Source organism: Lottia gigantea (assembly GCF_000327385.1).
Source record: "Lottia gigantea unplaced genomic scaffold LOTGIsca_11, whole genome shotgun sequence".
NCBI classification, from domain to species: domain Eukaryota; kingdom Metazoa; phylum Mollusca; class Gastropoda; family Lottiidae; genus Lottia; species Lottia gigantea.
In genome coordinates, this window is record NW_008707001.1 from 1,144,199 (window position 1) to 1,214,253 (window position 70,055).

Below are 70,055 nucleotides of genomic sequence, written 5' to 3' on the forward strand. Positions count from 1 at the left end.
ACTTGCCCTACAATTCTGGCTACGGACCACACTCGATCAAGCTACTTATGTGCTTTGCCAAGGTGAACCAAGAAAAAAAGCAAAGGAAAAAGTCATTTGACTAGTATGTCTACAAATATAATCCAAAGTAGGACCTTAAAGTAAAAGATGTCGTAAATAGTTATGATAACGACCTATCAACACTTTCGACCGTAAGATGATTGTCGTAAATAATTCTGAATGACATTAAAGGACCGTATGACACGAAAGATATATAACTGAACATAAGGCCGATTACAACCTCATAAATAACTTATTAGACATCTCGTCCAGTCGCAAATTATGACACATTTGTAACTCTCGAAAAGAAAGTGAAATTTCTTAGCAGCAGAGAGACCACATAGCTAATGGCGATGCATGTATAGTGATATTTTACAACTATACATTCCGTCTAGTACATTAAATTAACTTGTCATCTCCAAACCCAGCAGAAAGTACGACGTACAACCCTAGTTGATTTCGCGAAAGGGAGATACTCTTCGTGAAGGAATGTAGATATGTTTGACTGGAGATTGAAATTAAAAATATATTGATTTATATGTAGAGGATGTCAGTCGGGCACTTCATATCAATATATACCCCTCTTTATTCTCTCATATCGTCTTTTATGTCTTCAACAAATCTCGAGTTGTGATATTAAGTCATAAATATATCAAAGAATAAAGGACTCTTGTTTATCTGTTAATGAAACATATAAATAACTATTAGCTACGTGGTCGCTCTTCAAAAATGTTATTGCAAATTTTATATAAGTTTTGAAAAAGAAACTTTGCGTAACTGAAGCACCCAATGTTGACATGCTTTATTTAATATGCTAGGAATTATATCGAAACGTTGCATAGAACTATAACAAGTGACTGCAATGTTGTGTTTTCAGTATAGGAACCCCCACCACTGTGTAAGGTAGAATTTTTCTGTCATGTCAGTCAAAAAGTACTTTATGATTAAATACTTCACTGACACTCGAGTCAGACAAGTTATTGAAGGGTGGGGTCGCTTTCTCTTCTGTCATATTTCAATGTTCAGATCAGAGAAACTTGATTGATTATGATTTAATATTCCGTTGTCCAGCAACCATGTTATTTTTATGATCATATTTTATTCTTGTCTTAAAATACGTGCTTTAAGGGATGTAACCATCTAATAATATACTGTAATAAAAGAATCAAAAATTCCAAGTGAATCGTGGTTTAAAGGCAATTTTCAGGAGTTGATTTGAGTCTTGGATACATGTATATGTAAATAGTCTTTAGAAGTACGAAAATCGCACAATTCCTTCAAATATACCTTGAACTCAAATGTGTGATTATTTCTGTTCCGAAGTGTATAATTTGACTATCAGGAAGTTGGTATCCCTTAGTTCGGGGTATCATCACCTAGACTGTGGTAGGGTGTTTCACTCACTTTGTTACTATATCAAGACCTGATAGAAACCTTTTAAACCTATCTGTTTACATCTTTCATACATAAAAAAAAAACCTGATTTTATATCACATATCTATAATATTCAATACACTTACTGATATCGGATCGTTTCTAGATAAAATATTTATTAAAGAGAAACACTTATTACTGCTTTTAATATTGGTCTATTTATAGCACCGATTACTCTAATCATCTCATTTATCTCTGGTTATCTCCCTTTGTAGATTATCTCCCTTTGACTTTAATAATTACTACAGTATCGTACCCCACTCGGTTCTTTCAGCATCTGTCTGAAACTCATCCACATTGTCGATACAAATCATCACCATCTTCGCAAGGGTTTGTGTTGCACTCGAAGCGTTAGTCTCTATACAAGCTTCGCATCTTTTGGGAATATTTTACCCTACAACGTAATGAATGTTTTATTCCATATTTGAATCCGCCTCCGTCGATCCGAGAATATCGTTGCGATGTTACGGCTACTGAGACGATAGGCTAGGCCAGCTTCTTCTTGTGAGTCGCAAACCAAAACACAACGAATTATTTTTACAGACTCAAACTTTGTTTTGGGCCGTAGATATCCTAAAGTCAAGTGAAGCATATGAAGCAAACTGAAAGTATTCTTTGTCATGTCAACTGGTCACCTTAAAAAAGTCGTACGTTTTTATCAATCCAATAAGTGTAAAGGCGCGAATAGACGATGTACGGCGTCTGGTGCAGTATATGGTGCGGGATTATCGATACAGTAGAAAATATAAAAAACGATTCGTGTCTGCACCGTGTGTGTGTTCACTTCTTCTTTTGCCGCATCGTATAGCGCACCGGACACCGTACCTCGTCTATTCTCGCCGTATACCGCACCGGACACCGTACCTCGTCTATTCGCGTCGTATACCGCACCGGACACCGTAACTCGTCTATTCGCGCCGTATACCACACCGGACACCGTACCTCGTCTATTCGCGTCGTACACCGCACCGGACACCGTACCTCGTCTATTCACGCCGTATACCGCACCGGACACCATACCTCGTCTATTCGCGCCGTATACCACACCGGACACCGTACCTCGTCTATTCGCGTCGTACACCAAACCGGACACCGTACCTCGTCTATTCGCGTCGTACACCACATCGGACACCGTACCTCGTCTATTCGCGGCTTTATCTTAATGTAGAGTAGAAAATAACCATTCCATAAGCCAGTCTGTTACTTAGGTACCATAATTACGAGTTCCCTTAACGGCAAAGAACATTTTTACATGGTACAGTCTTTGTTAGTCGGATCAGTATAAGAATTCTTCCCTCCCCTATATCTTAGGCTGTAATGATATATTGCGAAGACCAAGCGACATGTATCGACACGGAATCTATCAGTGATCATATCAATACGATTGTAACTACTGGTTTATCGGCTGTTTTCACCAGATATTATCTCGACTACAAACACAAGTTTTTATTGTCGGCGTCTCTTTCATCTTTTGTTTTATGCCGACGTTTATATCAAATTGTATCTACTGTTATTGACGTGTTCTAATGGCTTCTAAACACCACGTGCTATGATTGGCATATACACCAATAAATGTCGTGTACTTTCATCTTCCATACTATCTTGATCATTTATAGGGGGACTATTTGCAGAGACGAACTGAGGGGTCGTACCACTGGATGTGGTCCGATGTCTCAGATGAGTCAGGCGTATATGACCCCTACAACAATTCTCAAAAGTCTCAAAAAAGTGACCCTAGTCTCAAAGTTTACAAAATCTGAGTGTCTTTAAATATAAAATATAATAGAGGTAATCAAATGTTTCGTTTTTATTTGGAAAGTCAATTTTGTTAGTAGGCCTATAATATTGAGTTCTGCACATCGGCGACTTGCGATAATCTTATGGCGGGAAAATTCAAATGAATAAAAAATAAAGGTTATCTTTCAATATTGGTAAATTAAAAGAAATGTGTTATCTAATGGAATCTATCAGTGAATAAAAAGATAAATTCTGATAGTTTTATGGACAGAATTGACAAGAGGTCGACAGAAGACATGAACTGAACATCATAAACGTGAAATAAATACAGTCATGGCGCCATTTTAATATACAGACTTATTGATCGCGGCTATAACTCATATTGTGAGACATATTGATCACGTCTATATCATAATGTATTTTGACAAATTGACAGAATAACAAATTGTTCATTATATTACTAATATCTTTAAGCGCCACTAGTTTGCTATTAATACATAAATATTAATATGGACACCCAGGAAGGCATGATGCGATTGAGTTTGAGGATTTTAGACTATAGCAGCACGAAATTACTATTTCAACATCCTTTCCACTGCCTTAAAAGAGAGAAAATCAAAAGTAAAGAAATTGAGCAGATAAAAAGAATCCCGAAAATATGACACTGCACTTGGATCACGCAGTTGGAGGATGTATCCATTGCGATTTCCAATTCCATGTTCTGCTTTGAAGATTTCAGAAAAGCCGAAAGAATCTACTTGAACCTACTAGAACTGAATCTCGCTCAATAAAGCTGAATATAGAAAACGAAAGTAGAGAAAGAGCCAATCAGAATAGTTTATTTTGATTGACATTTCGCCTCCAGCCAACAGTCTGATAATCACTTCAATAGTCTCATTGAATAAACTAATAAAGGGGCATAACTCTCTTTTTGATGTTTGGGGTCATTTTCGTTCCAAGTTGTCCATGGCCTGGAGCCATGAAGACCAAATAGAAGTCTGTGTTTATACAGTTTCATACTTTCTTAAGATCCGACAATTAAAAGCCACTTGATGTAAATATTTACCGCCAGAGGGAGCTGTATGTTCTTCTGTGTGCGGGCTAAATGTTAATAACGATCTTGATTGGCTATTGGTGAAAGAACTCTTCAGGCTAAAAGAACGGAAACGGTATGTTATTGAAAGAGGGAGCGATCATTAAGATTGGAGTATTTGTAGCAGAAATGGTTTATTTGTGGGGAGAATTTCTTTTATTTGTGTTTACATTCCACCACCTGCTTTGATCTTTAACTTTCGCCTTCAGATGGCCACGAGGCAGTCAGTTGAACTGAATATGTTTAATATTTGGAGTTCATGGCTCGCTTTTGCAATATTTAAGAACATGGCGAACTGAAGTGGCTATTATTTAGTCTTTTGGAGGCAGTGAGTTGAAGTGAAGTGAGACAGACACTCCGACAGTGGTGAGACAAATAGGGGACAGACTGACTGAGGGGGAGGGTGTGGACAACCGCCGAGGATAAAATTTAAAATGCCGCAGCTCTGTGGGAGCCTATAGGCAAGAGCAACCAACTGAGCATCTATAAGGGTTCACACCAAGAAAAAACGTATAAAAATCACATTTCTAAATTTGTTAGTAATGGAGTAGGGGAACAATTTGGGGTACAAACCTGTATCTTCCCCTGCACCGACCCTCTTTATGTACACCATGGTACCATTATTTCAAATTATACCAAAAAATATAGGCGCACAGCCCCCACTCAAAGATCTTAAACCATCCCATAAGTATCAGGTCCTATAAATGGAAGGTTTTCTAGCATGATTTCCTCCATGCACAAAGCTGCGTGATAAAACAGTTCGAAATTAGCCAAAGTCTCAATCACCAGACTTTTCAAACTTCCTTTCAAGTTTGTTTGCACTAACATATTCTTTGAACATTTTCAGACACAAGACAAACATAAATCTCCACTGAATTCTCTGGAGTATTTTACAGTGAATTGTTAATGTAATTTTCACCAACATACCTTGAGGGCACTTATTTCAGTAATTACATTTTCAAACAGTTGTAAGTATTTTGTTTATTAGGATGACACTGTAAGATCTTGTATGTAAAATATACATGTTGCATGTTGGCAATATATAACATTCTCCAATGTAGACGAAAAGTATCAGAAACAAAAATAGATACTGAATTGTAGTTCCAATATGTAACCGATCAATTGCCAAAATCAATGGATTATCAGCAAACCAAGAAAAAAGGCATTGCTTTATCAAACCAACCTGTCAGTGGAATTTACCTCGGAATAGACTTACATTGGTTAGGAAGGAAACCGCTACCACGTTCATTACCGAAATAACTGGCTGTGGAAAGTTTGCATGTCTTATACCAGCTCAACTCGCAATAGACTTAGTCATCTCTCGATTTCTCTAACATTTCAAATTTGTCAATAATAGCTGATGTAACAAAAAATTTTCTGGCAATATAGCTGCCTTAATCATACCGCACAATTTCACTGAAAAATCTTACAGTGTGAAGTTTTAATTCTAAGTGGAAATGCAACTGTTTTCAATAAGGTGGCGAGTGTTTGGGAATGTTTGAAGTAAACTCATAACATTAAATTGAATTGCCGATTTCATCACACAGTTCTGAGGACATCAAAGGCCTAGAATCAATGATACTGTTTAACAGCACCATTCAATTTGTCACTTGTTTCTCTCAAATCACTGATTCTAGATAGGACCGAATTGTTTCTTCACAATCAAAGCGTGTTGATAGTATATCCATTTATGGAAAAGCGAAACCCAAAGTAGAGCAATTTGATAGCCTCTCTGAGTTTCGCTATCCCACTTGATAACATAACCACTTATGGGATAGCGAAACCCAAAGTAGAGACGACAGTCTGGTTTTAACTATCACTTAATTCTTTATGGAAACGTGTCCTAAACGACAAACTTTGATTGGTTAATACTAACGTCAGAAACGGTGGAAAATTTTACATGCTTTACCAAAGAATTATCAGAAAACAAACAGGAAACGAAATTGTAATATAATTTTAATCAGATTGCCCATTTCCAACACTAGTCTAAAGCTTTGAGCTTTGAGCTCTTTCACGATTTCCAACTGACGAAGTATCTTTAAAGTGCACAGCCTATTACTGTAGACTGCGAATGTGTCTTTAAATCAAACTAATACTGGAGGCTAATATAATCTGAAAGCAGAAGTCAGAATCGAGTCTGGTTGTTAGAAAATCTGACATTATCAATCACGCGCATCGACAGGCTGTCATAACATATTACAGTTATCGCCCTTTATTACCACTCTCCTTTATTTCGTCTTGAAGTTAGTCTCGCATTACCAGACATACATGTACGTTGATATACTCATTCCGAGTCTTATTGATCGCGACTACTTTGATAAAAGTCTAGGTCAATAGGACATTCATTAAGCTTGACGTTAATTGGCACGGCTTTTTAAATTCGCGTTATAAATGTCTAGCTTGTAATTTCTACTGACGTTTGTTATTCGTACTTTTAGTTTTAGTCTTCAGTGAGTGTCTGAGCCACAAAATATTTGTCTTTGCCCCAGGGCTAGCTAAATGGGAAAAGAATATGGCGTGAGGTCAGAGTGCGAACCAGACCTTGAACAAATGGCGATATTGAAATTTGCATACATATATATATACAACATGGCCGAACGTGATTCAATTTTCGTGCCAATATGAATCGATTGAACCTATATGTTAAAATACAATTGCTCTGCACCTGCGAAGTAGGCTATGTTCACTTTAAAGAACACCTGATGCCAATTTTGAAAATGAGCTTGTCAACTAAGTACTTCCACGATAGGTTCAACGTTCACAAAGTGGAGAATGATGACGGCGTTGGTGGCGTGGACGTTGAAAAATGGCGTGATGCCAAAAAGACATTTCAGACTCGAAGCACGAAACCATTTCTAGAATATTTTTATTGGAGCTAATCAGTCAATGTTTCCGTGGCAGCCAAGAAAAAATAGAATCCGGAAATGTACGGAAAATACCGGAGATTAAGACAATCAAAAAACAAGTAAGTTGACAGACCGAATCTAAATCCTCGACAAACATAATATAGATCTGTCTTAGGGTTCAGATTCATTGGTGTACTCTATTCGTGCTGGTAGTATCGTGTATCTTTGGGTTTAAATCAGGCATATAAGATAAAGTGTTTCATGGAGTTAATACTATATGATATAACCACCTGAAATATTACACAGGTATGGCTGTATACCTGGCTAATATGTGTATGACTAGCTAACAACAGTTTTCGTATGTCCAAAGAGTCCCAGCCAGTGTTCCGAATGAAGTACATGTAAATATACTGTGTGTCGTCAAGATGTTACCGAATGAAACGACCTGTATCCAAGAGTAAGCCCTTTCTGTCATTATAGCATCTGAAATCACTCAGACTGGGTTGGATAATTAGCTGACAATAAAACATTGTTTCTAAAAATAATGCTTTAATAACACTCAAATAAATACATAAAAACTGATTCGATGAATAACTTAATATTCTTCTCCCTCTCCTTCTTCTCCTTCACCTTCAACAGAATCAACTCCAACTTCTTCATAATCTTTCTCCAGAGCAGCTAAATCTTCTCTAGCTTCAGAGAATTCACCTTCTTCCATACCTTCACCGACATACCAGTGAACGAAAGCTCTCTTGGCGTACATCAGATCAAATTTATGATCAAGACGAGCCCAGGCTTCAGCAATAGCAGTCGTGTTACTCAACATACAAACAGCTCTCTGGACCTTCGCTAAATCACCCCCTGGTACAACAGTTGGTGGTTGGTAGTTGATACCCACTTTGAAACCAGTTGGACACCAGTCGACGAATTGGATGGTTCTCTTGGTCTTTATAGTGGCAATAGCAGCATTAACATCCTTGGGAACAACATCACCTCGGTACAACATACAGCAAGCCATGTATTTACCATGACGAGGATCACATTTGACCATCTGGTTGGCTGGTTCAAAACAAGCGTTGGTGATTTCAGCTACAGAAAGTTGTTCATGGTAAGCTTTTTCAGCCGAGATGACTGGAGCATAGGTAGCCAGTGGGAAATGGATACGTGGGTAAGGAACCAAGTTAGTCTGGAATTCAGTAAGATCGACGTTTAGAGCACCATCAAATCGAAGCGAAGCAGTGATGGAGCTGACAATTTGACCAATCAATCGATTTAAGTTGGTGTAGGTTGGTCTTTCAATATCGAGGTTTCGTCTGCAGATATCATAAATAGCCTCGTTATCCACCATGAAGGCACAATCGGAATGTTCCAATGTTGTATGGGTTGTAAGGATAGAGTTGTAAGGCTCTACCACAGCAGTTGATATTTGTGGAGCAGGATAAACAGCAAACTCCAACTTGGATTTCTTGCCATAGTCCACACTCAATCTTTCCATCAACAAGGAAGAGAAACCAGATCCGGTTCCTCCACCAAAACTGTGGAAGATGAGGAATCCTTGAAGACCAGTACATTGATCAGCCAGTTTCCTGGTTCTGTCGAGAACCAGATCAATGAGTTCTTTACCCACAGTGTAGTGACCTCGGGCATAGTTATTAGCAGCATCTTCTTTACCAGTGATGAGTTGTTCAGGATGGAAGAGTTGGCGGTAAGTACCAGTTCGGACTTCATCTACAACTGTTGGTTCCAAATCAACAAATACAGCTCTTGGCACATGTTTACCAGCTCCTGTCTCACTGAAGAAAGTGTTGAAGGAATCATCGCCACCTCCAATAGTTTTATCAGAAGGCATCTGACCATCAGGCTGGATACCATGTTCTAAACAGTACAACTCCCAACAAGCATTGCCCATCTGGACACCAGCTTGACCAACATGGATAGAGATACACTCGCGCTGAAAAAAAAAGATAAATAAAAGTATAAGCTCAATACCGATATCAAGACAAACTGAAATTGAATAAAAGAAGTATAAATTAAAATGCCTAGTGAGTTTATTCCACCAATTTGTTGTAATTTCTAAAAAAAACACATCGTTTTGCGTAGAGTATGCAGATATCACATACAGATTTCAGTCAAATCATCTTATAAATCCAAATATGTTTTTGAAACACAATCTCTAATGTTGTCGACTTGCATTTAACCAAGAAATCAAATGTTTCACATGCCACATTGTAAAGACTATTCTAAATATTGACTGAATTTACTTACCATTTTAAATTTTAATTTGAGTTATTAATCGAAGGAAAAGAAAACTGTCAACTTGTTGAAGCTGTAGGGAAGCTTTCACGAGAGATACTGAGGTACTGCCCAGAGCAATACAGGTGCCTTTTATACGCTATATTTCAATATCACCCTTAGAAACATTGTGTACGTTACTAGGTTTGTTACACTTTGTAACAGATTGGCATAATACCGTTAAACATGTATACATAATTGGATCATTGTGATAATCTATTAATCCGGTAATCCGTTATTATTATCCACGTTAGCTTACTATTCATGATTGTATCAGAAATGATTACTTTAAGAAAATCGTAATCCTATTGTTTTCACGCCACAATAATCTATAATGAATGCCAGAAATTAGCTTTAACCGAGAGTGACTCTTTCAAACCAATTCAACTAATATTTTTAATTCGTATTATCTAACAATCTGTTTCTAAGAAACAGAAGCGAAATTACAGTAACATGGTATAAAAGACCAGACCCTACAGAAGACCAGTATCACATTTCAGTTTGCTCTTCAGCTTACCATAACAGCTTCAGCAAATTTTGGTTTTTAACCTTTTGATAAACAATTATTAAAAATGGTAAGTAAATGACATTATTTAATATTACACTTTGTATAATGATTTCAAAACTTTCCAGGGAAAACGAGGCAGTTAGGCTTAGCTGACACTTACGAGACTCTCCATTAACTTCCAGACGAAAAGAAGTTATTTGTAGATATAACTGTTTGGTTGGGACATTGGGAGATTCCAGAGACTTTCTTGTTTATCACTTGATCACTTATTAATTTTGAGACACCCTTTAATGTTCTTACAATCTTAATGTTTCATTATGCCTGTTCATATTCAATTAGGTATTCTAACTCTACTTTGTTTTTCCTTTCAGCGTGAGTGTATCTCTATCCATGTTGGTCAAGCTGGTGTCCAGATGGGCAATGCCTGTTGGGAGTTGTACTGTTTAGAACATGGTATCCAACCTGATGGTCAGATGCCTTCTGATAAAACTATTGGAGGTGGAGATGATTCCTTCAACACTTTCTTCAGTGAGACAGGAGCTGGTAAACATGTGCCAAGAGCTGTATTTGTTGATCTGGAACCAACAGTTGTAGATGAAGTCCGAACTGGTACTTACCGTCAACTATTCCATCCTGAACAACTCATCACTGGCAAAGAAGATGCCGCTAATAACTATGCCCGAGGTCACTACACTGTAGGTAAAGAACTCATTGATCTGGTTCTAGACAGAACCAGGAAGCTGGCTGATCAATGTACTGGTCTTCAAGGATTCCTCATCTTCCACAGTTTTGGTGGAGGAACCGGATCTGGTTTCTCTTCCTTGTTGATGGAAAGATTGAGTGTGGACTATGGCAAGAAATCCAAGTTGGAGTTTGCTGTTTATCCTGCTCCACAAATATCAACTGCTGTGGTAGAACCTTACAACTCTATCCTTACAACCCATACAACATTGGAACATTCCGATTGTGCCTTCGTGGTGGATAACGAGGCTATTTATGATATCTGCAGACGAAACCTCGATATTGAAAGACCAACCTACACCAACTTAAATCGATTGATTGGTCAAATTGTCAGCTCCATCACTGCTTCGCTTCGATTTGATGGTGCTCTAAACGTTGATCTTACTGAATTCCAGACCAACTTGGTTCCTTACCCACGTATCCATTTCCCACTGGCTACCTATGCTCCAGTCATCTCGGCTGAAAAGGCTTACCATGAACAACTTTCTGTAGCTGAAATCACCAACGCTTGTTTTGAACCAGCCAACCAGATGGTCAAATGTGATCCTCGCCATGGTAAATACATGGCTTGCTGTATGTTGTACCGAGGTGATGTTGTTCCCAAGGATGTTAATGCTGCTATTGCCACCATCAAGACCAAGAGAACCATCCAATTCGTCGACTGGTGTCCAACTGGTTTCAAGGTGGGTATTAACTACCAACCACCAACTGTTGTACCAGGAGGTGATTTAGCCAAGGTCCAGAGAGCTGTTTGTATGTTGAGCAACACGACTGCTATTGCTGAAGCCTGGGCTCGTCTTGATCATAAATTTGATCTGATGTACGCCAAGAGAGCTTTCGTTCACTGGTATGTCGGTGAAGGTATGGAAGAAGGTGAATTCTCTGAAGCTAGAGAAGATTTAGCTGCTCTAGAGAAAGATTATGAAGAAGTTGGAGTTGATTCTGTTGAAGGTGAAGGAGAAGAAGGAGAGGGAGAAGAATATTAAATCTGTTACCATTTGTTTTACAATAAATAAATTTATTAATTCATTTTTTCATACATATTGTCTACTTTGCAACTTTCAGCCTGGTCTTCACCACAAACTCATAGAAAAAGACACCTAACATTTTTGGCCGAAATGGACCGAACATTTGCGATCAAAACAGGCCTAACCCCTGGTCGAATCGGACCTAAAGTACGGTGTACATGTCCGAAATTCGTCTAAACCGAGTTTCAAAGCGTTTGTAGACAAGCAGACATGAAGGGCGTAAAACTCTCTTTTTCACTTTAGACACTGGAAAAACCTGACTGGAGTTTTACCGGAAGTAGTTTTTCTAACCCCACACGAACCAGTGTCACTCGAGTCTGATACCATTTTAATGTTTGTCAGGAATTTAGTTTCGGTCTGTCAATCACGCTCCATTTTTTGATTGTTGTCATTTCCGCTACTTTTCTTTTACTTCCGGTTTCCATTTTTTTCTGACTGTCACGTTACAGAGAATGATCTTTTGGTGTTTTTTTCTATTTATGGAATACAACTGACAAATTAGAGGTTTTGTGAATTTTGAATAAGCACATAATATTTAAAAATCCAGAATTCAGAATCCATAGAGATAAAAAAAAAAGCAGACAGACAAAGTCAATAAGTCAGTCCAGACTAAAATGACAAGGCTCGAAAGAGTAAGCGCTCCCTGCCCAGTGTATGTATTGCTCAATGTTCTCATGCTTCTTATCTTTTCCTCACCCTCTGATTGGCTGTATTTTCCAACGTAAAATCAAATCAAATCGCTGCGTTTATAAACTTCCATAATACAAAAAAGGTGGCTATTGCATTCAAGGTATAAGGACCAATAGCTTGACATTGTGAAGATGAATAAAAACGTAATGATATTATTATGCATTAGTCAAATTTCACAAATGTATCTTGATAATCGACCCACTTTACAAGCAAAAGTAACCATAATTTGCGATAACGTTTCAAATTACAAAGTCGGGGCGTCAAGTTTAGAAAAGCTATTATTCTTTATTTCAATAAATACACGTCCATAATCAAATGTAGGTCAAAGATCACGTGACAAGAATAATGGAATGATGACAAAAATCCATTCCAAATTCTCAATTTTCAGAATATAAATAGCTTCGTTTACACTTTATAGTCGGGTGGCACGTGTGTGCACGTGCGTGAATGATACAGAACGTCAAATAACAATACAGTAGTTGATGGTTGACAAATAGATATTGCACGTTCATCACGAGAGAGATATGGTTGTCTGATTTGGGTCTAATTATTGGTATTATGAATGAGATATTACACGGTTTCGGTGAAATATCAGCTAACTTCATAATGCTCAATAATTCATTGTTTTTTATACAATCTTATTACATTGTGTATTAACACGTCGTCTTGATATTTAGGAAAAAGGATTTTAACAATATATCTTGCATAAGTTTCTTGGAATACTGCAGACTGTTTTGTTCCCAGCAGGACATGCTCAGCCTTTTTACTGAATTAAAAAAAAACTTAAGTACAACCTGTACAAAACATTGCATGGACAGTTTCAAACAAGTGGGATCCGAGGCACTGATCTCGAATTGAACTGGCACCGTATTCATGATTTACAATTCCGTACACCCATGAAAACACATCGGCTCTTGCCTGAGGACGACAAGGGGAACACGTCGAAACGTTGGATAAAACTTTAACCAGTGATTGTTGTTCCATAAAGCTGTGTCTTTATATCGTACTCACAATTGCTTAATGTCATTTAAAACTTGGTATATAGGGGTCAGGAGAGCTCCCTGATTAGATCCTATGGAACCTGAGAGATAAAGTAAATAGACGTGATCAATATGTCTCGCAATATGAGTTATAGCCGCGATCAATAAGTCTGTATATTAAAATGGCGCCATGACTGTATTTATTTCACGTTTATGATGTTCAGTTCATGTCTTCTGTCGACCTCTTGTCAATTCTGTCCATAAAACTATCAGAATTTATCTTTTTATTCACTGATAGATTCCATTACTAATGCTGATACGTATATTTATATTTTATAATATCACCTCCTTACCAATTTCAACTTTTTAATATTAACTTTAATTCAATCAGCAATATTAAAGATTGAGTTTACACAAAGATGTCTAACTCTTACATAATCTTTAAATATCTTTAAATATGGTTTAATTTCATGGTGATTCGGGTTGTGGCCTGCGTATGAAATCCTTCATAGGGTAGCCTATTTGTAAGACAAACAACAAAGTTTGTAAGCGTCTGAATTTCGCATTCGCCGTTAAAAAAAAACAAACAAACCCACCTTCAGGCAACGCAATGTGCATCCTTTTTTTTCTTGACCACATTTCAATCTCAAGATCTATGTAGAGTTTCAACAATATTTAAAAACAATGTTGGTTTGCCTAACAAAAGGACATCCAAGCTCTCAGAAGATGGCGAAAAAATTTTCTTCGGCAAAATCATTCACGAAGAATTGCTAAAAGTATTTTGTGTAGAAGGAAACTTGAAACTAGTATTCCGCTAATTCTATTAACATATTTCAAACAACTTCGTCAAGAATTCATTAACCTTCGCTACAATATATTATTTCTACCCGCTAAAACACATCACAAGATGGCAGATATCCCGCCATTTTGATTGATGATGTCATAACATGGCTGTCATAACAACTTAGATCACGTGTTGATTTACCGCCAACAACTAGCAGGTGAGAATCATTCTAGAGGAAATTTTACAAATTAATGAAATTTTCGTTCGCTTCAGTTATTTGTATAGTTGGAAGTAGTTCTGAATGTATAATTAACACCACGTTGTGTGTTTGAAATGAGGACGCGGTTATTTTGACGCCTGGTGTACTTCAAGAAGGGAGGCAAGACAGTGGTTAAGGTACGAAGACCCATTCGATACACGAAGGACAGGTAAAGGTATAATTTACTTTAAGACAATTTCGTTTTCGTCCAAGTTAGAAAATTCCGTTCTGTTGAAAATGCGACACAGAAAATATGGAAGCTGAAACTGTCAATTGAGATCTACATATAATAAAGTTAAGAAAAAATCAAGGAGGCCTTAGATTCTTCACTAGAGTTCGTGCGCGACTATTTTTTAACGGCCAGTTCAATTTCATTACTTTAAATCTCCGTTTATCACAATGTTTGTAGGTTTTTTAATGGTCGAAGGGACATAACTCATACCCTTCTTTCATAACAGAACATTAGTGACTACGACCACAATTAAATTGTGATATTTAATATGTTCCGACACGAAATGACACGCTTGTATATAGGCTATCAAATAAATGACTGTTTTATGAACCTCTAACACAAAAAGAAGACAATTTAAATTTATAGAAAAAGCTTCCACTTTTCAAGGGCGATAATTTCCCCGTCTGCCGGATCTCTCGACAGTTATTTATGAACACTTCGCGTTACAACTTCTCTTTTAGCCCGGCCATAAACGTTTGACTTCAAACAAGCTCGGCCATAAAATAGTTACGGAAGCTTAAAAAGTGGCATTTTAAACGATTAAAAGAATCCATAAATAAGAGGAGAGATATTTAAAACACGGTAGAGGCTGACAGATCTACGAGCAATAAAATACAAAAATAAAAGTGTAATTGTTTTTACGAGATTGAAAAGAGTAAGAAGAAACGAAACTATTTTGCATGCGTTTTATCTTCAGTTTTAATGACGTAGAACGCTAATCCGTTAATTACTTTTGAATTCATCTTTTAGTTTACACCCCATGGTTAGTCTTCTTTAGATTTTTTTGATGGATATCTTACTTTGTTCACTTTTGAGTTCGCTTCTCCGAATATTAAGATGAATTGAAACAAAGGGTATAGAGTACATTAATACTTCTACAAATCTTTACATTCAAGACGTGTATAGAAAAGCGCCATTACCAAAATCAATAACTTCTGTATTTGTAGTTTCGAACAAAGTTATTTCCGCTCATAGAGTTCGATTCAAAATACAAACGAGAACGGCCCACTTTAGGTAGGTTTAAGTAGAAATCAACTCAATATAAAGCCTGGTTGTCGCCAAGGGTGTATTTAGTGAGACGGCCATAGGTATATGGCTATCCTTCTGGCCTGAAAGGTCTTATTTTGAAGTGAAAATTAAGCCCTCTAAATGCTCAGAATTTATCTCAAGCTATTTCTGAAAGTCCCTAGTCCCCTGAACTAAAGGGTTTCGGCATTTTGGGCCACACCTCGGAGAGGCACTTCTTATTTTTGGCCTTCCCATCAGACATTTTCTAGATAGTCTCAGGTTGTCACTATTGGATGTTTACAAGCAACTTCAAGTTTAATCTTTATAGTCTTATCAAACTATTCATTCTTTACCTAAAAATATCAGACATAAATTTGCTTGACTATATATTATACAAGTATGAAAGTTCATTGATCGAAGGGAAATAATCCATGTTGCAATTCAACTGATGTACATACTAGACTACGACCACAACTAATTCATCAGACTTTCTCAGAAAATACATTTCGCTTTCAGACTAGCCTTTGTTTTCAGATAGTTCCACGAAAGGTTTTTATAATTTTCTCCATGCAGTTGATGTTTGGAATCATTCATGCACGTGCATAAATACTTTTGTCCTACATTCGTTCAGATTGGGATGATATTGTCTATATACCACAAGATATTGATGTGAACATTTTATTATAAAATAAAGAAAGTATATAAGATTTGTACAATAAAAATATTTCTAGATATTTACAAATTACATAAAATATAAAATATGAATTAAAATTAAAATAGTATAAAATATATCCTTTATAAATAACAGTGATAAAAAATCTACCATAGAAAAAAGTTTAGATTTGAGCACATTGAAAACATCCTTTGTAGCTAATCAAGGGTTTTGGAGTCTTTTCAGTCTTGTTTTTTAGCTAGTGGGAAATAGTAATGAGATTTGGTCCATTATATTAATTAAAATTCAGTGCCTTTAAAATAGACAATATTCTAAACGAGAAATATAATATATATATATTATATCGAGTTTCACTCAAAAGCTCAAGGTGGAAAGTTCATATCATGGCCCTAGTTTGACTATCGGAGACACTTATAGCGGAGTCAAATTGTAAGTGTACCTGATACAGAGTCAAATGGTAAGTGTACCTGATACAGAGTCAAATGGTAAGTGTACCTGATACAGGGTCAAATGGTAAGTGTACCTGATACAGAGTCAAATGGTAAGTGTACCTGATACAGAGTCAAATGGTAAGTGTACCTGATACAGAGTCAAATGGTAAGTGTACCTGATACAGAGTCAAATGGTAAGTGAACCTGATACAGAGTCAAATGGTAAGTGTACCTGATACAGAGTCAAATGGTAAGTGTACCTGATACAGAGTCAAATGGTAAGTGTACCTGATACAGAGTCAAATGGTAAGTGTACCTGATACAGAGTCAAATGGTAAGTGTACCTGATACACATATACAGGCGAGAACATCAGAATGGTGTAAAAAAAAGTTATAAGTGTCTCTGATACACTCACAAATACTTGAAAAAACTGTTTTGACATTATTTTACTGGATAACTGGAATACACTTTACAAGATGGTAACGATAAAGTCAATAGACGCGATGGAATATATTTTAAACAACTAACAACAGTAACAATACACACATATAACATTTGATAAAATTGCACTTGTAAGTATTTTGATCAATGGGAGGCGATGGGGGTGGGGCGCGTCATGGACGTAGGGGGTGGTGGTAGCAACGGAATTGTTACCTGCGATAGATATTCCATATATTGATAACAAGGAACAATAAAGACAAGACAATAGCTGATGTGGCAACATGACGTTCTATAAACATCCGGGTCAATTCCAAACATAAACAGAACAATCCACTATATATTGAGGTAGTTCAAGTAGTAATGTACATAATATAACTCTGGCTTATGAAGGTTCAATGGTCATTTATTTTACCCCGAATCAAAATAGACTGGTCTTGTTTATGTTTGGAAATATCCGGGCAATAAACAATGATCTATTTTGTTTCGTGTAGCAGGTTCCCCTTATTCTTTACCCTACCCCCTGGTTTTAATGAAAGTGTCTATTTGTTGCCCGTGCTGTAAAATGACGGGTCATAGGTCAAAAGGTCCTGTTGAGGCATGAAGGCTTTACCATTCGTACCGGAAATAGAACCATTATACAGCGAAGGTGGCGCTGTGGAAGCGGGATAACTCTCATATATTGGTTTTCTCATCTTCCGGTTCCTCCTGTAATTTATATGTCATATTGTAATACAATACGCATACAAAATTTATTCATATTCTTTATGAAACCAGACGCTGGCTACCCTTTGCCTCACAGATGGGAACACCATCTTCATTTGGTGCAGAGCTTGGAAAGGCACCATTTTTTCTAAAAAGCTGATACCATCTCTATTATTGTAAGGAGCGTCGAATTAAACAATGGTACTAAATCAAAACTTACCTGGTGATAGCACAGATGATACAGGCTATAATTAACAATAAAAACGCTGTAACACCGACTACAACTCCTATTATAATATCTGTCATACTGCTCGCCGTCGATGGTGCTAAAAATAGAACATTTGAAATCATTATGGTTTCATTCATTGATTAAAAGAATTGGTAACAACGTTTCGGATTTGACCCATCTTTTTAGCCTTTATGATTTTGTCATGATAATGTCAATTTTGAGAAAGGGATGGAAACTCCTTGTTGAAGAGTAGATTGAGGCTTTCCTTTCTGAATTTCTAAACTAATTTTTAGTAAGTCGTGGTATAAAGCCGCGAATAGACGAAGAACGGTGTCCGGTGTGGTGTGTGATGCGAAATAATCGGTACAAACGAAAATAGAAGAAATGAATACACGAGGTACAGGTCCGGACACGGTGTGGATACGATTCGTTTCTTCTATTTTCTACTGTATCAATAATCTCGCACAGTACACCGCACTGGCACCGTACATCGTCTATTCACACCTCAAGTCAGACAAATTTGCAAAATAATAATTAATTATAGTACTCAGAATGTGGAACCTGAAAAGGCATGCAGTGATATTAACCCAGGCGTAGAATGCAGTTAGAAATTGGCCTACTTTTCAAAAAAATTTGGATTTGGATGAATCAATTAAAGATTGACCCTAGTGCATGCAGGTCTTTGCTAGCAGCACAAGGGAATTTTTTTGTATGCTACTTACCGACTCTCTCTCGGCACCGTTCACCTCTATAATTCTCAGCACAGAAACAGAGAATACTGGAATCTCTTCGACAGGTGGCGCCATTCTCACAATACCCCATATCACATGCATCTGTAATATAATATCGGGTGATATATTGGACTGGAGTTTTACGTCCTAGTTTTATACAGTGGACTCCCGTTTAACCGGCTTCCGATAATCCGGAAACCCCATGCTCTGTGAACATTCGAAAGAGATAAAGATCTTTGCAGTGGATGGAATAATTTCACCCTAAAAGCTATATGTTTAGGTTGTGAAACCCGACAAAACTGTATTTTTGCATTTCAGCAATTGATGCCAACACATTGTCATAGGAGCTGTTTCTACGGCGACTGTGAAAGTATGAAAGCACTATTCAGGTTGTTGATTGTCCAGTCCCATTTATCTTTAGTGGTTTTTGGAAGGTTACATTAAATCAGCAAAGAAAGAAAACAGGACAAATATTATCTTGGAAACAAAACAGAAATCTTTGTATACATACGTGAACAGTTTTTAGCGGTACCGAAATTAGGCAGACGACATTGACATTCAAATCCACCAGGAACATCAGTACAGGTTGTTGGTTGAGTACAGTTATTTCGACCTGTTTCACATAGTGCTGTAAACAGAGAATCAAATGGGATTAAAATAGAGTTTTACTGCATTTGATTTAATAATGGTTAATGACGATGGACAAAACTCAAGAAGAGGAGAAGGGGTATTGTCTAATAAAATTGAAAGATGTACTTTTCAGCATCTTTGATAGTGCTTATGAAGACAGCGAATTTAACCTTTAGTCAAATGCCCTGGACCAATGCGTGAGGGGTTTAACCAGATGATGGACGGAAAAAATGAAATGCTTTCAGAAGGGACATAAATGATTAAACAGATCATAATGCGAGCATTTTCATATAATACTTTATAGACAATTCATACTTACAAATACAATTGGCATCCGAGGTTTGTCCATCGAGCAGGGTAATTTTATTATCTGGACAAGGAATACATCTAGACTGTACAGACAGCGATTGGTAGGTACCAGCTGGACATGGTTTACATTCTGTACCGGATACAAACGTTCCAGGATCACAGCGAGCTGGAAATACATACCATTGGATACAAATTACCCAAAGTGTTTGAAATGAAATGAAATGAATGGAACTTTTCTGCACCATGTGGGCTAATGAAGACGGCCAACGCCATGCAGGGTGCAATGTGCAATTTGTCAGGACAGTGGCATTAGCCTGCTCTTTTTCGATTTTCAACTGTCGATGTATCTTTAACGTGCACAGCCTCTTTTTATTGTCCCATCCGAACGATTAGACGCTTTTTCAATGTCAGCACCTCTTACCTGCCACAAACTGTTTGAGGACAAGTAGTGAAATAATACATGCATATATTGAACATTCGAAGATCGGTAGTCAGAAATGTGTTTATAGGTAACCCCCGGGATTAAAAAAGAAAAAGAAAAATTTCTCTGAAAATGGCAAATAACAACCAAATATCACACGAGAAATTTCTAACTCTCAGCATAGTATGAAGAATGGTGACGTACCAGGTAAAAAAAAAACTCAATCCCTTGCTTCTTGCAGGACTGTATGTAAAAACATTCTAAATACTTACGAACAGTGCATTCAGATTTCGATTTAGCCTTGAGTCCAGAAGTTGTAACATTAGCAGGGCAGAGTTGACAGGTCCACTGATCCAGAACGGAGCTGTTCCTATACCGACCCATCTCGCATGGCTCACAAATATTGGTCGCTTCATTCACCGCTTCTCCCGAGGGACAATCTCCTGTAATTGCATTGTAATATACATGAAAGGGATTCGAACCCATGGCACCTTAAAACCCGATAACTGGATCCAAACTGAGAACATATTGCAAGGATTTGTTCTCCAACGCGAACACTAATTACACAAGAAATTATTTTCTTAATTAATTACAGATCCTCAAAAATATGATTAAAGTTTTAAAACTGTAAATATAACACCAGGTTTGTCTGCAATTCATAAATACCCTCTTTAAAAGTAACAAGTCATACTAGTCTCTGAGACTAGTCTCCAGACAAACCAGTGGTGGAGCCAGGTTGACGTCCGAGGGAAATATCTAAGGTTTCCCGAATTTCTAACCTAGTTATGCAAGTCATGCCCGAAAAACTTGCATTCGGGTAAGTACATCGTTAGAGCGACGGTTAAACTTTCCCATGTTTGAACCCAAACTTCTAACATGGCAAGCAATGGTAAATGTAGTCCAACTTACTGTAGCAGAATTGAGATGATGGAGCTCCGATCAGTTTAGTTGTAAAACCAAAAGCACAATTTTTACATGACGTCTGGTATTTCTCATCCTGGTACTGTCCCCTGGGGCAGACGTCACATTTATCTCCGTTTCTATAGAAACCGGCTATAGAGCAGTTAACTGGAAATATAAAGGCGCATTTAACGAATTTTTCATTTTTTCGAAATCATTGTCGAGGCCCTCTTTCGATTTTGACGGTCGACTTTGTACAATAACATAAAAGACGGTGTTCTATTCGGCAGATATTCTAAGCGTTCCTAGCCCCATGAACAAAATGTATGTGAGAAGTGAGAAGCTCAGACATTTTCTGAATGTCCAGAAAGATAAACCTCCAAATAAGTATTAACAAATCTCAGAAAAAATCCCGGAAAACAACTTACCAACATTACAATCAGTGATGCTCTCAGCTCCAGTCCCGGCAGTGACATTTACCGCGGGGCAGATCTGGCAGGCCGTCTGGGAGACAGAAACCTTATCTCTGTAATAGCCTATAGGACAGGGGTCACATACCCTAGTTTCTACATTATACTGGCTACCCTTAGGACAGTCAGCTGGAATAGAAACAGAATGGAGTCAGCAGGGTCAGATATAAAAATAGAATTGAGGGGATCTGTAGAATCTTTCCTCATTATTTCAGTCGATCCAAGTGTAAATGAGTATAGAAAATTCTGGAATGCTACGAGGTATCCATGCTTTCTTTACCTTTGTTAATAACTGACAGAGCGAACTAAGAGCTGTACTGTTAATCTGTGGATCAACTCAAAGTGGTTCCGTTTTAAAGAACTCCGTTTACTTACTGACACAGTCAGCTGCTGTTTGTGCTGCCATCTGAAGAGTTACAGTTCCTGCAGAACACGAGGTACAAATCTTCTGCCATCTTTCTGGTTGATAAGTCCCATAATCACATTGTTTACAAACATTGTTCACTTCATCTAGATAGGTTCCTGGGTTACAGGCAGCTGAAAGGTAGAAATGGAGAATCAAAATGGAGTTTTCACATAAAAAGCATGAGCCTGGATTTCGAATTTAGAACTACATTATATATATTCTATATAGTCCAGTTTATTTAAAATATAGAAATAAAGAGTGATTATAATCTGGAGGTACCGACTTGAAACTGCTTGTACTACTTTAATGTGATGCAAGGACGTCAGCAGGTATTTCGGCATGGGGGGTGGGGGGGGGGGGGGATAAAAATTGATAACGAACACTGGAACAAAGGAAATTGTGAAAAATTGACCTTGAAATGATGCATTCTGATTTGAATATGAAACGGTTATTTCTTAGCATTCAGAAAACTTGTCAGCTTTGCATGTTTTGGCTTTTAAATTTTTGTTTTCATTTTTGGACCAGATTTGACCCACAGTGCGGACATCCACGATGTGGTGAGCGACATATGTCACCACTTTAGTATTTGCTGTACTTACCGATATTACACTGATCAAGAGTTTCAGATCCCTCGTCTTTGGTGATAAAACCGTTATTACATGCTGTACATAGCGAGGTTCCTGCTTCCGGTTTGTAGGATCCAATACCACATTTCTTACAGCCGGAAGTACCACTGCCTTCATAACCCTTAAAACAGGAATCTGAAAAACACGTATTAAAATACTTAATATATGGGCATTGGCGTTTCTATGAATCTTTAGGTGGAGGATCGACAAGGGCTACAGAATTGTCAAGAGGAGGGGGGGGGGGGGTGTTCCTGTACCGAGCCATGAAACCATGCCCTCAACCCAAAATTCTGCCTTCATTGGACTATGACAATATTCTTGACGACCCGTGAAATTTCATACCATAACTAGTCTATATTTCCTTTGTGACTTGTGACCAATATTAGATTAGTAACTTACAGATACATTGATTGATGCTGGTAGATCCCTCGGCATCGGTTACACTCTGATTCGGGCATCTCTTACAGGTAAACTTCCATTTCTCATCCTGGTATTCTCCTTTTGGACAGGCCACACATTTACCATTAGGGACATCAATGTAATACCCAATGGTACAGTTGGCTGGAAAAGGCACAGAATAACAATATTGGTATAAATTTCATATTACATACTTACATACAGATATACTTAATTTGCCAGTGGCTGGAAGCGTACGAATGATAATATATAATGATAGAAGTAGAAAGTGAAATTACTAGTTTGAGGTATTTTTGTCCTTGAATATGGTAACATAACAGTTAGTATTGAGCCTTAAATTTTAGGTGACGAAATAGAATAAATTCAATGATTTATATGGCAGTTGGCTGAGCATCTCGATCTCTTAGTGTTCAGTCAAAATTGAGACCAGCAAGGGAAGTTAACAATTGACACTCACGTAAGGAACACTCCGTCTGTGTTCTAGCTCCAGTAGTTGGTGTGGTTTTATTTTGAGGGCATAACATACACATTCCTATTTTATCTTCAGCATTATCTTTGTAATAGCCCTGACTACATGGCGTACAGGTGCCTGACAATAGTTCTTGACCATCGACACAGAATGCTGAAATGGAAAGACATGTTTGTAGAAACAAGATGGTTACGTGATAAAAACAGTTAAAGACCCCAGGCTGGTGTACTAATGGCTTTCTTAAAACATTGACAAAAGAGTAATATAGTCCGAACATTGGAAAAGCTTTGAACGTGTTGATTCTTCAAGAGACCAAAGCTTGGCCAAAGCTAAACGTACAAAGATTGTGCAGATCGTGGTTAACAGACTAGTGCTAATGTTTGACCCTTTTATTCTTGTGTTATGGTTAAATTTATCAAACAAAATTTTATTCTCTCGAAACCTGTTCCGGATATATACTACATCATCAATTGGTCTGTATTACATTGTTCGTAATTCTATTCTATTGTACCCCACTCCATCCAGAGAACTGGTCTGATAATATCCTTGTTGTTTTTATTCAGAAACACCAACAAGGACTGGATTAAATAAAACTATTTGTGGTGAAGTTATTCTAAATATATTGTTTTGTATCGTCCACCACCAATAAAAACTTAATATGGTAAACATCCAAGAAAGATTGTGATTGACTGAATATACTTACGAAGACACTCCGAGCTGTTTCTGGAAGCAGTAGATATGGTGGTTTTACCAGTAGGACAGAGTTGACACGTTGTCTGGTATGGCAGAGGTTGGAAGGTATTTAGAGGACATTCGACACAGTTATTATTCTCTATTTTATATCCTTCTGTACAGTTTCCTGAATAGAAAGGGGGCATATTTTATTTCATGAACACCGCGACAGCATTGGCCTATATTTCATACGAGAAACGTCTGCAAGCAGATCTTTGAGCCAAAATCCCCCAAGGCCTTTTACAGTTTGATTGAACAAAAATTGGGCTTTCACAATTCGCAAAATATTATGTTTTATAAAACTAGCCATAACATGCATGAAAATGCTACTTACTGATAGTACACTGTGACTGTAAGGTTGAACTAGTTCCAGGAGTAACATATCCCTCAGGGCATCGTAAACAGATATTAGATGGTACATCTGATTTAACCCTATATTCACCCACTGGACAGGGTGCACAGCTATCGCCTGGTTTAACCCTTTCTGTACCGTCTTCACAAAGTTCTATAATCAGATATTGATATTATTTGTCACAGACACATACAAATTCATACACAGAATTCTCTCATAGACTGCTTTAAACTCCCACACCCACTGTTTTTTCACCGTTACAAAAAGTGATTTGTTCAATAGTCCTACTTTGATTAACCCCTAATATAGCTTACAAAATATGGTCACATTCGCCCACCGCCAGTATAGTTTGAATTAAAAAATATGACAGAACAAACAAGAAATAATCAACAACCGAAACGAGATCATTACCACATATCAAATCTTTTTAAAATTTTTTTTTGATTTTTAAAGGGGTTCATCTTTGAGTGTATAGAAATAGTAAACCTTTCCCACCTTCACATTCCGATTGCTGTACGGCTCCCTGTCGTCTCGTCCCCTGGGTGCTGGTACAGTTGAAACATGTCAACTGGTTGATGTTAGGTTGATACTGACCGTAGTCGCAGATAACACAGTTAGTATTGGTAGAATCAGCTCTATAACCGGCATTACATTGTACTGAAACACAAATTTCACACAGACTTTATAAGCTATGTTGACACTTAGAACCCAAATACCAAATAAACGTTATTAGTTATATGAACTTTCTGAAAGGGGTATTGAGGTTGAGGAACCAAATTAGCATTCAATTCTTCTATATTCTGTTGTTCTGTTTATTCCACATATGACACTGCCCCTACCCTAACACAGAGACAATGGAATAGATAAGTCAGTAGCGAGTTGGGTTGTCGTCTGATAAGCCATAGTGCTTTCCAGAGTCGCCCCGGTGTCGACTCTCATCTCCTAACACCTCGGCATGTGCTTTCGTAATTTTTACAACCACTTCCACCTAACACAGATATTTGGTGCCGAGCACAAGAATTTATAAAATGCCCATTTCTGCCACTCTGGTTTCATTTGATTAGCAATTCAATTGGTGATTAGCTATTTTCGGATAGTTTTAGAAGGTAGAAGTAATTTCTGAATCGCAGTTTGAAAAAGGAATTTGTCCCATGGAAAACTGTTGTATATATACTTACAAATGGAACAACCGGCTTCAGTAGTGGTGCCATTATTGGGTGTTGTACGACTATTAGGACATTGCTGACACGCCCCATATGGACTGACATTGTTGTCTTTGTAGGTCCCCACTGGACAAATAACACACTTTGTATTTCCAGGCCCGGCTGCATATCCAGATTCACAGAAAACTAAAAAAAAAAAAACGCGCTTCAAATACTAAGCAAAACACATTATTAAAAACTAGACTGAAGACTGTCCGAAGATCACCTTCATCAACTTAGGTGCAAATCACTGCATTTACAAACTTTCATGAAGACCTGCTGATGAACAGTTCATCAATACCTCGATAAACTGCGATACTTGTAAAATAGGGTTGTTCTGTGTGTAACTACTGCCAAGAGTGTTTGCCCAGGACCAGCTGTTCTTTCAGAACCTTAGTTGTAATCCTTGTATAATTATTGCAAAGAGGTTTGATCAAGGTCCAGCTAGTAGACAGGGTTCCTTGTAAAATCTTTGTCAAGAGGTTTGGCCAAGGATCAGCTGGTAGACAGGGTTCCTTATAAAATCAATGCCAAGAGGTTTCGCCACGGATCAGCTGGTAGACAGGGTTCCTTGTAAAATCAATGCCAAGAGGTTTGACCAAGGACCAGCTAGTAGACAGAGTTCCTTGTAAAATCAATGCCAAGAGGTTTGACCAAGGATCAGCTGATAAGTAGGGGTAATTTTTTATCCTTGTAACATTTACAATGCTTATTGCTACGGCATGGAGTGTAAGGCCTGAACTAGTATAGAGTATAGAGTATACTAGTAAGCCACTTGACGTCGGATTACTTACATATACATTGTGTCGGACTGGTAGATCCCACCTGGTCTGTTCGGAATCGTGCTCCACAATCTTTACAGGAAGTCTGCCATTTGATATCGTTATACTGATTGAGTGGACATTCTTTACACACATTGTTGTCATTGTACTGGCCGACTGGACAGGCGACTAGAATGAATTTCAAATTAAATTAATATACAAGTCCTATCCATTAATCAAAACTCAAAGAGGAATGCCATTGCTTAAATCGAGGTCATATGTGTAAAGTTGTTCGGTGCTCTTTGTAGAACAAAACATTAAGTGTTACTAAGCGCAGGCATCTACAAGTTCTATAGTCCATCACATGCCGCTGATACACAAGCCTGATCGGCACAGCTGGTTTAAAATCAGCCAGGTTCGGACAAAGAAAGCAAACTCACTGGACACAAGAGAGCAGGAGAATATACTAAGTAGGTCGCTTGACTGTTCTGACTCAATAGAAGAAATAACAGTCTACTTACAGTGCGACTCTACGGAACGGAATTCACTTAACAAGCACTATATTAGGGCATTTGGGCCTTCAAAACCCAACAAAATTAAAGTATTGGTCTATCTACCTACACTACGACTACGTATTAATGGGAAGTCACTAAACAGTGCCATAAGTCGACAACTAGAATATTCCAGAAGTGCGGTCGGTCGTTCCTGACTCAGCTCTATAAAAAAAAGTGTACCTACCTACAGTACAGTTATCCTCCGATACCGCCCCTATATCAGGTGTAATAAACCCATCACGGCACGATTTACATACTTGTTCCTGGCTATAGGTACCAATAGGACATTTCTCACAGGTCTGGTCTGGTAATAGTCGAGATCCCGCTTCACAGCCCACTGAAACACATCGCGGGTTAAAATATCTTATGTTAGTGCTCAACTAGATGTGTGTAATCTGTGAACTAGAGCCCCAACTCGGGAACTTTTTTAAACATATTATGCTCTCCTGAATTTTTTCTAAGGTGGGGGCCCCCTTATGGGGCCGATGGACTTGGTTCAACCAATCCCTATGGTAGTTGAGCCACTGTTTATTGTAACCTTTAAGCAATTTAAATTTGGCATGTTCCCATCATGAATATAATCCATCAATTTTCGAAAACAACGTCCTGTGTAGTTTCCGGTTCTGGATTATCATTACAGTAGAAAATAAATAGAAAAACTAAGTCTTTTTATGAACAACGTTTCGATAAATGACACCAAGAATACTTGACATACCCATACAGTCTGAAGAGGAGGTGGAACCAGTATTAAGAGTAAGTGTACCAACTGGACACGGTTCACATTCAAACTGTCCTGTTGTATTTTGATATTGTCCCTTGGTACATTCTGTACAAACACCATTGGGTATACTGTAATACTGGCCTATAGGGCACGAATCTGGAATGATAAATACCCGAAATTTAATCGACAGCTGTAAGTGGGTAAAGATAATCTGGGAAAGACCAACGTCAAGATGTTAGGCCAAGGGCAAACTGATAAATAAATCCTTAGAACTTGGGTTGTTCCTTTTGTAACGGTTTTTATATCCAAGCTATGCCATCCACGTCATAAGAGGTAGCATTCAAAATTGATTCCTTACCATAACACTGTGATACAGCTATAGAGCCTGTATCTTTAGTTGTATCTCCACTAGGACATTGTTTACAGACCGACTGGCCGAACTCGTCCTGATACTGGCCTTTAGGACAGTCCATACAGGTCATACTGGCAGCGTCGTAGTACGTTCCTCGTGTACAGGTCACTGAAATGGACACAAAGGTGTGTTGAAGTCAGAACACAATGGATTACCCCACTAGTCTAGATGTAGGGGGAGGAGTTCGTATTTGAGAATTTTCTACTGGTGTATCTCCTTAATTCGATCTCATGGTCAACAGAGAAGCTTAATTGTCCCCTGTATTTATTGTGGTTTTTCAAACTACTCCTATTATCAATCTTTATAGTAAAGTGTGAGCCTTCAAACCCTTAACAGGTGAAGCATGGCTCCTAACATTTACATACTAGCTCTAATAAGGAGTTATTTCATATCCAAAACACAGGTCAAGCTCACATGGATCGCTCTTGTCAATTGAATATAGATGAAGCAACTTACCACAAAGTTCATCTATAACTGTTTGACCAGCTGGGCATACTCTTCTGGCGTTAATCAGTAGAGAATGGGGATCCACATTGGCATTTACAATATTCTAGAAGTAGAATATATAATAATGAAAATTCAGCGTTGCAACTTATGGATAAATTTTAACAAATGGGAAGAGATAAACCCTGAAACACAGCACCCTTTTCAGCTAGAGAGCTTGACTCGCCTCCATTTTTCTCGTTTTCATCTAGAAGTTATTCTTAGATTGTGTCAAGGTTTGCTAATTTGATTTCCCTGCAAAGTATTCTATTAATAGAATGTCGACGTTGCTGGAGAAAAAAAGAGTTTTTGGTCCCGATGAAGGTGGTTGTGCCAAAAATCTAAAAAGAGAATTAGCAAAATTTCAACAGAAACTCGAAAAGACACATTCCTAATTAGGTGGTTAAAAAAATATAATGGTAATAATCTTACATCAAAATTCAAAACCTTCTGATCTAAAACTGCCTTAGCCAAAACTTCTTCAGCTTTCAAAGTTTCCGAGGCGCTCTTTAATTCTGGTCTGAAAAGTTAAGAGAAATTGATATACGAAACCCAGAACAAGAGCTAAGAGACTTAAGCTTTTATTGAAAAATATCCATCTTCAACTCCGTTCAGCGATTAAAATATTCTTCAACACTACATCAAAATTTTTTTATGATGAGCCGAAAAGCAATCGTCAATACTTTCCCAAATGCAAATCCAATTTCTAGTCTAGGTCTGGCTAACAAAACTCAAACCCATAATGATAAACTTTCAAGGCTAAGATAACAAAGGTGCAACCATTTCACGAGGATCCATTCTACCAGCTGGTCCTCATCCAAACATCTTTGCATTGATCTTTCCTGGATTATCCGTTCCCATTTAAAGCCAGGTAAACTTAAGTCAGAGAGTTATAAATCTTATACTTACTTGACATCTTTCAAGACAAAATTAACAGTAGTCGGTTGTCCTGGGTTACAGATGATGTTCATGATGACGTCCGTACAACTATTTTGTTGACACAATCCATTCTGCCACTCTGTATTCAGAGCGTTCACACCCTCCATCAATCTAGTTTTCAGACTGGACTGGACAGATGAACAGTCAGTTGGATTAATGGGGTACTGGACTTCTACAGTGATATCTTGGTTAGCTTCTGCTACTATACCTAAAATATTCAAGATGGACCATACGATATAGAATAATTATACCAGCCAATCATAATCCATTAAAAAACTTTTTAAAGGGGGCGCCGAAACAATAACCTTGGTGTGGATAGCTATAACGTCAGTTTAAGGTCTTTCGGGCATTGTTTATGAGTGTCAAGGCCATTTTGTGGCTTCTATTTGCATCATTGAATCTACTAAGCAATAAACTAAATTGAAGGTTTAAATAAAACTTACGTCCACAAGGGGGATAGCTGGTCTCAGACGGAGGCCACACCCAGTCTCCCTCAGGGCTACAGGTATAAATATTGGGTCCTATTTTATTATTGGTGGTATTTACGTCTTGACAATCAATCTTACAAGCCTTGAACTTCCAGTTACCACCGACATCGCTACACGTCTCTCCTCCGTTCTCTTTTGGTTTCGGTAAAGCCGGACAGAACTCATCTGAATAATGATTCGTTGATATTGAAATAAGACCAATTTGAAATAAACAAAGGGGATAACCTGTGGACAATTCCAATTTACAGTCGGACATCTGTGAGTCTAAAACTATAATATCTCTATCGCAAAATGCCGCTAATAATTTAATTAATACCATTGCCTAAAGATATAAGACCTGAACCCGAGTTTAAACAAAATATAAATAGCCAAGCTCTTCAGACTCAAGTGTGCTGGACAAAACAATTCTTAGTTTTGTTGGCCCTTTTACATTTCAAATAAAGTATTGCGAGAAACAGACCATATATACCAGAATATCTATAGCAGAATATATATACGTGTATGTATCAGGAATATTAATTTTCAGTTAAATTGAAAGTAAACATACCATTAATATAAAGAGTAAAAGCACACAGGGCCTTGTTGTTATTACTACTACTGGCCTCGTAGAGTACTGTATGTCGACCTTTAGATAACAAAGATCCTGGAAAATACAAACAGAACTCTTATAATTCCCTAGTAAACCATACAGCACAATAACAAGTATAAGCGTTATTGTTTAAACCGGTAATTGAGATCAAACAGGGCGTTTTGGGGGCAGTACTGAAATATGCTCGGCTTTCCATCTCCATTCTCCCCTGCCTTCAAATGTCTTATCAATGAGTACCCTCCCTCCCGCTTCCCGCCCCCGCCTTAATAATTCTGTTTTTTTGTATTTGAGCCCATCTATTTTCACATCTATGTCAAGGTAACTCATACTTGCTAATTTGAAAAGAAAAATTCACTTCTTCAAATCACAAATTGCTTCTGAAGTAGTCACCAGAGTAACTTACCAGATCTCTGTGTAAAGATGACAGACGACACCCCTGTGTAAGTTGGTTCTGTCCACGATGGCTGACCTGCGCCATTGATACTAGTTGTATAGACGTTACTAGGACAACCAGATATCTCAGGACTCTTTTTATCTGAAATGCAGACAAAGTAGGACGTAAAACTCCATTCTAAAAACACTTCTTACTCAAAAGACTATTCGAATGTCGCAATTGATGTCCACAGGATATAAATGTACTATTTCATTCATTTACAGGCTAAGTGGATAGCAAGTTGGTGCCGTTGGTTGGAATCCTCCCCAAGGTGAGTAAATTATGATGCCACGACCAGTGCTCCCAAAAGTCAGTTCGCTGTCGACTTTTAACATCTATCAATACATTTCTCTATTCTTTCACGAGATCATAAAATTCTTACCAACTATTTGAGTAGTACAGGACGGGAAACCTGAGTAGTTCTCAGGGCAGGCTTGTTTGTTGATACGAGACGGTCGCACCATTACACCATCTCCGGTTGTTTTATAGTCCTTCCAGCCTTGGAGAACACCAGTCGGATAGTTAAAGTTGGGTGTGTCGAACAGTTGGGTCATCTCAGTGCTAAAGTCTAACACTCTATCGTAAATGTTCAGTTGTGACACGCAACCTTTAAACATGGAGGTCGTCTTCATCATCGATCCAACAGTGACCCAAACTCTGAATAATATAATGCATGTTCAAACTTCATAAACAAAAAGAGAAACGGTGTCACTTTAAGAGGGTAAGAGGGTTAACGAGTTTGAGTTGGTACATGCCCAAAACTTCTTGGCATTGATTATACGTACCCATTTACAGTTGGGAAATAAACAAAGTCACCAGACTTTTACAAGTCGACCGAGATTAGAACCAAGGACTGTTCGACGTAATAACATTTGCATTCTGTTAGCTAGTTAGTTTGACACGATAGTTGTCGATACCCTCAAACAAACAAACTAAATTTTTACCTGGAGGTAGCCTGGATCTGCGGAGTGTAAGAACTGGACAACTGCTGTAGACTATCAATATAAACTTGTATAGTGTTATCTCCCCTCCAAGTTAACACTACAGCATGCCAGCGACCACTATTAGGTTTCATATTATTGTAGGAAAACTCGGCATCTTGACCTGGTAAGCTAACGTGCAGGTTCTTTTCGTCCATGTTGAAAAATTCAGTTGCTCGCATACTGTTCATATCTCCATTCCTTAAATATTAGATTTCTTTAATGGTGGCTGATAGCTAATGATGATGATGAAGTTTGATAGCTGATGATGATGATGAAGTTTGATAGATGATGATGATGATGATGGTGATGATGATTTTGATAATGATAGTGATGATGATGAATGGTGAATTATGATGATATTGATGACTCCGTTTTCAGAAAAGGGATCGACCCCGAGGCGTATAGATTGATACCCACTATCTTAAGTCAAAAGTAAGATGATGATGATGATGATGATACTTTCAGATAGAACCACTGTTAAAGTCAACAGGTGGTCTTAGCCGCAAGTTCATTTTTATCTTTTTGTTCACAATTGGAGATTCTAAAGAAGAGTCAGGATACCAGTGTAGGCTCCTACATTCTCAATACACGTGATGTCACAGTGTGATCAGGTTTGTCAATTTGCTGGGTGTCCACCGTGTCAACAGTTTTGAAAATACGGAAAATTTTACTTACAAAGTTTGTGATAAAGATAAGAATGTTCCCGATCCTCCGATCATATCGTATTTTACCCAGAATGCAATAGTCAAACCAGACGACGCGTCTAGAGAAAGCGGGAATGACAACATGGCGGCTCCACCATTAATGGAGTTACCAACGCAGACGTCATAGTTTAAATCTGCGTCTGAAAAAGATCATAAATTGACATAAGAACTTAAAACTTTGTATCAGGCCCGTAGCTTCAGGGTGGCAAAGGTGGAAACATTGGTAACGGCTAATTAATTATGCATATGAGGAAGTGTATAAATCATAAATCAGGAACTTCCCCCACCAAATGCATTTTATATTCGGCATATTTCTTTAAATGACCATTACCACATCCGTTTGTCACGTGGACTATATATTCCAAAGGCATTTTAGCATCTAAATGAAGAAAATCCGCACCTGGGTGGCAAATATTATATTACATTATACTCAAAAATAGTTTCTGTACGCAACATAAACCGAAAAATATAAATTGAATCCCTACTCTGTTGACAATCAGGAGATGCTCTTCCATTGGAACATTGGCAGTAGTAGCTGTCAATCAAATCAACACACTGAGCTGCATTAGAACAGGGGTTGGATGAACAGTCATTTACATCTACTTCACATTTATCTCCTCCGTATCCTGATGATAAACAAATAGAAATATCCATGAAAATATTAAATAAATAATATCTTCTAAGTACACTCCAGTACATCGTGTCCAAAACACATCCCCCATACGTCATACTTTCTCATGTCAAAACCCGTATTCGTGATACGATGACTCCAATAAGTAAAGAGATATCAAGCACAGATTCCTGGACATTTTAGGGCTTATAACAAACCGACTACATGTTCAAGAACGGCTGATTTTTGTCTGTTTTAGGATTCAATTAATTGTTAAGCACAATGACGGTTTTCTATGTTGAAACTGTTATATATGGGTTTATAGTAGCATACGATTGTTCGGCTCTTGATCCAATGAATTAGAAATTGTTTAGTTTCCCCTCCCCTCCCAACTAAAACATGCAATGGTTACCTACCTGGAGGACAACTACATTTAAAACCAGTGACTTGAGACGAACACGTTCCTCCATTGACACAAGGCGAGGAAGTCTCACAGTTAAAATCTTCTTTAATTTGACAACTCATACCCATATAACCTAAGATATAAAAACACAAATAAACGTGAGGGTATTATCGATGTGAGAAGCTGAACCTCAAGGTAGGTGAACAAGCTCTTAACGGACAAACACATTTCCAAAAGACACAATGACGTATCTCTCAAATTATTACAATGGTTGTAATCCAAGACACTCATCTACTGGTGAATTGTGTTAAACTGGATCAAAATCCGCACAAAAGAAAGTTATCCAAGCTGCTCAGAAGATGAGTCCTAAAAACAATACGATTAGGATTAAGATTAAGATTAAGAGTAATGAACTCCGTATAACGATCATTACTGCTCTAACGTGAGCATTCAATGGTGCTTTACAAATACAATGGTTTGGTGCGCTGGCAGTTTTCTATGATGATGGACAACAATTTAGTTTTCTGTTCCCAGAATGATCTAACGTTGTTTGAAAGATGCATCAAACCGAAGTGTTGTCTTACCTGGAGCGCAATTACACTTGGTTTCTCCGTTACCACTGCTACACGCTGCTGAATTATAACACAGATCTATTACAGAACAGATATTTTCTGTTAGTTCACAGGTTTTACCATAATTTGTTGAATTGTTACATCTGTTGTAAATACAAAAAAACATTGTATTAAAAATAAACGCTATAAACTATAGCAAGAATATTGTCCAGATCAAACTGAGAATATATATTATATCATTGTGCTCCTCTATTAAATTAGATTTATTTCTTTTTTTCTCATATTGCAACATGTCTATCACTGCCAATCCCGGGGTTTTCATTATATTTTCCCCATGGACTGAATGTTAGACAGGATCATGTCCTTGTGTATTGGACCTAATTCTGACCCATCTAAAATAAAGAGTCTATGTTTGTCCTCATGGACTGAATGTTAGACATGACCATGTTAGTTTGGTGTAATAGACCTAATTCTGACCTATATAAAATAAAGAGTCTATGTTTGTCCTCATGGACTGAATGTTAGACAGGATCATGTCCTTGTGTATTGGACCTAATTCTGACCCATCTAAAATAAAGAGCCTATGTTTGTCCTCATGGACTGAATGTTAGACATGACCATGTTAGTTTGGTGTAATAGACCTAATTCTGACCTATATAAAATAAAGAGTCTATGTTTGTCCTCATGGACTGAATGTTAGACAGGATCATGTCCTTGTGTATTAGACTTAATTCTGACCCATGTAAAATAAAGAGTTTATTATTATTATTATTATTATAGAAAGTAAAGAAGACATCATACAAATGCAAGTTTATCTTGAACTGACACCAATCTTACTTACTTGCAGTAATAATCATTAAAGAGACTGAAACACGTTCCTCGATCACTACATGACTGAGAAGTTGAGCTACAGGTGTCAATCAAGGTTTCACATCTCCGCCCAGTCCAGCCTGCTTCACAGATACATGTGTAATCATTGACCAGATTGTCACAGCGCTGACTGTGGATACAGGGATTACTGTCACAGCTGTCGATACTCTCCTGAAACAGAAATGATATTCAGTGGAGTTTTACGTCCATGACCATTCTGAACGCTTACGATTGATAATCTGAAATGGAGTTGCATGTTTCACGTTTCTATCTCAGACGGTATAGAATCTAGTGAAATATAACTGAAAATAAAGAAAGACAAACGTGTACATTGGATTGTGTAAAATGTAAATCAAATGGTATCGACGCCTTAATCTATGCGAAAAACAAAACTAAGAATGTCACAAAAAGTCATTTTGTGAGATCTAAGGATCTGTGAAGGACCTATCAGTAAGTACATGATAGTATCTCATGATCTGGTTTTGAAGTTGATCGGTATTGTATGGCCTCATTTTTTACCCCTTGGTAATAAAAACATCATTATTATTATCATTAACTTACACCACATGTAGCTCCTTTAAAACCAGGTTTACATTCACATCTGGAGGTAGTTGTTCCAGTATTAATACAGTTGGCGGTATTCAGAGGATTACAGTTGTTCTTATCACAAGGTACTGGACCATTCTGGCATCTCGAACCTATAACAGAATCTTCTCATTTATTATATCAGAAAGAGTTTTAGTCGTTGAAGAATTTACTTTACCAGCTGATAGAGCACAATTTCAGCTATCTGTATAGTCATCTAAATATTTACTTTACCAGATGATAGAGCTCAATTTCAGCTATCTGTATAGTCATCTAAATATTTACTTTACCAGATGATAGAGCCCAATTTCAGCTATCTGTATAGTCATCTAAATATTTACTTTACCAGATGATAGAGCTCAATTTCAGCTATCTGTATAGTCATCTAAATATTTACTTTACCAGATGATAGAGCTCAATTTCAGCTATCTGTATAGTCATCTAAATATTTACTATACCAGCTTATAGAGCTCAATTTCAGCTATCTGTATAGTTATCTAAATATTTACTATACCAGCTTATAGAACTCAATTTCAGCTATCTGTATATTCATCTAAATATTTACTATACCAGCTTATAGAGCTCAATTTCAGCTATCTGTATAGTTATCTAAATATTTACTATACCAGCTTATAGAGCTCAATTTCAGCTATCTGTAAAGTCATCTAAATATTTACTATACCAGCTTATAGAACTCAATTTCAGCTATCTGTATAGTTATCTAAATATTTACTTTACCAGCTGATAGAGCTCAATTTAAGCTATCTGTATAGTCTTCTAAATATTTACTTTACCAGCTGATAGAACCCAATTTAAGCTATCTGTATATTCATCTAAATATTTACTTTACCAACTGATAGAGCTCAATTTAAGCTATCTGTAATCGTCTAAAAATTTGCTTTACCAGCTGATTTCAGCGATCCCTCGCTTAATGATTGATAAAAACGCCACTGTAAGGTATTTGTCCAGAAACCCACCTGTGAAGTCGTTCTGACACTGACAGCTGAAAGATCCCGGTGTATTTATACATTGTCCAGTATTACAGTCAATACTGAGATCTGTACATTCATTAATATCCTCGCTACACTGTAGTCCCTTGTAACCAGTCTTACATTTACATGTCACTACATCTCGATCAACATGACATACATGGTTGGAATCGCAGGATTCTGAGCACAAGTCTTGTCTCTTACATTGGGTGTCTTTAAACACTGAAATAAGAAAGATTAAATGGAATAAAGCTTAAATTGGTTCCTATTGTCGTCTCCATTGAAATCTAACAAGTTTACTGTCAATCAAAGCAAAGTTATTTTATTTGTAAGTAAAGAAGGCATATAGACGGGTAGCTAGGTAGATGACAAGTTAACATTCAGTTAGCTTTCTAAACCTCTGACTTACTGCTGTATAGACACGTAGACATGATAAGTACTAGCAACTCTGTCTAGACAATTTAGATTTTGAAGCATCCCTCGTTAGTGAGGATGAATGAAAACCCAAGTACTAACGATCCGAACCTCAGGACTAAACCCAAAATCCAAAACAACATCTTGGCAATACATTGATAGCAGCTAATGAACTTTGTACACGAGGAAGTATATCAATTATAAAAGAGGAAGTATTTCATAATGAAAAGTGGCATGACTTTACCTCTGCTGAGACTACATCTATATCTGACTTCCACGTTAGGACAGTTGCCAGTGGAACATTGAAACCCATTGACGCTACACTGACTTCCTGTTATACTACCACCATTAACGTTTCGACATTCTACAGCAACGGGTGTGGTGGAACTACAGATGTTGATATCATACTGGAATATACCACAGATAACAGTAAAAGGGAAATAATCATTACGACACACAACTGATAATATGTGGAGAATCCCCTGAGTCCCTCCCGGAGATGCTGAAGCTACCCCCACCCCCATTAGACCGAAACATCTACTTCTAATCCATCCTCTGATAGCTATTATGAAAGTAATCGGCTAGCTATAAATGTACAAATATCTATCAAGAGCTGGAATAGAGAAAGATGTTTCGGACTACTCCCCATGAAGTCGGCCTGTCCCTTATCTGCACCCCCAGTTCAAGGTCCAAACAACCCCTAGACTTACCGTCTGCAGGCCAACACGCGTCTCTGTTTCAGTACCACTGGAAGTTTTGTCTACATTGAACCACGGTGTCCAGAAATCATCTACAAAAACAAAATAGTTATCAAACATCTTTCAAACGTCTTTCAGACAATTCCTTTTATCAAAATCTTCTCCAAAATATGGCAAATTCGAGTAATACTTGTATAGTAGTGGACTCCTCCAAAGAGAAACACCATCAGGTGATTCGAAAACAGTAAGTATGAGCTGCTTGGCGTGCAATTCAAAATCTTATCATATCCATCAAGTAGACATGATCAACCAAGATCTTTAAAGTCATTCCACAACCTAGCCATAAGCTCTTGAGTGTCGTAAGACAAGTCAAATTCCTAAGACTTTCATGAATTTCAGCGACAGAATGATAAGTACTGCGACGGGTGTCGCTAGCAAGGCATGCTAACACTTCTGGAATACCTGATGCCACTCTGCGCATAGGTTTGTAAGTTCAGATTCCATTTGTGCAAATGATTTTTTGTGTGAATATTGTGTACAAGGTGCTAACGAACCTGCAGGATGAGAACACGCCTTGATGTACAGCTGATTGTTGGTGACTGTCGAAGTAGTGTAGGATTGAGTTAACAGTTGACAGGATCTGCTGTTACGGTTATAGCTGAATCCTACACAATTAACACGGTTGGTGGTAGATTCACAAGCAGCCATACAGGTACTAGGTCCAACGTTGGTGAAAGGTTGTCCCAAGTTCCCACTGGTTGATGCTGTTTCGGTAGACAGTTCGTATTGACAGTAGCGACCTGAAGATAAAAAGAATACCCGTATCTACTCATTGTTTTTATTAACACACTGAAGATAATACACCACATTGATCAAGGTTTCAAGTTCTTGGTCCTGTCTACCAGCTGTTTTTTTACAAAGATAACAACATAGATTCTCGGAGAACTTGATGAAACAAATACCACCCAAGGGTATCGACATGTATAACTAGCTGGACAATTCAACAAATCAATGATGTCGAGTTGTGAATCTGGTTTACCTTTTGGTTCCTATAACAATGTAGGTTCCCAATAATCCTGTCTACCAGCTGATTCTATGAATAAATATCTCGGCGTTGAAATAACATTGATGAGATGACGACTTGTGTGGCAGTGACGACTGCATAACTGCTTAGATTCTAGATGATCCTATCAAGATCAAACCAAGTGACTTTGCAAAGATACATATCAACCTACCGTAACTAAAACCAGCCTGGCATATACATCGAGGTAATCCTGTAGTTACATCATCCATGCAGCTCTCAGCTCCACCACCACAATCTGTGTTTCGACACTGACTCTCTGGTATGTTACACATCTGTCCTGAATAACCTTCTGGGCAGGGTGAACAGGTATACCCTCCTGGTCTGTTGGTACATTGTGCTCCGTTCTGACACGGCGAAGATGCACATTCATCTGAAAGGAGGCATCCACGATGATATTAAACAAATATATGAATATTATATACAAATCGTGTCTTGACAAGCCAACACAATCAATCGTTTTAAAGGAGACAACGTGGTTAAATAGTTTGAGCCTTCCTAACATTGTAACAGATCTTAGACAATAAATCAATTCAATTTAGAATGGGTAGTAGAGTCATGCAGGTCCCCTGAATCTGGAAATTACATTGCACAAAATTAGTTGGAGAAGACTGGGTAATTTTCGGCCTTACAGCATTAAAGGAAATGAACAAGATATTATTTCAAAAAGTTTGAAAGCCGGAGAAAGCGCAACTGTACAAGCCGCATTTGAAATTCCAATGGTATGGTGTTTAAGTATGACTGTATGGTTGAGCAAGATATATCTACTTTGCTCCGCCTTGGTCAGAATTAAAACATAAACACAAACGACCTATTCTATTGACTGTACCTACCACTATTAATAGCACACGTGGGTCCAGTATAGCCAACTGGACAATCACATCTTCTTAAGACGTTATTAACCGGAATGCAGTTTCCGCCGTTTATACATTGAGGTCTGGTAGTGCAAACCGGATCTTGTATCTGACAGCTGGAAACAGAAGGAAAAATTCTCTCATTTGTGTTCAAGAATTACACAATGAAAATAAAAATGTATGCAGTGTCGGCGTGAGCCTCCCGAGACTTGGGGTACATATAGGGAGCTGACTGATCCAACGGGGGCGGGGATACGTCATAGTCTCTCATTGCCGCATTACGTTTATGTGGTGTTTGAAGTTATCAACTCGGAATCCCTTTTCAGAGAATTCATATATTTAATAATGTTATTTGAGCTTTACTTTAGCCTTTCCAAAATATTCCAGAAAACCAATTAATCAACGGAATTACCAACATGTATGGGAGATCACATGACTGATATTAATGAAAGTTCTTACTTTTTGCCGCTGTAACCTTGAAGACAATGACAAATATAATCGTTGATTCCATCCTCACAGACCCCGCCATTTTGACAGGTGGTCGGCCCACAATCATTGATGTTGAATTCACAACGATCACCACTCAAACCTACAGATATACAGATACACGGTTAAAGATGTAACAGTATGTAGGGATTGGTTTGGGATTCGCAGTGATACGATATGTCTGTAGCTATACATTGGCATTTTTGGGTTTCATTTGCAACACCTTTAAATCTTTCACGCCTTGCTTGTTGCACCACATTCGTCTTTGATGAAATTACAAACATAGCAGATAACTCATTGAACACGAAAAAATTAAAACCACCAGAGATAGGTGGGGACTGGGTGAAAAACATCTGTTCGTTAAAGCAGTGCCACAGACCCATCCATCTGCATGCCATGTGCCTATTATTATGAAGAAGTTAAAGAATGACCAACCTGTAGGACAGGCACAATCAAACCGTCCAGGGAAATTAGTACACTGAGTATTGTAATAACACGGTTGAGACAGACAGTTGTTGATTAATGTTTCACAATACAATCCGGTATAACCTGGTCTACACTGACAGTATGCTAGATGTTTCTGAACGGTACATGATTCTGTATTACTACTACTACACTGTCCGCATAGCAAGGGAACTGAAATTAAAACAAAAGCAGCAACGGTGAGAAAATAAGATTTTAGGTCGTTACTGTTTAAATATTTGACTGTGTTGTCGCTTTTCGAGGACATCCAGACAGCTAAGTACATTAGCTTTATAAACTTTAGAAATCATCAATTAATTCGTCTTTATTGCTATCTTGAATGATCCAAGATAGTGGCGTAGCCAGGATTTCTCATTGACGGGGGCCATCCAGGCACATCGGTTCCAATTTCGGAATTTAGAGTGTAATAGTCGGGCAGAGGGTCAGGGAGGGGGGGGGGGGGCTGTCCTTTTTATAGACTTGAGGTTTGTGACAAATAAACAGCAGTTTATTTAGGTAAATTAGATTTTTTCTTGTTTTTTTTTTTGCATACTTACCACCATCTACACAAGACGTAGCACCTTCAGCTGTTGTGGTTTGATTCAGAGGGCATTCCAGACACTGGTTGGACCCCGGGGTATTGGTGTAATAACCCTGGGGACACAGTCGACAGTCTGGTTGATTACCAGTGAATGAGTAGGATCCAATAGGACAAGCATCTCCACAGTAACATTCTAAAAAATACAAAATTAGAAAACAATCAGTTCAATATGAATTTTGAACCTTGAAGTGATTTCACTTCACTTTTAGAACAGCGTTGACTTTTTTGTGGTGAACATCAAGTTCGGAAACATTGATAAAGGAGAGAACGTTGGAATGGGGTGGGTGGTTGTCAATGTCAGAACTGAGGCCGCCTCACCCCCACTTCCAAATTTCATGTTTTTTTACACAGGGGAAAGAATTGCAGTCATAGATAAGAAAAAAGGTCACGGTACCTTTATCTGTGCGGTAATTACATGATCGTCTGTAGAAATCATAGGTGGAGTTAGGTGACAGGGTTCCTTCCAGTGTCAGGAGGAGACAGAACTTGGTCACCTTGTTATAGCTGAACCCAATACATTCTTCACCACCAAATACACGATATGAATCACAGGAGGCCTCACACTCCTGCATGTTACCGTCAGTAGGACTGATGTTGTTGACTGGAGGACCGCTCATTACTTGGTTATCCGTCTTGATGTAGGTACAACTAGGATCTACAATAGAATCAAAACAATAAGAACGCCTCCTGGCATTGATCTTTTTCGAACGATCCGTAACCATCTACGAGAAGAATAATGTGGAAAACAGAAAATGCTTATTTTTTTCTAAACACCTGATCGTACTTCCCTTTGGAGGGGATTTCAGTTAATGGAATTGTTTTGCTTGTACGGACCACTGTACTGGGGCCGGAAACCGAAGACAAACTGAAGCATACCAATTTAAACGAAACCAGTCGTTGTTGTCAAATATCGATATAGAACAGAGAATAATAAGGTATCCTATGAAGAAAGAAGAGTTCTACTTACTTGTACATTCAGGATAAAGAGGGGTGGGTACAAATTTCGTATTAGCCGGACAAAGTTGACAATAGGTGCTGTTGACACGGTAGGTTTCCCCAGTACATTCCATACAGGGTGGGAGACCATTGGTGGACATCAGATTACCACTACACACCGCTATAATTAAATACATACATATACAGGTGTTTTCATCACAATGGTAGTTAATTCACGATGTTTAGGTTTGCCAAGGGCCGTTTAGGAACAGAAGTTGGGAGGTGTGATATTGTATATTGATATTTGATATTTGATATCGAATTAATATTAGATATTACTATCAAATTCTGAAGATAAAACCCCAGTTATAAAGACCCGAACTGCAAGAGTAATCCCGAAATCCAAATAACATATTGTCATGATATTAGCAATATGTGGGTAGAAAATTTCACATGAGGAAGTATATATTATAGTCTTACGTTTACAGTCCAGAATGCTGGTCTTGCCGTCACCATATGTGGCACTCTCTGTCGGACATGGTGTACAAGCTGACTGAAGATCACCACCACGATATGTATTGACCGGACACTTTCGGCAAATAGACACCTCAGCTATCGTACCAGGTGGACACGGCACTGAAATATAGACAGATCAAGTCAAACTACCTATACCTACCACGTATCAGGTAGACACGAGACTGAAATACAGACACATCGTGAACCAAGGAAGATCTAAATAAAATTGTAGTTAATTTTCCTTCAGATATATCGTACAAGAAAATGTCAGATAAATACATCAGGTCAAATTAATACAAAATAATACTTGTACTACAAACTCAGGTTGCTACTGCAACATATGAATCTATAGAAACAGGACGAGCGCTACACCTTCGACAACGGTTGATAATCATAATCTACGCTGTGGACAAGTCTTGTTATCGTTAGCAAGAAATAGGCATCTCTTTTGCAGAGAGTCTGTGAAATATGACAGGCTGATTCTTTGTGATGAAAGGAAATTGATTCTAAAGATATACGGGTTGAAATCAACAAAAGTCTTACAAATTATCACTTTGAGCAAATTTTTAAAAAGCAACTAAGTACGACAAAGTGTAACAATGTAAATATTTCACCAATATTTCAGATTTACTTACCACAGGCATATATATTATCAACTCTTCGTGCGACTTCAGACGGCTGGGAACAGAAATCTTTGGCTCGGGAGTTCCGGGTATTTAATACAATATTCGAGCAGCCGACTAAGTCGATTGTGTGTAGGTTGGACAGGAGTGATGCATCAGGGTCGTTTCTGATAAGTTTAATAGCAGTAGTAACTTGTTGTACACAGTTGGTGAATACTGAAGGTATATGCTTCGTTGATCGAAACATCACTCGGAAAAAAACTTTAAACTGAAAGAGGAGATACAAAATAATATTAACATAACTACATTAGACGTTTAAATTACTTGAGTCACGACCAAGCGTATCTTTAAAAAGTAACACTACATCTCAAATAATAGTATTATGGCGGACCCAACTTTTGACCAGAGTAGTCTGTTTTGATGAAAATAAACAAAAAGAACATAAATATCGTTTACTAAATGTCAACTTAGGTTCACAAAGGATCCTTTCTACCATCTGGTCCTTGGTCAAACCTCATGGCATCGACCTTTCCTTGATTATCGTCGCCTATCTACAGCTGGGTCGACCGGTCGGCTACGTTTTGATCATAACCTTACTCACCATCCATCCCAACAACAAGCATACTAAAAACAAGACCTACCTGACGATCGTAGTTGATGGTTATATTATTGTTGACAGTGATTGATACATCCGTGATACCACATTCTGTATTGAAGTGAGAGCGAGCATCAAACAACCTGGTCCTAATCTCGTTATTATATTGGTTGATACAGGAGGATGAGAGGACACTGGCATCCGAGGTATTATAAAACATTTCAGTGTCCAGATCAAAACTCACATGCTGGGGCTCTGAAAGGAGGAGATAGGGGAAATGTTAAAAACTGGAAACCGTTTCATTATTCAAGTTACTAAAAAGTATGTATAGGTTTAAAGAAAAAAAATCCAGATGCACGGGGATCTTTAAGATGCAATTGAGAGTCAAAAAAAAACATTGACTATTTTGGTAACCTGGTGATGACAAAATACACCATTAAAGGGGTTTTTAAACTTTTTGTGTATCGAGAACACTGATAGCATCAATTTCCACCATTCCAATTTTCATTCTGACGTCTTGCAATTCCACTAAAACTAACGCGTTCTATGGCGTCAGAGGAGCTACCGGAAGCTACTATTAATATCTATGCAGTTCCCCTCTAGTGACGTCATAAAACGCGTTAGTTTTAGTGGAATTGCAAGACGTCGGAATGAAAATTGGAATGGTGTAAATTGATGCTATCAGTGTCTCTGATACACATAAAAAGTTTAGAAAAACCTCTTTACAATCCCTTAAAAGAGCTCGTGATACACAGTTTTAACATGTGCCCACACGACTTGTAAATGAAGTACTATGTAGATGAACTGTTTCAACAGAATATTAAACATACCAGTACAGTGTGGAATATCAGGTACTGTCCAAGCACCTCCAAAATTACAAGAAGTGGTGAAAAGTTCCGAGGGGTAGCTGGTCTGGAAGAAGAACCCTGCTTTACAGGAGATGGTACAATCATACCCGGTACCATCAGCCCGTTCTGTACACTGTTTATTACCATTGATAGGGTTAGATAGCGAGTTGGGGCTACATAATCCTTCTGAAATACCAAAAAAAACAAATGGAATAGGGATTTTCGTTCTGATTTTCAGCAGAATACTGGGTTTATAAAGACAGTTCTTCGTTGTCATGGTCTAATTACAATCGTTATTAGTATTATATCCTGGTATTAGTTCTTAAGTGCATATTTAAGACACAAATGAGTACCATACTATCCTGCTTTCAACTATTAATACCTGAATAACTGTTTCTAGCTATTTAAGACTGATAAATATGTACTCTAATTGGCCATTATTGTCATTCTGTGAGGTTATTGCCTCTGACGGAACTTCAAAGGTGTGGAAAATCCCAATGAAACAGGGCCTAGTTTTCTGTCTCTGTTTCTGTCTACAAATGTAGATGTTTCGGTATAGTGCAGTAGATACTAAACCTTACCAATTGATATCTGGAATTGACAGGAAGCCATGTTTCCAGCAGCATCTGATGCTTGAGCTGTTACTGTTTGGACAGTGCCGACATCAGATTGGGTCAACCTGATACTAGAGGGAGTGAATACCAGGGTCTCTACGGCTACATTGTCTGATAGTTTCACCATATCGTTCATACCCCAGCTTAGATCGACCACATCACTGGAACGTTCTATCTGTACCCGACGAGACTCCGGACATCTTATAGTTGGTGATAACTCATCTGAAATAACAGACCATGAACTGAAAAATTGATTTATACCCAGCTTGGCTGCAAATGTAAGGGACATATGAATTGATGACAGTCAAGGTTTCATTATTCTACGTCGGTAGATATTTTTTGCTATGATTATCAAACCCAGCATTGGTTCTCATTTGACTATTGTCGTTGTTGATGTTTAACAGCCATAACATATTTGTCAATGGCCAGTAAGATTTCTTTTTAAGCCGTACCTTGTACAATGACAGTAATGTTGCAGGTAGCCTGATTGCCAGCATGATCAGTAGCTGTATAACTGACTACAGTAGACTCTGCTACAGGTATTCCAGGTCGGAACCATGGTTTATCTACTGTTAAACTCAGAAGTATATTATTATTATCAGTGGCTGTTGGTATTGTGTACGATATCTTTTCATATTGTTTTAATCGTATCGGCTGAGTCGTACAGTTCACAAATACCGGCTTCTCTACATCTGAAATGAAATAGAATAGAGATTTATATCTGATCATTCTGCATCTTACTTGCCTAATGAAATGAAGTTTTACAGTCTATTTTTTGTAGAATAAAAAGCCAAAGAAATGAAATTTTATGAGTAATCCTTCAGCACCTTATTAAAAATGGAGATAATTATGAGAAAACGGATGTTATTGATTACACATTATACTCTGAAAGATTTAACATGCCCTTCCGCTCTAGCGACACTAATCACATTACTAATTCTAGAGTAGCTCAAATTCTCCCAAGTTTTTCACCTTGACCCCTTGACACGACGATCAGATAGAAAATATTCTTACCTCTACATTGTGGTAAAGCAGCACTCCAGTTTAATGTGGCTCCATTCTGTTGACATTCTAAAGGTTGTGAGTTGGTCAACTGGTAACCAGATCTAGGACAGCTGAATGTGGCTCTATCATTAAACATATACGATACAGAAATTCTCTGACCGCCTAATGGTGTACCAGGATCTGAACATCTTTGAGCTGCAAATAAAATACGCAACATTTCAGTGAAATGAAGATGGTATTGTTTACTCACATGAAGGTACCATTCTGTCAAAACTCGCCAAGGCTTGAGTAATATTAAATCTGGCAACTCATTTCATAAATTCCATATTGCATAAGATCATTGATATATATTTTATGTTGCACGAAAATTTTTCCATTCAATAACTTTTTTTAAAATGCTCTGATGGCGATATTATTTTTAGTATCGGGTCAGAATTTGAAAAAAAAATTATTGAACGTAAAAATGTCATGCCAATTATAAAATTATTGAGATCAATATGGCACAAAGAACAACTTACTTATTACATTTAATTTGCAATCTGGCACAAGGCTGAAGACAAATTCAATCTTGCTATTTCGATTGAAAAGTGAATTTCCATTCCGGATGTTTGTAAAATTAGCAAATACTCACGTAAACATCTTAGTCGTCCGAAATCCCAATATCCACTTGATAAACATCTAACAGTGGTATCGCCTTGATCAGACAGACCATCTAACTGATAAAATTGTAAACACTGAAACTGAAAAGATCCTACTCCTGCCTTGGTGCTGGAGATTAAAAGAGGAGAAACGTGGCCTGGAACCAGTTCTGGCATTCCACAGCTTACAGCTGAAAGATAATTGAATTATGTTAATCAGTAGCTCAACTACCACAGGGATTGGTTGAATCAAGTCCACGAGCCCCACACCTTCTAGGGAGTTAATACCAAAAAAATGAGTTCTAGAATGGTACGTGAACAATCTGAAATCATAATTTCCAGGATGATAAAAAAGCCCCTTACCTTTACAGCTGAAATCTTGGGTGGTGAGTTTAAAACTGTTGGTGCTGACATCATATACACATGGTATAGTTTTAATATAGGCCGGCACCCCCGGGGAGGCTGGGCAGTTTATCTGTACTGCGTCATTACCCTTAACTGGGGACGGTGTTGTTACATTGGCCCCATTAGAGGAAGTGAAAGCACATTGTCCGGCTGAAAAAGACAGGTTCGGCTTTAAAGATTTCACCATATGACAAAGATGTAGGACTTCAAATATTGTAGATAGCACCGGAAGAGATTATTGACTATGCCATTCGACCCCATAATTATCAGATATTGCTCGAAATTTCTTTATTCCGAATATCGCATTTTCTTCACTGTACCGATAATCCTACACGGTACACCAGGATACCGTACATCCCGATACCGAATACAAGCCTTGCCTATTGGCATCTCAAGACTTTATTATCATACATACCAACACATGATGGAATATTGTCCCATTGTCCACTGCTCAGACATCTGATTGAAATTTGACCTTGTAGCAGGTAGCCTGGTTCGCATCATACAGTCAAGACATCTTCATACAGATAGCGCGATCTCTTCGGACTAACATAACCATTTGGTATCTGTACGTTTTGACAAAGTTGACCTGAATATACATAAAGACAATTGATTTTTATAATAATTGTTGTGATAAGTGGCCAAGTTGAGCCACTGGTAGTGCTATAAGCTTCCTCTATTTAAGGAAACCTGCAACTGTTTTTTGGGGGCGAAAAGATAGATGGCCGTTATGGGATCGAAGGTAATAAAGCAATTTCTTTCCAGATGACTCAAGAGTTTAAAATTAACAGACATAGTCCACGACCTTGAGTGATGTTAAAATATCAAATTAACAATATTTGGTAAACCGAAAGATGGACCGGGTTGACTATCACAGTCGAAGGCAGAATGGCAAAGAAAAATGATCAAAAACTTACGTAGGCAAGTATGATTGAAATAATAGGTATCACCATAATTCATTCCAGTTTCACCCTGAGGCAGATAGTACCCCTGCTCGGCGTCTCGGGTGATGAGGAAATACCCCAGGGGACAGGAGCACTGGTAACCGCCCTCTAGTTCGTTACAAGTGTGACTACAGCCCCCTTTATTACTCGATTGACATTCTCTGATATCTAGAAAATAGAAAAATCTCAAATTCACCACAATCTTTCATTTTACTATTCTTCACGCTTAATAGAAATCAGGAGCGTATCTAGAAAATTTCTGAAAGGGGGGGGGGGGGGTGATTTGATGGGAAGGAAGACTAAAAATGATATGTGTCTCCGAAGCGACACCCAAAAAGCCAAAGCCCTTTTAGGTCGGAGGGATTGGAGATTTCTGATGGACTGAGATGCATTTTGAACATTTACAAGACATAATTTTCAATTCAAAATATGAGCCTTAGGGGAGGGCCGAGTTCCACTAGAACCTACTGCTTAGAATTGTACACAAACAGTATGACAACGTCTTATTCTGAAGAACTTGAGTTCTAGCTGTTGAGTTTTGTTCATAAAATACTAAAATGCAGAAACAATTACTTGTTGAAATATGTGTCTGAAAATCATAGTTCGCCATATCATAATTCTGTAAAGAAACGAGGCAGATCAATTGGCTATTCTCGGCAGTTTCCGTAAAGCTTAATTTTTAGGAAGCGTAACTTTCCGAATAGACCGTATAAAGCTGGGGCATACCTTGGCATCCCCCGGTCGGGGTAGATGTAAAACCATCTAAACAGCGACAGTGGTATGAACCGTGGGTATTAACACACTGTTGTTGACCACAAGGTGATCCGTTGTTACATTCGTTTATATCTGAAATAAGGATTTCATAAGGATAACATTTTTAGCTAATGAAATGCCGCAAAGAGATGCCGAAAATAACACCATAATATAATATCTGAACTCTCTTGAAAAGTAGTACAAAGTTGACAGATTTAAATACCCTGGAGCAAAAGTAGCTTAGTAGGCTCTCTAAAATGGATATCTAGTGGTAAAAATCCCCAAAACATTATAATCTAGCTATGGTGATTCTCTAAGAGTAACTATTTTCGATTGAATAGCTTAGTTCTAATGGGATGAAGATTGGAGAATGTTTCCAGGAACAGTAATTGAGCTAAAATTCATTGTACAGTTTAACGTGTATTAAACAAGCAGTCCGGGCAATGCTCAATGTGTACGGTGAAGAATATGGTGACTGCTGTCCGTGTCAAGAGGGTGGTGTTGAATAGAGGACACTTCGGTTTAGATTTTGGGGGGATTCTTGGTGTGTGGTCAGTGAAGGGTGGTGCTGAATACAAGTGGCCATTAGTACAAGGTTGACTGTGTCTTTAGTGGCTATAGTTGAGTGGAAGCTCGTAGACTTAAGACATAATGCTCTCCTACAGTTTGTTCTGGGGCTGGGACCCTTTTAGATGTTGGGACCCGTGGACTTTGTTCACTTGGTAGTTGGGGCACTGTGTGTCTTACCTAAACAAGAAGCGAGATTGGTGAACTGTTGGTCCGTTCCACATATCATCTGAGTTGTGCTGGACAGGGTGAAGCCTGGTTTACAAGTCATGGTTAATATGTCTCCCCGCACAGCTACTGGTTTACCACCCTGTAGTCTAACATCAGCATTGGCTACTCGTGGTAGTGGACAGTTTAAAGCTGCAAAAGAAGCGGAGACCACATATAACGCAAAGGGATTCATTGCCAAGAAGTTTGGTCAAGGACAAGCTTGTAGACATAAACCTCAAGAACCTAAGTTCCTGTGAAATTATTGTCATGAGGTTTGGGTTTGGACTAGGACAAGCTGTTTGACAGGAAAACAGGATCCTTGAGAGCCTAAAATGTCATCCCTGATATGGTATACCTTACCTTCACAAGTTGGTGTTGTAGCGGTATAGGTTCCATTATAACACATTGATATAGGTACACCGACTATTTTATAACCAGCTAGACAGTCATACTGTACTATAGATCCGAATGTCGTACCATCTCCATTCTCTGTTTTCACTTGACGAAGGAGACCATTATTTCCAGTTGGAGCGGGGCAGGTTTGCTCTGAAAATAATAATTCTGTGAATTTTAGTTCTTCTGATGACAATTGTTTGAAGTGTTGAAATGTAGAGCTGAGTTTTTTTTCTACTTTTTCAGTGCCAAACTTCAATATTCTTTTAAACAAACCATCCAGTTCACAAACAAGTTATCGGTAAATTGGCAATTTTCTTACCCCCTCCCCAGTTTCACCACACATGAGCTGCGAGCTGAAAGAAGAATGTTGCAAGGTCTTTCTACAGTAGTACGAATAATGCCCTCCTTCTCCCTCTCAGGGTCTTATCGTCAATACAGTTATCAGACTGTCAGTAAATTCTGGGCATTAAAAGTCTCCACCTACCTCGACAAGTGGGTACATTCTGCCACTGTCCGTTGATATTACATGTAGCTGTAGTAGGGGTTGCAGGCAGGAAACCGTCGGTACACTGGTAAACAACCGTACTGCCAAACCCTATACCTGTACCAGATATAACTTTACCGTGGTCTACGGTGGGTGGAAATCCACAATAATTCGCTGCAAATGGGAGTTAAAGAAATATAAAATTTTAAAAATTTTCTGGTCGTCGATCAAATTTTCACCGACAAGTGCGAGGGACTGTCAAAAGCAATTGAACAACAATGTCCAGAATCAGATCTCAATAGTCTTTCTTGGGTAAATCTTTTGGTAACATTCCCCTTAATGTGCTCAAATGCAGTACGTGCGTTATTTTTCAAAGGTTTGTTTGGTATGTATGATACTGCTCTTATAATCAGATCTCCACAATGTCCAGTTATACCGAACATCGTCTTATACCTTGACTACAATAGCTACCTTTCTTGTATCACAGAATGCAGAGAGTTGATTGACTTGTATGCTGGCGAATATAGCCAATCAGAACCCTCGACAGAAAAACTTGATTGGTAGTATTCGCTAGTATACAAGCCAATCAAATCGCTTGTTTTACAGTGTTCAGTGATAAAAGAAATTTGGGTATTCCAGTCAAGGTATAAGACGATGTTCGTAATAGCTTGACATTGTGAAGAGACCGAACTAAATCACTATATGTTACGTACCTTCACATTTGGGTATAGTCCGGACATTCCAGTTACCACTGTACAGACACTCCAAGGTGAATTCAGACTGACCGGCTAGCTCCTGGGTATTAAACCTAAACCCCGGCTTACACGATATAACTGTCCTCACCCCAAACCCCGTATCACCAGGGGCAGGTGCTTGTTGGAAATTTAAAAACTCTGATGTTGGACAATCTGAAAATTGAAAGTTTAACTTTTAGACATACCATTCCATGTACCAGTAATCAAAAATAACGGTTAGATGCAGCTGGCAAAATAAATGATACAAAAGGCAGCCTCCGAATCCAATATCCTGAACCTAATCTTAGTAGACAAGTCTAGAATGGTGTGCAGTACACATACGTCCTAAGTTCATATTAGGAACCCTGGGGTGCTGGGAAGTACCTCAAGATATATACACCGGGGTTGTAAACTTGTCTGAATATTGAAAAGAATGAGTTCAGCTTACCTGTGGAATATTTAGCTTTAAAGCCCTTCTGACTCTTTATCGCGTTCGACTTCAGCCTCAGAAAGAAAGCACCGTTGGTGGTGACTATGCGAGGTGGTGTGGTGGTTCCTGTGTATCCTGCACCACTGTGAAGCGCAATACCACTGTCATCTTGAAATCCATACACCTTGAATCAAAATTAATAATAATTTTAGAAATTGACTCTTTTAGTAACTTCATGTTGATTCCACTCTTCAACAACATTAATGATAAGAAGAACACAAAAACAATTTTCAATCAAACGTCTGTTGTCCCTTCAGATTTTAATTTTAATATCATTGATTTCATGATAGATCTTGTCATTGCCAACTTGATATTGGTAAAGGCTATTTTCAGTTAGCCAAAGAAATGACCTCATGATATTGACCTATATAGTATTGGCGGATGATCCCTCTTTTTGAAACACCTGGTGGTTTTTCTCTTTGAAGAAGTTCACTACAATACAACTTTTACTCTCCGTTTTGCTTTTCTTTGTACGAGTCTTTTGAATGACAGTATTGTCTTGTTTGTACGGATTTTTATCAAAATTACACCCTTATAGAATTATTGAAGTTACAACTCAAATGAAGAAACAAAATCAGCTATACAGATGGTAGTTTCCGAGTTTGAGTCTATAAAGAATAATATGTAGTTACCTCGAGATAGTCACTGTTATCCAGGTTGAAATCACTATCAAATACAAGATGTAAAGATGGTTCTGAAGTCTTGATTGTCCAAGTACAAGTTTGATAGTTGGGATAGTTGACGATACCGTGTCCAGGCCAGCCCAGTTCTCCTACAGATTCTCGATACTCATAGTCACAACCTGTAGAATAAAGAACATGTTGATTATAAACAAAGAGAGATAACCTGGGTATTTTACTCCCAGTGATGTTCATTCATCGAGATTTCGGTAGGCCTGTGAGTGCCAATTAGTCTGCAAATTGAATTTCAACTTTAAACTGTGTATCAATCGGCTTAAGATAATTTGACTTTTGTTATTCATGCTGAATAAGTCTGGAAATTTCGTAAAAATTCAAAAGGTTCTCCCTGTGTTTGTGTAGAAGATGTGTTTCTTTACTATCAGTTTAGATGAGGATTGATGGTATGTTACTATTCTGGAACCTCGAAACGATCTTCGAGCTAGAATGTCTTAGAATCAATGTTAGATGGTTTCGAGAATACGTGGCCTGGTTCCCATGGTGGTACATATACCACCAGATGGTTCCAGCAAATACCACAAGTGTTCTAGACGGTGTTTCTCTATTGTGAAGTGATCAGCTGATATCCAATTCGGTAAGGGGTAGGGCCACTGATTGTCAAGGGGTTGGGGGCACCAGGTAGTTCTTTCCACATGGCTAATGATCAAATTTGAGGGGGGCGAGGGGTGCAAAACCGGGCCAGCTTCTTTTCTGGGAGGGGCAACCTACACCGCCACCCCATATACCAGCCACGTGTTCTTTATGTATAATGCTAAGAAATTTGGAAGTGAGGTGAGGGGAGGGGACATACCTTCTAAACACCCTCTCACCCCATAAAAACGCCAACGACTTCTCCTCGTGTCCTACCTTGTTTGTATTGGAACTGGAAACCAGTGTGTTGATTATTGACCGTTAAACCAGTTTTAAAGGTGACCATCAACCAGTTACCAGTAGAAGTAACATATCGTGGACCACCAGCGTGGGTAAAGGTTGCTAATAAAACATCATCTACCGTTCGACCATCTCTCACTTCTACCACGTCACCTTCACCTAGGTCCAGTGACATTTTCTACAAAAATAATAAACAGATGAATACAACAATATTCACCACGGCAGGCTCGTAGGTAGAGGGGAGCCCTCAGAAATTGACCCTTGCCCCACCTGAAAAATTAAGATGACTTGAAAGACTTGTTCAGTCGCCAAAGTTGAGGCCCCCTTAAAAAAAAATTTGACTCTCCCCTGGGACCCCTGACTAGCACGGAAATACAATCAAACTCAGCATGACCCTTAATGAACAACCAGTAAAAATTACCAATGTAATTTTCAGTCAAAATAACCTTAATGCACTGTGGCGATCTGAATATAGACAAGGTTATGTAGCACAGTTCGTCAGAGAGTTGGATATTGTGGCCAGATCGAACACATGGTAGGTGATCGTGGGTTTTGATCTCGGTCGGCATGTAATAGTCTTCTTTCTTCATCATTCCAGTTGTAAAGGGATACAGATAATCCGTGAAAGATACACAGAATATATATTAATTAAGAGTTCCACATACCTCTAATGTGACAACATCTCTGGATAATTGAGACTGAATCAGCCATGTTGATTCTTGATTACCCAGGTATGACTGTGGAGACGATGATGGCGCTAGATTTTGAGTTATTTGAGTTGCTATTAACGATTCGTCATCTTGTTTAACTGAAATAGATAAAAAAAAACGTCATGGAATTTCCTTGATCAAGCAAATGTATAGATTAATTGACAATGTCCTGAATATGGACTGAAAGTTATGACATATTTATATTTTTATAAACGTAAAGACATTTAAATAATAATAGTACTATTTGATGCTGATATTCCAATTTTCGGTCAAATCCGAGGACAATGCATTATTCATGAAACTAGGCAGTAAATCTGTAATCTGTTTACTCTTTTCAGTTCCTATGAAAGATTCTTTACCAAAACAACTGCGTGTGTGTGTATTTAGATATTGACTAATGTAGATATATCTGTGTTTGTAAAGCGCCATTGAATGCTCACATTAAAGCAGTAATGAGCGCTATAGCAAGTTCAATAATCCTAATTTTCTTGTTAAGATTGACGAGGATGTCTGTACTCACCAACAGTCCAGCTGGCCTGAAAACCTCTTTTTACCCCGGTGTTATCAGAGTTAAAATGGACTTTTAAATAGTTGTTTGGACTGATGAATATTTTAGGAACATTGACAAAGATTCCTGAGAGTCTGTTTATAATCTGTGATTTGGTGAGAGTTTTACCTCCGCCATAGATAGTCACCTCGTCTTTATCAATCTCTGTTTCAAACGCAGTGATCTGAAACGACAAACAACGTATATGGTCACCCGCATTGTCATTCTTTGGACGAGATTTTGATGAAAGGAATTGTCTTGCTTGTACAAATTTTATTTCTTTTTCTATGTTGGACAAGAGGAAGTGACTGATGTATGCTAAGTTGAGATTGTCATCAGGGCACAGGTGGTCAAAGTCTTTCAGCTTCGGTTGGAGGGCTGTTCTTGACCCCTCCTGGCACCCCGGGGTATCACCAGTTCACCACTATTTGCAGTTTAAACTTACTTGTAATCTAACATTGGTACCAATAGGTGATTCGATGGTCCATAGACAGGTGGCGCTGTTAGGATAACTTCCGGTGGGGTAACCAGGGGAGCTAATCTGACCACTTGTTCCGGTTTGATATTCAGAACAGATCGATTCTAAAACAAAGAGCAACATTAACATAACAGTGACGATTATGACAGTGGTGAGGTTTTTTATTTTTTTCTGGAAGCAATGAAACCAATCCTTAAGCCTATCTGTTCATCTAAATGCGTAATAAATTTGCCAAATACGTTGATGTTGGTCATTGCAACCAATGAAAAGGCTTGTCCTTGTAAATCATTCGACACATTCTTAATCTCAGGTTAAACAGTGAATGATATCAGCCTGTGACTGAACAAGTCTTCTAACTGTTCATAGAACATGGAACTGAAAAAGAGTTCAAAGTCCTAGTGGAGTCCATTTAGAGATACATTAATGAGTATTTACGTCATACAGTCGTTTATTTATTGAAGGAATACTTACTATCTTTGCAGTCTAACTCATCAGACATGTCACCACAATCGTTCTGTCCATCACAAGTCCATTTATTATTTATACATTTACCATTACTACAATGGTAGCTTCCTATAATAAGAAAGTCAATTTTACATATACTCGTGTTTTCTCCCTTGTTTCATGAAATTATTCATTCAAAAAGTCTTTCAGTTGGCTGAAAGTGGACGTCATCTACCAACAAACCACATAGAAAAGTAGTTTGCACCCCCAATTGTACCAATACTTTATTTTCAACAAATTTCAAAATTGCTACCTTTTTTTCCAAAATATGTGTCAGAATGCACAAAATCATTTCATTTTTTGTAAAATTTTCTTGAGAGAACTCTCTATGACGCTCTATGAGAGGCTTGCGACTATGACACCACCACAGAGTAGCCAAAATTTGAATTCAGCCTCAGCAGTTGTCCTTCCATTTGCCCCCCCTATTTGTACTACCAGACTTGAAAGGCTGGCGCCGCCACTTCATAAAATCATACACTATTGTTACTAAAGCTAGTGTACTATATAGCGATGCATCGGTGCATCTTCGAAAAATGACATATGCCTAAAAACATTCAAACTTAGGTTCAGAAATTACCTCATATGTAGAAAATAGATAGAAGTATGTTTCCCTGCCTAACTGGAAACTAAAATTCGAAAATCATATGAATAGCTTGGATTTTCTTTTTCTTTTTTAAATCTATCTTGATCAGAATTAAATAATAATTTACCTGATGGACAAGCCGGTAATTGACAAACAAATGGTTGTTTCGTTTCACAGTTTTTAAAACTCCATCGGTTCTCGTTACTGACAGTGTTGTAAGACACACACCGACCTTTGGTTAAATCTGGTTGTTGGTCAGACCAGAAACCCTCGTTTATACTGGTAGGTGATCCGTCACTCCATTCTACTGAGTTATTAGTATGAGGTGCATTCAAACCTAAAGTCAAAACAAAAAATTAAATCCTTCTTTCTGAGTATACATGAATCACAAGGGCTCATGGCATTGTGTCGCTTTTATAGATTTTTCTAATGATAATCTTTCTTACTGACCATAACTATAAAAATATGTACATGCTTGACAATTCCGTTAATCAAAATCTCGTCCAAAACATGGCAAAATCGAGAGTAAACGTTGTATCATTTCGTAGAAGAAACTGAAACGAAGGGGAAACTACAAAATAACACAGTGTGGAGACTTTGGTTTATTTGCAATAGATATGTTTTAAGTCTCTACATTATAAAATCTTACCTATCCAGAAGTGTGAAAACGACTGACTATTGGCGAAATTTCCCAACTCCACATTGGATTTATAATCTCTTATTTCTGCAAGATGTGCTCCATCTCTAAAATTCAAATATATACATACATGATATAGTACATTGTTTGACACCAATAACTCTCAGTACACAACTGGCTCAATAACAACGAATGGCCATTTTAGGTCCGTTCTTAACACTCTATATCGGCTTATGCAAAAACCTTGACTGGCACCCGTCAAAGATAAATGTAGGTCAACATTCATGTTTTATGGCACTCGCTTACTCTTTACTTTATCAATAAAGCAAGTAGGATTGTCATTGTTACCATGTATCTTCTTGGTTTCCGGAAGTATCCGTGGCTCAGCTAGCTAAGTGCTTACTCCCAGGTCCGAGTCGTAATATAGTTAAAAATTCAAATTTAAATAAACGATGTCGGGATATAAGATAACTTACTGTTGACAGACTTTTAAAGCTGCATTCCACGAAAGTTGAACTGAAGGGGGACTGGGTTTAATACATTTAATATCGGATAATGTCCAACCTATAATAGAATTGAAGAAAAATATCTCAATATATTGTACATTATCAGAATAATAAACGTGGACACATGTAGTTATTTACTATGATATTCAAGTAATGGGTACATGAAGCGCTAGGATCTCTTAGAAACACTGTTAGAAGTTAAGACTCTAGGATCTCTTAGAAACAGTGTTAGAAGTTAAGACTCTGGGATCTCTTAGAAACAGTGTTAGAAGTTAAGACTCTAGGATCTCCTAGAAACACTGTTAGAAGTTAAGACTCTAGGATCTCCTAGAAACAGTGTTAGAAGTTAAGACTCTAGGATCTCTTAGAAACACTGTTAGAAGTTAAGACTCTAGGATCTCTTAGAAACAGTGTTAGAAGTTAAGACTCTAGGATCTCCTAGAAACACTGTTAGAAGTTAAGACTCTAGGATCTCTTAGAAACACTGTTAGAAGTTAAGACTCGAGGATCTCTTAGAAACAGTGTTAGAAGTTAAGACTCTAGGATCTCTTAGAAACACTGTTAGAAGTTAAGACTCTAGGATCTCTTAGAAACACTGTTAGAAGTTAAGACTCGAGGATCTCTTAGAAACACTGTTAGAAGATAAGAACCTAGGATATCCTAGAAACAGTGTTAGAAGTTAAGACTCTAGGATCTCTTAGAAACACTGTTAGAAGTTAAGACTCTAGGATCTCTTAGAAACACTGTTAGAAGATAAGAACCTAGGATATCCTAGAAAAACTGTTAGAAGTTAAGACTCTAGGATCTCTTAGAAACAGTGTTAGAAGTTAAGACTCTAGGATCTCTTAGAAACACTGTTAGAAGTTAAGCCCCTGGGATATCTAAGTCTTAAGATCGTTTCAGGAATATACGCTGTCTGGTCCTTATACATCAAACATTGCAGCTTCTCGGTTGATAGTCATGCTGGTTCATTTATCAACGTTCCAAAGACACATATCTCAAAGATTCTTATCTTCAATGTCATCTTTTGCAAAACAGGTCTCTGAAAATTGGGCAAACCCCCTCTCTGTTCTTAAACATACGGACGGAGTAACATTATCTCTGCTATCCGAGATACTAGCCGATAAAAATTGTGGTCCCAAACACGATAAGTTGACGACACACAGCACATGGGGTGAAATAGAAAAGAGGGGACTGGTGGGGGAGAAATATAACAATAGGGATATAAGATGAAAGACACTATTCAATATTTACCTGGTGGACAGACTAGAGACACTTGACCCTGAAAAATACAGAAAAAATATCTTATAGTTATAATATAGCTGATAGTGAGAACAATAGGGGGAGAGGGAGATATTGTTTACAGTCTGTGATTTGACACCTAATTCCACTTTTCATTATGAAATACTTCCTCACTTATAATTGATATACTTCCTCATGTGAAAAGGCCATTAGCTGCTACCAATGTAAGAATTGATTGGGTCATATTGGGCAATAATCCTGAAAGGGGTAGCTGATCTTTCTGCTGGTAAAACAAATATTCATTGACCCTATATTCCATGAATACAATTTCTAATATATTTGATGGTTTTCTCGAATGACGACATTTCACCCTTATCAATGTTGATTATAGCAGCGTATTTGTCTTGCATGCCGACGATTCACCTTTATTAATATTACTGATCGACGGTTGTATTTGGTTTGGGGATACATTTAAGTTTTAAAATAGGTATATAACTACGTTAAAACACTTCCCCATAAAACCTCGTCACTGTGAAAATCCTGAGGGGTGTGGTTTAGAATATTACAACCCTCGGACAGCTAATGTTTGATATTTATTTTATGTACGTATATGTTTTCCACACTGATTGATACAGCTTTGGCGGTTGTTATAGCACAACATTCTATGCTATAATGTATGGCTTATATACTACCAAAGTATTGACAAACTGTTGTTTTGGACTTTGTTGGTACTTAGGTTTTCCATTCTATATTTATGTGCCCTCACACCATAGAGATTACCAGTTGCTTATGGTTGCGAATGATAAAAATGACCATGACGTGCGTTCGGAACTCACAACTCAGTTGCAAGTGAGTTGCGTTCGAATTCTTTTCTTTTTCGCAATCATACGCAACTGATGTGAGGGCACCTTCAGATCATCCCTTGGTGGTTGATAGATGTATATACAACCTCCTATGCACTATGTTAAAGCTATGGTCTGTTTAATATGCAATTATAAGTTGATATTAACCGTTCATAGAATATATTAAAACTGATTGATAAATATAGAAAATTGTTTTATATACTGCTTGATAATAATAGGTCTAGTCACACCTTGTAGTCTTCTTCACTCAGACTCAAATTGACATGTAGGTTCAATCTGGTTTATAACATGTTAAGTACAAAGATATGATAATAAAACACAGAACTGTGCTTAAAATCCTTTCTATCTCTGGGGAGAGGTTGCTTGCTCGTAAACCTCACTCTAGTCCATGCTATGATACCCACAAACACAAAGTTTCAAACACAGGCTCTTGTTTTGTCCACAATATGAATTTATAGATGTTAATTTTGATATTTACGATCAATTTCAACGCACCTTATTGTTCTAATAAAGTGGTATGGACATGAGACATGAACCCGGGTTTCCATTCTGAAAAGAGAGTCAGAGAGTCAGAGAGTCAGAGAGTCAGAGAGCTAAGATTGATTGAAATGTCCCTTTTTAACTTCTTTCAATTACTGAGTCACTTTAGTTCTGATACAGACAGACTATATCATATATTACATTATAATTTTTATTTTATTGGTGTAAAATAGATTATCGTCACTTCAACCCTGAACCCTTATCAATAAATAGATGGGAAGATGAAAATAAATATATAACACCAAATTTTAATCGTGATATCAAATCAACCATCAAGAACTAATCATCCGTCATAACTTACATGTCCTACATCTTGAACAACAACAAAAACAACATGGCTCTTATCTCAATATGATGAAAAGGCATGTTGATATGATTTATTTCGTGTTTTCTCTTAAGGATCACTTCTTTCCCTTCCCATAATCTTGCGAAAGTTTTCTTTAAAACATGTTCAAGCAAATGATGACCCAAAAGCAATAATCTTTCTTTACGGATTAAAACAACGTTTACTTAGCCTGACAATGCAGCTCAATGCTTTACAACGCATATATACAAGATTTCCTCATGAATGATGTTCTGAACAGACTATTTCATTGGTTGAATATTCTAATGACCTAGAACACGTGTTGCATAAAAATTTCAACAGATAATGAATGGGAAATGGCCAATGTTTTACAATGAAAATCTAGGAACTCCTGACGTGTAGTCTTTACTTGGCATTTGATTGGCTGAATATTTCACAACCTAGAACACGTGTTGCGTAATAATTTCGTCAGATTATGGATTATGGATCTGTATTTTATTCAGATTGGCCAAATGAAAAATAAATCTTAGATTCCACATTTTGTGGATCGACAAGACCGAAACATCTGCCTCTATACCAGCCTCTGATAACTATTTTGAAAGTTGTCGGCTGGTGCTAGACGAGTCGACCTTGCTTCGATTCTCACCTCCCACCCACACATGTTACAGAGACACTTAGTTGTCAGTGTTACGCCCTTGAAGAGAAAGTAACGATGTGATTACTGATATGAAACCAATACGTCATTTCTAAATCTTATTCAATAGGTGAAATGAAGCATCAAGACAAACACAGTAGTCGAATATCAACTTAAAAACAGAACAGGGTTGTTTACATCAGCACAATAAAAATCAAAATCATTAGTATAACTGTACATCCATTACATCATAAATTAAGGGCGTGGTCAGGTGGGTATCTTGACGTAGAGAGATGGTCGTTATACAAACGAAACTACGTATGGTTTTTACATGGAAATAACACACACACAAACGTAGTTCACAACCATTTTGAATCTCTACCTCGACTTAAAAGGTCGAGCTTTTTCTTTAAATTTCAAAATATAACCCAAGAAATAACCACTTAAATACACCACTGATAACCAAAGAAAACTCAACTTAAAATGAAAGTAAGTCTCATATTCTGGAAGATCTGTTTGTTCGTCTCAATAAATTGTATCATCCTGAGCATTAAATCTTCGTTAACCAGGACTATTTATTGTTGAAACATTTTTATTGTTTGATGTCAGCTCATACAAAATCTATTTCACTTCTATTCAACTTTTTAGTGAAAACAATTTATTGTCATTAGCCTAGAGAATCATTATAGAATATTTACATACATTACAAATATAGTTAGTTTGTATATTGGATATAATCAATTGATAGTTATTGATAAACATACACTAGCGATATTCACTGATTATTTTACATTAGATTCTATTGTTCGATACAATCTGATGCAGGGCGATGTGCTGCTAGTCGTGCAAGATACAAGTTTCTTGATAATTGGAAATCAGACAATTTCTACCTCTGTTTTGCCTACAATTTCTTTGTGCACACTAAATGACGTTGTCCTTTTCCGAAAAAATAAAGATCGTTTTATATTTGAGGCATCGTGTGGCAGAATTTCTCCTCAATACCTCGATCAAATTAGCTTGTCAGTTGATCTTTATACTAGACTGGCTTCCGGTTGTTCATATTACTTTTCATTTGGTTTTTAGGGTATCTATTCAAGGCTTATGGATTCAACTTGTGAAAAGTGCAAAAACATAAAGTTTGGTATGGCTCTTAAATGGAAATAACAAAGGCTAACATAGTTCACAGCCATATTTCATAGTTCACAGCCATATTTCATAGTTCACAGCCATATTTCATAGTTCACAGCCATATTTCATAGTTCACAGCCATATTTCATAGTTCATAGTTCATAGTTCATAGTTCATAGTTCATAGTTCATATTTCATAGTTCATATTTCATATTTCATAGTTCATATTTCATAGTTCATATTTCATAGTTCATAGTTCATATTTCATAGTTCATAGTTCATATTTCATAGTTCATAGTTCATAGTTCATAGTTCACAGCCATATTTCATAGTTCATAGTTTCGTATACATCTCGACGACCTCTTCTCTACGTTAAAATACCGACATGACCACACCCCAGTGCTTAAATATTCAATATAATTGAATCTTAATAGTCCTTAAGAAAGGTTACTATTATCACCAATCAAACTACTGAATTCAGTTCCAGAAAGTTAAATAAATTTTCATTTGCTACCGGGTTCATATAAACTATTCTTTTAAAAAGATATGAAAATCGGAGTGCAAATATTGACAGAATAGTCGATTATATTCGGCACGATTTGAAAATGAAATTCTTGTTTATTTAATCTGAACTAATTATATTGCTGAAAAATTTCATAAAAAAATACTGAAAGAATTTGTGGTAAAAAGTCTATAGTCCGAAAGGGAGTTTACCTTGTACGCCCTTATCTATACAAAACAACAACTACACAACGTTTCGACACTTTTACATAATTATTACTATACAGTTTTAATGTAAACGTTTATTGTTACAAGATTGTGGTCATATATTATACTAGTCTCATCCTTCAAACCTCAAAAATAACGATCTAATGAACCTGCTTTCGAGACTTGTGTTGGATTGGGGTATAACTAAACAAGATACTTTGAACTGATTAATAACTTTACAGTGCCCGTAACCAGCTCTATCAAACCGAATTGTCTGAAAACAAAAACCATTGAAACGGGGAGAAGGCAGGGTGTTTTATGTAGGCCTGTGACTCTAGCTAACCGACATCTGTGAGGATAGTCAGTATTTTTCGGGCTAGGTATAGCGTCTTCCTGTATTTGTATAAAGAAGGATGTTTAACCAGATATGTATATACGACATTAATCTATTGTACAAAATATGCAAACAGGGAGTGTTTTGGGCGTTATTTATGGCTCTTTCCAAACGACATCTATTATTTTCTTTCTGTGTATGGGATATTACTAAAGGAAGTTTTGTAATGATATCATTAAAACTAAGAGTAAACAGGGTTTGTTGTAATATTATCATCAAACACATTTCACCACAATACTCAATAATTACTGTAAAATAAAACGTATTTCATGTAATATTGATACTAGGGCGAGACCCGAGACCTTTTACTTCTATATTCAATATCTTTTCAACGTCTTTATCTAGTCTCTGTCCTTGGCAGGATGTGCATCACATATTCAATATTCGTAGCAGTACAAACAATAGATCCTCAACGTTTTTCCCTGCATAGACTGGACTGTAAAGAGGTTTTGTAAACTTTGTATGTATATCAGCAACACCGTTAGCATCAATTTGCACCATTCCAATTTTCAATCAGACATCCGTGGTTCTTGCAATTCCACTAAAACTAAGCGTTATGTCTCCACTATCCGCTAACTGCTAACAATATCTAAAGGCCTTTAGATTAGTGAATTCCTTAGTAAATTTTGTTGTCCCACTTTCTCAAAAATCTCCCTTTAAACAAGTTTTACCATGGGTCGGGTAAAAACCAGGGGTTTAATAACTGATGGATGGTATTCAGGTGTCACGAAGAGTAAATAGAATTCGTTATATACATCTATTTTCATTGTAATCATTTCATAGTTGTATTGGTCCATATTGAATACAGGGATATTAAATTTTTCTTGGGTTACAGTTTACAGGACACCTTGACTTTTCTGTCAGACTGGAGTTTTCGGTCTCCTGAAATTGGGAACGGATAATCCATGAGAGTTCCTTTGGTCAATGTCGGCAGACAGAGAGGATTCCCGTAAACCAAAACTGTTATGCTTGTGAAAAACGTTGTTGTTTCTTTCTTTTCAGATGGCAGGATTGTCTTTTTGCTTAACAAGACTGTGCCAATGCATCTGATAGCCAGTTGGACACATTGCCAAGAATATAACTAAATGATAGGTCCGTGGCTCCCAAACTTCGGACCCCTGGGGCAATCAACTGACCTAAAAATTTTGTTTCATCTACATTTCCAGCATGGGATGATGTGAGGTTCTCTCACAATTTTAAATAAATTCTTCTCCTATACACCAATTGGCCACACCCTGACACTCTAGTCCCACACCCCCAGATACTATCCATTTTTCAAAAAAATCCAAAATTGAAGGCAGACGTAACAGGTGCGAATGATGAAAAGATCTGATAACGTATGGACACGACGGTTTCTGATCACAAAACCACAGGTGAGAAAAACAGATTATATAAGAATTATGACACAAAATTATGATTTGTGGTTTAGGGGTTGCTTGTAGCGATAAAAAAGGGCTTTTTTTATTTTTGGTGTGTAGCTAGCGTTCCCTGAACGATCCTCAAATATTTCTATAGAAATTTAGAACGACATTTTTCCGTCAAAAGGATCATGCACATGACTTAAGACATTAAATTTTCATCCCGATTTGATTTGTCATTAAAATTCAAATCTTCTAAAATCGGTTATTAACCAATCACAATAGACTTAGCATACCACGTGACTAGCCACCGTGACGGTTTCATGTGCCAATTAAAGTAGCGGTAAACCATTGTCCAGAATGTCAAGTACGGGACTCTAAAACTCTCCCACCCATAAACATAATCACAACAAGAACTTTGTTTTCTTTCCGGATTATGATTTCAGGGTCACCGTTAGGGTTGTGGTCGTAAAAAAATCAATGTTTTATAACGGTTTTCTGATCACTGATTAGCGCAACAAATCTGGTCCTACCTGTATAAATACACCGATAGTATACAGGTTCAGGGCCAGAAAATGTCACTTTGTATGGTAGTATCTTGATCTATTTGGAATCGCTAGTTTTGATCATTTTCACCAAGACAAAAGCCAAACTTCGCATAACTGTTGGTATCTATAAAAAACTGAACCATTGATGAGTTCACCAAGACATTACTAGATATTCTACAATGTCCCTATGTCTCACACTGTACCATTATTCAGTAGAGAGGTAGGCTTAACATACTGCGGTGTACAAATCAGGAAAAAGTATAGTAACGAAAACAGAATATTCTTAAGAACGAAGACCCAAGATGGCCTTGACACTTTAATTTAGTAAAAGGGCGACACCTCCCAGTCTATGTCTGTTTAATTCACATGATTTATATAATATTATGGGATAGAAATCAACCATAAAGTGATAAAGTATAATTTCTGATCTCTTTTATTTCACAGTTCATGAGAATTTTATTTATATAACGTGTTATGAAAGTTTAATTATAAATCTTCTCCCTTCAAATATAATACAAGCTTTGAAAACCCAGTTCTTGGGAGTAAAGATTGTTACGAAATCACAGGCACAGGACTTAAGTTTTAATTTGAATAAACAAAGTTCTTGGGTGACAGTAGGTGTTCAGTAAGATGAGCATGCCCCTTGTCTCTCGAGATACGTGTTATTGAAACCATCTTTAACTATTGTGACAATTTTTACAACCAGTTTAAAATGATAGCAGGGTGTCCTATTAACATATATTACACGTTTTAATACTCGTTTAGATTGTATTAAAATTTGTCATTATGCAGGTCAGGGGTAGTTTGGAATACGTATTATATAAACGTTGAGATGCGACGAAACTTCGAGGTCTCGTGTGCTACTGTGGGAAGATTGAGCACAACACAGATCGATTGGTTATTGGAAACCGAAGACAGCAGGTGTGCTGGTACCAACTGACTAGTTCCTTTTCCTTTATCATACAATACAACACAGTGTTAACTGTTATTATACAATACAACACAGTGTTACCTGTTATTATACACCCAGAGAAATCGCCTCAACTGTAGAAATTCCAATAAAACATATATTCAACAAGGAGGTTTCATATTAGTTTATAAAAATGTTTGATCTGGGCCTATACTGGCGAAATGTGGGTCGTGAAATGAGATGGAGTTTTACGTCCTACTTTTTTTGTCTTGACCACAGTTATGCGGGGAAAATACTTGCCAATATATACTAATCTTTACTTTGTTACAAAGAAAACATAAACCTACATACACGTCCATGTACTATACTGTTTGACTACAATAGTTACCTGCAGGTCTCCTTTCATACCCTGAATATCAACTATAACAGATTCTATACACGAAACATGATACTAGACATACCTGAGGAATATTAGGTCGAAAACAGATTAGTCCTGAATTTACTACAGGCTTATAGACTTGAACATCAAAGTATCCTAGTGTAAAAAACCTGCACATTCAGCAAACAGTCCACCATGAAAGTTCTGCTAACGAGTTCTAAAACCGTGTTTTATAGCAGCCATTTTAACCGGTACCGATATTATGCTGAGAGTCACAGTGTTAATTCAAAAAGATCATAAACTAGCTTTGAAGACATAAGTGATAGCTAGAATAATCTCACAATGACTCTAAAGCCATGGAAGTACATCAGGCCCGAAGTTACAGTGGGGCAAGGAGAGGCAATCACTCTGTATCATCCATGTTTGCAGCACTTGAAGACGTGAGGTTTTCTCTTTGTCTTACCCTATTCCAGATGACCACACGCCCCATGACACCCCCGTTCTATACCTAGGTCCCACACCCAAGTTGAGAATCAGGGACTCTTTTTTTTCAAAAAAAAAATAACTTCTTTACAAATACAATAACTCTTTCTGGGTTCGGTAGTAGTCATTTCATTTGTTCCACCGCAGTGCACATTTTAAGTTACTTAACCATTCATAGAAAGACTCCACAAAGAAGTCATTGAGGTGTTTAGTTTGTGTTGTTCGTCGGGGGTCAAACCTCAAACTGCTTTCAGAGGATTAGTTTAAATGACTCTATTGAAAATATAATGAAGAAAATATGCTAATCTCGCTCTATTACCATATATATATAACATAGACAACCTTTGAATATTACAAATACATGTAGCACTACTAGTAGATATCGTAGTAGTAATGGTTAGTTCATTCAAACTTGTATTAGGCATGCGGTCAGGGGAATGCTCCAATGTGGTTGCTTACTAAATGGACAGGCTGTACGGTGATAATTTAAGGCTATCTGGTAGTCCTATTTCAGACAGAGTGACCCAGATAGATATAGATATGAAATGTGAATGCTTTAGAATTGACCGCTTACTGATGGACCAGGTTGTAAGGTGCATTGCGTGATCTTCTGAATTCAGACAGGTTACCCATACAGAATAACACATAATCACTAAGACATCTGTGAATATTCAATTGCTACGTTTTTAGTATGGAGGTTTAAAAGCACATGTAAAATGGTTGAATTATGTATAGTTTCATACATGAAGCTCAAAGCAAATGGTTTATTTTATCCAGTATTGAAACTGGTGTATTCTTTATTTTATCACAAAATTGAACGTTAAAAGAAGGTGAACTGTTTATGTTTTTGATTTGAATTGGACCCCATCACCAATAAATAATATTATGTTTGACCTATCGAATACCAATACAGATAATATAATATATTTTATAAGCCGCCTGGGGGTTGATCTTGTCTAAAATGTTTACTAAATGATAATACATTGTTTCACTAACACTTTATCAGATCTATAAACCGATTGGTTATAATGACCATCATTCGCATAATTCTTTATACATCAGAAATAACTGACAAATTGAACTTAAAAGCGAATTAAAGAATGTCTTCGGGTATTATTTTAAGTAAGAAGTAAGCATTAACAGTTACATTTTAGACGAGAACATCTCTTCATGGTTGGCATGCTGTTTTTGAGTTCCAATTGAATAAAGTGTATTATGTAATAAATGAAAGAAAAATTGAATTTAAAAGCGATTGAAATTATGTTTTCTGGTAGTATTTTTTAGGATTTTTTTACAGCACCAGAGGATGTTTGCAGTTAGGCCATAGTTAATATATAGTTCTAGGTCTTGCCGATATGCTCTGGAAATGATGGAATGCAAACACCGTCTGGTACATACAGAATTGCTGTAAGCAAAAATAGTTCAACATTAGACCACGCTAACCATCTTCTCAATGTCATGCTTTCACAAACTCTATCCAATACCTTGACATCATTAGGCACTTTTCTGGAATCCCGAAAGCTTGTAAATGCAATGATTTGGTTGGCACACTTGTCGATGACGCTGAACAGTCATATGATGAACAAGCTCATTCATACTGTGAAGATTTTCAGATTAGCAAGATGATGATAATGACGATCGCCTGTGATGTGATTCCTATCTGTATAGTGACCAGTTATATCATATAGATCTATCGTCAGATCTCTGTAGTTGTAAAATATCACAGGATAATGACATAATTTAACAAATTGAGATTTTAATACCGTATCGAAAATACATTCACATCATATCGACATGGCCAAGGGCTTGTAACATGGGGTGGTGGCAAACAAACATGTGATCGATATTTTACAACAATAGAATATGGAGGGGTTTAGTCAAGAACCAGGCCACGTATTCTTAAAACGATCTTAGCGCTAGGATGTCCTAAGTTCTTATCTTCTAACATTGATTCTAGGACATCCTAGCGCTAAGATTGTTTCGAGAATTCGTGGCCAGCTGTAGAAAGTATCCTTGGAATCTAAGTTGTTATCTTTGAAAAATCATTACCAATGAGTTTCGCGAAAAGACAGCTGGAAAGGGGGTTCCGCGAGAACCTTCTCATTACCAAGATGTTAGACTAAGGATCAGCTTGTAGACAGGGCCCTTGAACCTAAATTTGTATCCGTACAAAATATGGGTATTTTTTTCTGGCTAGTCCTTCTGATAAAACTGCATACAAAAAACGATCATTGTAAGCTATTATAACTTCTTCTTTTTCCAAGATTTTGGGTAATTTTTGTTACCTGATAAATATTATGGTAATTATTATTATATCATATTTACGTGACAGTCATATTTAACACAGGGCAAGTATGAAATAAAATATCTCAACTCGTCAACTAGACACTATTTACTAGAGTATGTCAGTCAAAATTTTAAAAATTCGCATTGTTATTCATAATAAAACTATTCAAGTATATCGAGTTCACATGCTTTACAAATACTCTCCTTACGATACAGATCTCTTGATAGTTGAAAATAGAGAACGAGGGTAGGGTATTGCCGCTGTGCTTAAAAAAATCCCCTTCATTGCACACATTTTCAACACATTTTCAACACAGCAAATATAGGTTTACTGATGGACCGGTATGTTAACAGGTGTCTATACATAATTCGACATAATTGATATCGTTTGATTTCAAAGGGTTCTTCTGGGCACGGCTTTACAGACCAAAAAGAGCACCAAATACGATCATAGTACCATCTCAAATAGAATTGACAGAGAT

General features: G+C 37.5%; 4 protein-coding genes across 4 annotated transcripts; 1 reads left to right on the forward strand and 3 right to left on the reverse strand.

Annotated features, from left to right (window-relative positions):
* Positions 1–2,253: 2,253 nt before the first annotated feature.
* On the reverse strand, positions 2,254–2,607 carry LOTGIDRAFT_109935 (hypothetical protein; the record flags this gene model as incomplete). Its single annotated transcript, XM_009047053.1, has 2 exons — positions 2,254–2,454; positions 2,494–2,607. Coding segments are annotated over 2 exons (315 nt in total), but the record flags the coding sequence as incomplete, so codon positions are not given.
* A 5,073-nt stretch (positions 2,608–7,680) lies between these two features.
* On the reverse strand, positions 7,681–9,498 carry LOTGIDRAFT_230149 (hypothetical protein). Its single transcript, XM_009047054.1, has 2 exons — positions 9,415–9,498; positions 7,681–9,100 (listed from the first exon to the last, which is right to left on the reverse strand). Exons 1-2 carry the CDS (start codon positions 9,415–9,417, stop codon positions 7,745–7,747), a joined length of 1,359 nt encoding a protein of 452 aa, XP_009045302.1. The 5' UTR covers positions 9,418–9,498; the 3' UTR covers positions 7,681–7,744.
* A 369-nt stretch (positions 9,499–9,867) lies between these two features.
* On the forward strand, positions 9,868–11,691 carry LOTGIDRAFT_230154 (hypothetical protein). Its single transcript, XM_009047055.1, has 2 exons — positions 9,868–10,016; positions 10,321–11,691. The coding sequence occupies exons 1-2, from the start codon at positions 10,014–10,016 to the stop codon at positions 11,674–11,676; spliced, it is 1,359 nt and encodes a 452-aa protein (XP_009045303.1). The 5' UTR covers positions 9,868–10,013; the 3' UTR covers positions 11,677–11,691.
* A 6,065-nt stretch (positions 11,692–17,756) lies between these two features.
* Positions 17,757–60,449, reverse strand: LOTGIDRAFT_230169 (hypothetical protein; the record flags this gene model as incomplete). The annotated part of the gene is made up of 73 exons (XM_009047056.1): positions 17,757–17,922; positions 18,140–18,245; positions 18,871–18,981; positions 19,391–19,507; positions 19,829–19,984; positions 20,512–20,682; positions 21,149–21,307; positions 21,568–21,738; positions 21,985–22,146; positions 22,615–22,776; positions 23,041–23,202; positions 23,516–23,680; positions 24,231–24,386; positions 24,594–24,764; positions 25,107–25,268; positions 25,790–25,960; positions 26,608–26,763; positions 27,313–27,465; positions 27,844–28,005; positions 28,208–28,369; positions 28,718–28,811; positions 29,177–29,264; positions 29,654–29,891; positions 30,127–30,336; positions 30,719–30,814; positions 31,164–31,295; positions 31,576–31,850; positions 32,138–32,374; positions 32,852–33,020; positions 33,366–33,506; positions 33,907–34,026; positions 34,478–34,608; positions 35,307–35,506; positions 35,897–36,033; positions 36,898–37,131; positions 37,568–37,730; positions 38,034–38,113; positions 38,576–38,821; positions 39,257–39,475; positions 39,936–40,072; positions 40,416–40,545; positions 40,878–41,078; positions 41,462–41,638; positions 41,900–42,160; positions 42,473–42,622; positions 42,922–43,077; positions 43,593–43,848; positions 44,222–44,430; positions 45,006–45,209; positions 45,605–45,859; positions 46,090–46,329; positions 46,652–46,837; positions 47,274–47,471; positions 47,644–47,835; positions 48,603–48,797; positions 49,356–49,475; positions 50,130–50,309; positions 50,520–50,705; positions 51,040–51,213; positions 51,753–51,947; positions 52,222–52,387; positions 52,896–53,065; positions 53,808–54,009; positions 54,497–54,639; positions 55,062–55,272; positions 55,534–55,670; positions 56,038–56,139; positions 56,781–56,990; positions 57,303–57,397; positions 57,767–57,854; positions 59,051–59,078; positions 60,132–60,177; positions 60,397–60,449. 73 exons carry the CDS (start codon positions 60,447–60,449, stop codon positions 17,757–17,759), a joined length of 11,964 nt encoding a protein of 3,987 aa, XP_009045304.1.
* Positions 60,450–70,055: the final 9,606 nt, after the last annotated feature.